This window comes from Antechinus flavipes, chromosome 3 (assembly GCF_016432865.1).
Source record: "Antechinus flavipes isolate AdamAnt ecotype Samford, QLD, Australia chromosome 3, AdamAnt_v2, whole genome shotgun sequence".
NCBI lineage: Eukaryota > Metazoa > Chordata > Mammalia > Dasyuromorphia > Dasyuridae > Antechinus > Antechinus flavipes.
In genome coordinates this window covers 357,339,720-357,411,808 of record NC_067400.1, presented here as the reverse complement: position 1 = coordinate 357,411,808, position 72,089 = coordinate 357,339,720, and the positions used below count along the sequence as shown (strand labels likewise).

The window sequence follows — 72,089 nt, the reverse complement described above, 5'->3', positions numbered from 1 at the left end:
AAGAATTGATCCCTGGGGCAGACAGGGAAAAGGCTCTGATAGAGATCAGTTTAGTTCCATGATCCAATCCTCTGGGGAGATAGTCTAGTCTGAAATTCAAGTTATGTCAAAACTCTGAGACCCACCCTCTATAGAGATCTTGAACAGTCTCATCTTGCCATACACTGTCAGGAATCCCAGTCATGTTCCCTGAGGTTAAATTTTCCCTATAAAATCTATTTATGGGTTATCCCATTGCTGCTGCCTTTCTTTTGGTCAGTCTACGAAAGCACTCTGCCTCGTAGTATCTTTCTCTTTACTCTTCCCCCCATGCCCTGTGATATCTCTCCTAATTCCACTATGCTTCCCAATCCCACTCCTCCTCTTTATAGCTAATTAACTCTTTTAGGATGCTAAGTCCTTTTCAGGATTTAGACTGCCAGCTAAGGATATGCTCCACCTCATGGGGTATTTCCTTTCCTTTGGATAATTCTAAGTTTCACGGACAAACCTGTCTTTTATATGCTCTCACAACCCTATTTCATATTTACCATTCTTGGTTCTATTGTATTCCTTCATTTTGTCTGTAACCTATTCCCCTAAATAAATCTACCTTTTGCCAAAAAGAATGGACATTGTGAATACTTCATATGATCAAACCCCAACTTTTAATGCCTACCATCATCTGATGTCTACATCACTAAATCTACAACAATCAAGTTTGACATCTGAAAGGACATGAAAAAACCACCTTCCACCTTGTTGTTGAGACAACAATTGTCAAATGTTACATATACAAATATGGCAGGTATATTTGATTTTACTGGCCAGTTTTGCTTTCATAATTTCTGTAACATGGGTAGAGTTTATGTGGAAATGAAAATGACAAATATACCATATGAAGTCATAATAGAGATTTTTACAAATCGCCTGATGCAATCCTCTCATTTTATTGATTAGGAAATTAGGAACCAGTGAAGTTAAGTGATTTACCCAGTCACACATTTAATAAGTGACAGAAGTAGAATTCCAACTTCTATCTTCTGACCCTATATCTAATGTTCTTTTATGCAACTATTGCCAGTAATGGGAACTTATAAAATCTATATTAATTTCAGTGAAACAATTAAAAGTGATTAACTTGACAAAATTTGTAGTCACATTTGTCTCCAGTTAGGAGCTACCTGAAGAGTGGAAGTTGTAAATCTGAATGTCATAAAATTTAACTGCCTCTGCAGACGTATGTATGAGATTATACATGACTATACACCTTCTTACAAGTTTGCACAGGTTTTAGGATTTTCCTATTATGACTTATTCAATCTGCATTTTAGCTAGCATATAAAAATGCATGGAAAGAATACTCCAAGAATATTAATCTTGATTTATGATCAGTTTGCCCCTTTTATTGTGTTGCTAACCAAGTCTGCTCTTTTGAACTTTGTTGAGCATTGTTTTCTTCAACCCAGTATAAATTTCACATCCATTATAAATCATTCATTAATGATTTTTAAAAGTGTCATTGAAAAATTATAGGTTGGAACCATTTACATCATTAGCTAATTTGAGAAAGTTAAAAATATAAGGAGACATTGTAGTATAGTAGAACTAGGCTAGTTTAGCAATTTGAGGACCTGAGTTCAAATCTCACTCTGCTACTCATAAGTTATATTATTTTAGGTTAATATTTGGTGCAATAAATGAACAATCTATGGCTCCAGCATTAGAGGCTCTGGGTTCAAATACTCTTCTTACTATTTCTATGACTGTGGTCAAATTGATGTAGTGTAACTCCTGGGGAGGATGTAGCAACAACCCTAAGGCTACTTGGACTTGGAAATATTGTAGTTTCACAAACATTACTGGCTGTCAGATAACAATCTGTTGGTAAGTAATAACAAAATTTCTGAGACAATAATGGGGTACATTGTCATCTAAGACCTCTCTAAGACCACTCCTCAATTCCACCTCTAAGCCATAAAATTAGCATATCAGTGACATGAAGCACCCGATCTCTTTTTCCTATAAATCTACTTCTTGCTCCTGGTTCTTTGCTAATTTTTTTTTGAAACTTAGCCTGCTTTAATTTGCATTACAATTGTAATAAATTTTGCCCCTTAACTTAATCTGAGCCTGCAAATTCTTTTGGGACACCTTGCAATACTGGTCTGGAATCCAACAAAATCATTTTGTTGTTATACTGGAAAGGTCAGGAAAACATGTTTAAATTCTGCCTTGTTAAATACTTACTAGCTTTGTGATCCTGGACAAGTTATTTAACCTCTCTTATCTCAGTTTCTTCATCTTTAAAATGGGTATAATAATGCCCCCAACTTATAGAATTGTTACAAAGCTCAAACAAAATAACAAATGTAAAGAACACTATAAAATTTAAAGCATTACCAAGGCAATAAATACCACATTGTCTCCCTATGCTTAGATGCTGGTTGGGTCTAATTTATTTTTAACTCTCACAAATTAGTTAATGACCTTATAAATGACTCCAACCTATAATTTTTAATGACACTTTTAAAAGTCATGAATGAAACATTTTATAAACTTGAGAGCTAACTATTATAATTATTAGTTAACCTTCTCGGGTCTCATTTTGCAGAATGAGAAGGCAACTGGGACATAGTAGCAGAGGTATTTTCCAGGGTGAGAAGGCTGCTAGAAAGTGATAGAGAAAGTGCTCCAGAGAGAGTTGGGCGGGGAAGCAAGGAGAGGAGTGAAGCACAGCTGTCTTGGACTTTTTTTTAAAGTAAAGTTTTCATTTGAAACACAAGGTTTTGCAAAGGTAAATGTTGAAAACTATTTTTTCATTAATTTGGAAAATTAAAATACAATTCAAAAGAAAAAAAAAAAAACAAAATAAAGGAGTCATGAAGAACTGACCAATCAGGGAAGGCACCATAGGACTGGAGGGATCTTATGGAGTCAGAAGGCTACTGTGGCCCCTTCCTCTGATCAGTCAGTTTTCCCCATTTTAAACGATAATCCAGTTCAGCCATTTTCGCTCCTTCATTACTCTTCAAGATACATTCTAGATTTTCCAGACTTCCTTCTTTACCATGTACTTGCATGGGAACTATCTTCCTTCTCACTAAGTTTTCAGTTTCCTTTTGTGTGTGTGTGTGTGTGTGTGTGTGTGTGTGTGTGTGTGTGTGTGTGTGTTGTCTTCCCCCATTAGAATACTCACATTTTGAGATTCAGGAACCTCTTTCTTTTTTTTTTTTTTTTTGCTTACATTCTCAGCACTTAGCATAAAGACTGATACGTAGTAAATATTATAGTCATTTTAGTAACATAGTACTTTATTGCAAAGAGAGGTAGATTGATGTAGTAGAAACTGTGCAGAATTTCAAGCCACAGACCTGGAATCAAATCCTTTCTCTGTTATTTATTACCTGAATGATCAGAATAAATCACTTAATCTTTTTGGGCTTCATCTTCATCATTTGTAAAATCAAAGTGTTATTCTAGATGACTTCTGGGATCCTTTCTAGCTGTAAATCAATGATTCGATCTAATAGAAATCTAGAGTTCTAATTAGTAACATGAATAAAAAGCACATAATAAAGGTATATTCTATAAGAGAATTCATATACAGTAACAGCAATATTGTTTGGAAAACAACTGTGAAGACCAAGTTTTTCTGATTGTTATAAGCACTCAAGTTAGCCACAAGGGATTTTTCACAAAAGATGCTACTTCCAGAGAAAGAATTGATAAATAGAAATATGCAGAATGTGGCTTTACACATATTTGTAAATCTATGTCAAATGGTAGCCTTCTCTAATGTAGGATGGGAAGGGAAGGAGATGGTTCAGAACAAAATAAAACAAAAACATTTTTTTTAAAGAAACAAAAAAAAAAGCTCATAAAAATCTGCAGAAATCAAAGTTTGTATAAGTCAAAAAGAGAAAAGAAACAAGAGTTTCCTGTATTTTCTAGATTTATTAACCTAAAATATACCCTTAAGTTAAGTCAGTCAGGTCTCCTTAGTGTCCCACAAATATGCACTGTTCATTTCCATTGCCCTTTGAGTTATCTATAATTCTGCTTTTTTTGAGGATTAAGATCTAATTTTCAGCTTTGTATCATCACTAGGAAACTATTAGTATTAAAAGCTGAATTTTTCTGAAAGGGAGAAACTAAGGATAGTTGAAAAAATTCATTTATTTTCCCAAAATCAATTCAACCCATTTTTCCTCCTTTCCAATCATTATTCACTGTCAGTACTTCTATAAGACATGTAAGTGATGGACTCAAAAAGCTCTCCATCTATTTGCATATCATGTTCTGAACAACAGGCATTTTTCATCAATTTATTTTTTCCTACACAGATGTCCTCTATCCCTTTTGAGAGGCCAAAGATCTCATTAAGGAGATTTTGATGCAAAAAATAGTATACCAAAATATACAAATATGGCCACCTGGGAGACTTGATTATCTATAAGAAATCCCTTTTCCATTTATAATTTTCATAGAACAGTATATTCTATGACAGTAACAAAAACCTTTGGCAAACATATCTTCCTGATTCATGGCTTAGTTAAGATTTATAATCAGTGGGTGATTGAACAAGTTTATTTTTTATTACTACATCTATCAAAAGCTCATGTATTTTCTTAATATGTACACAAGAGACCTAAGTGGAAGAGAGCTTTGAAGTAGAAGGGGAACTAGTGTGAGGTATCAGAATTTTGCCTTAGACACCAATATCTAACACTTTCCCTGCTTTGAGCTTTGGCCTTGAAATTGATTCTGTTCTGGCTTCAGTTTTTATCAATCTAAAATTTCTCTCCTGAACTATCTTTGTAGCTTAAAAGTACTTTCCAATAATCCATATACAAAAATCTGTGTGGGGTTCAATGGAAAGAGCTCTGGATTTGAAATGAGAAGACCTCGGTTTGTATCCTGGCTCTCCCATTACATGTGTGAATTTGGGCAAGTTGCTTTACTTCTCTGGGTCTTTGTTACCTTACCAATAAATCAGGCTAGATGATACCTGAATTATGTTTCAGCTATGATCCATGTATGATATGATTTACAATTCATGTCACTCTTGACCAAATAGAATTTTTCACTACTTAAATTGCCCTTCCTTCAACATGGTAAAAATAGTGAAGCTTTTTGGTTCAGACTTTTGATTTCATCAATGTTCAGAATTTCCAGTGTGGAATTTCTCTACACTATATAAATGTATATCTCCTCTGTAAATTATGTTTTTCAAGACTCTGCTGGGGCATTCCTAGTTTAAATAACTTACCCAGAGTTACCAAGTAAGTATGTATCAGACACAGAACTTGAACCTAGTTTTCACAATTTAAAGACCAGCCTTCTATTCACAGCAAAAAGATACATCTCAAAAGAACAAAAAATCAAAATTTTACTACATTTTATTTAATCAATGACAATACTACCAACTTAGACTTCCATAAATGGTTTAATATATATATATCATATATAAAGACTAAACACTTCAGATCAAACTATTATATTTAAAATGGTAGAATCGTTTTGCAAAAACCAATAGTCTGCAAAAACCATTTGTCTTAGGATGACTAAAACTGCAATAAAATCAATATTGTGTGAATACCTAAGAACAAAAAGAGTTAGGGATTTTGTTTTGTTTTTGGCTCTGGTGATGATAGATCAAGGAAGGAACTACTGCTTGGAGCAAAGCAAAATGATCTTTGGATTAGGAAAAAATTTTTTTAAATTATAAACAAGGAGTTGATACTCAAGACAAATTATTGTTCCCCCTTGATTCTACAAAAGGACAAGTGACATCATGAAAATAATATTTTGATTTGGGCGTGAATTGGATTTAAGTGCAGCAGAGCTGTTAAAAGTCATCAGCCTCACTTTGTCCTCCAGAGTTATTGTTGTCCACTGGCCAGACAAAATTCAAGACAACAGGCAATGGCCTAGGATGCAGTGGGTGATCTTGATCATTTTAAATTAAGGGCTTCCCTGGTCTCAGTTTGTCTATCGTAACATTTATTTAATGGCAAGGGACTAGATAAAAGATGAATTAAGTTAAACCCAAGATAAGTAAAGAAATAGTAAGAATATCTTTAGCTGCCTTCAATGAGTTTGAGGCAGCATATTATAGTAGGAAGAATGCTAAATATGATGTCCAAGAACATGGTGTCCAAGAATATGGATTCAAAATCTCACTGCTAGCTTTGTCATTTTTGTGACTTTTAGCAAGTCATTTTAACTCCTCTGGGAACCAATTTTCCTATATGTAAAATGAATGGAATATACTACATGATCACTAAATTCCCATCTTAAACATTCTAAAAAAACTTTACCTTGATGAATCACATCTCAGAGTGCTGATAGAAGTTGATATGAATGCCATCATTAGAGATCTTTGAAATTTTGTAGAGAATGGGATAGTTAAGCACAAGATAGTAGACAGGTAAACATTGACCTGATCTTCAGAAAGGGAGGAGAACATGATTATTTCAAATAGCTTGATGGAAAAATTTATTTCAATGGTTTATTAATGGTATCCTTTTTTAATACTTACCTAGGTAAAAGGTGATAGTTACGAATCACCATGATTTCATTAAGAGAAGATTGTGTCCGAGTGGAAGTTCATTAGTTGGGGAATGGCTAAATAATTATAGTATATGAAGATAATGGAATATTATTATTCCATAAGAAATGAGTAGGCCGATTTCAGAAAAGCCCAGAAAGACTTACATAAACAGATGTTAAGTGAAATAAGCAGAACCAAGAGAACATTTTACACAGCAAGAACAAGATTATATGATGATTAATTATGATGGATTTGGCTCTTTTCAACAATGAGGTGATTCAAGCAATTCCAATAGATTAGTGATGGAAAGAGCTATTTGCATCCAGAGAGAGGACTATGGAGACTGAATGTAGATTACAACATAGTACTTTCACCTTTGTTATTGTTTGCTTTTTTTTTTTTTTTCTTTCTCATTTTTTCCTCTTTTGATCTGATTTTTCTTGCACAGCATGATAAATGTGGAAATATGTTTAGAAGAATTGGGGCAGCAAGTGGTGCAGTGGATAGAGCACCAGCCCTAAAATCAGGAAGACCTGAGTTCAAATCTCATCTAAGACACTTGACATTTCCTAACTGTGTGACCCTGGGTAAGTCACTTAACCCCAATTGCAGAAGGACAAGGGGAGAGCGGGTAAAGGGGAAGAGAGGAAGAAAATTTTGGAACAAAAGGTTTTGCAAGGGTAAATATTGAAAACTATCTTTGTATGTATTTTGAAAAATAAAAAGCTATTGTTATATTTTTTCCCTGAGCTAATTGGGTGTAAGTGACTTGTTCAAGGTCCCACAGCTAGAAAGTGTTAAGTGTCTGAGACCAGATTTGAACTCAGGTCTTCCTGACTTCGGGGCTGGTTCTCTATCCACTGCACCACCTAGTTGCCCCTGCTATTGTTATATTTTAAAAAGTACTAACTATGCCAAATTTAACTTTATTTCTTTTTTTTTAAGAGTAAACTCTTAAATCAAAGTAAATCAAAGAAACACCCATACATATAACATAATCAGATTTCAGGTAGGCATCTTCCACAAGAGACCATATCCCAAATATGCATATAAGCTTGACACTTTATTTGTTATGCTGCTGATTAAATGTCTTTTGACTTGAATGAATGTATCCTTTGACTAACTTGTGAAAGTAAACATATTGAGGAAGTGGAGTGAGAGGGCTAGCTAATGAGTTATGACTTTGAATGAGTGCTGACCCACATAGTATCTCGGATACATGAACAGACTGACATAGTACATTTCTGGAACTAGGTAATAATAGAATTAGAGAAGTTAAAGAAGTTAATCTAAAGGACCCTAGAAAGTATGAAATTAATGAGCTATTATTTATTATCTGTCCAAAAAGTGGAATGGGTGGTCAATAGAAACTGGTGGGTTCCTCTTTCTTGGAGATATCCAGGGCACTGTTACATAGAAGTAGTTGCTTCTTCCTTAGTTAAGGGATTAGTGGGAATCTATACCCACAGCAACATAGTACAACTCCACCTTTCAGCTTGATGATAGAGTAAAAAGCCTTTGACTATCCAGGCCCTAAGTCACTCAAAAAAAATTCATAGTTTTATCTCTAGATTCAGCAAAGATTATCTGTCCCATTTCTCAAGCTTCTCTCACATGTCAGCCAAGTTGTAATGTCCGGACTAGCTTTCTGGAGGTCCTTGGGACCAGCCTTGGTCTCAGCAGAATAATCACCACAAGAATAGTCAGGAATAAAATCCAAAGTCTTTATTGTCTCCTTCAGTCTTCCAGTCTGAACCAGTCTGCTCCACAATCTCAGTCAGTCTGGCTTTCACTCTCTGCCAGCAGTCTAACTCACAGTCTGACTGTCTGACCCAGTCTCCTCCAGCAGTCTGCCAGTCTGGCAGTCTCAAACAGTCTCCCCCATAGTACAGGAGGCAGGAGAGCCAGCGCGAGGATGGTCAAAGTTAGAATGTCTATCTTGCAGTGCTTCTTAGCCCTTATATACCTTATTGTAATTACCTCATTACAGCACACTGAATATGTGTGAACTTAGAAAATCATTACATTACCATGCTAAGTACTAAGTATATATGTGAACTAGGGAACCATTATCTTATCAGTTCCACTGAGTTAACACCTTGTTTTAAGTACACTTCTCCAGAGTTCCGGCTCTCTACAACAAGTGGCTGACTAATGGGCCCAATCCCATTGCTACATGGAAGTGATAAGCCTGTCATAGAACATTGTAGAATCATGAAGAACGGCTAGAGACATGAGAGATCTCCTCACTATCAATTCTGTCTGAGAACTGCAACCTTCTAAAAGTGGTGGAGAAAGAAAGGACTTCTAAGCCTCAGCCAGGGGAATCTTTACATGTGAGTAGACTAAAATCTTATGTAGAGCTTTGGCACCATTGATAATTCACTCAAAGCTTTCTTTTTGTTCACTTCTTCCTCTGGGGAAAAAAAAAAACTTTTCCCTGCAATATTATTAACATTTTGCTAATCTTAATTTGGTTTCCATTTACTGGCTGACAGGCAAAGCTATTATAACAGCAGACTTATCCAGGCTTTTGTCAGGTGCTAGCATCTATGTTGTTACTTGTTTTTTATGAACTACAGGGATAGAAGAGAAGGATAGCTCTGGGAAAAGGCAAGGATATGTAATAATTAGTAGCATAGGAAAATAGCCTGTTGGTTAATGTCCCAACCACAAGTTTCTCCCCACTCAGTCCACCTCTACTTGGCTGTCAAAGTGAATTTCCAAAATTTCAGATCTATTCAGTAAGACTCTAATGACTCCCTATTATCTTCGTGATCAAATACAAATTCCTCTGTTTAGAGTTTTTAAAGCTTTATAACTAGGCCTATTCATTCCATTCCAGTTTTCTTATACTTTACTCACTTCTACATACTTTTTTTTTAATTGAAGTTTTTAATTTCAAAACATGCAAAGATAATTTTTCAACATTGACCCTTATAAAACCCTGTGTTCCAAATTTCCCTCCCCTTTCTCCCATCCCCTCCCCTAGATGGCATGTAATCCAATATATGTTAAACATGGTAAAAATATATGTTAAATCCAAACATATTTATACAATTATCTTGCTGCACAAGAAAAATCAGATCAAATAGTTAAAAAAAAAGAGAGAGAGAAAGAAAATAAAATTCAAGCAAAGCACAAAAAAAAGAGTGAAAATGCTATATTGTAAACCACACTCAGTTCCCACAGTCCTGTCTATAGTTGTATATGGCTCTCTTCATCACAAGATCATTGAAACTGGACTGAGTAATCTCATTATTGAGAAGAGCTATGTCCATCAGAATTGATTATTATTGTCTTGTTGTTGCCATGTGCAATGATATTCTGGTTCTGCTCATTTCACTTAACATTAGTTCATGTAAGTCTCTTTAGGCCTCTCTGAAATCATCCTACTAGTCATTTCTTACAGAATAATAATATTCCATTAATATACTACATTTTATTAACATATTATAGTTTATTCAGCCATTCTCCAATTGATGGGCATCCATTCAGTTTCCAGTTTCTTGCCACTACAAGAAGGGCTGCCACAAACATTTTTTGCACATGTGGGTTCCTTTCCCTCCTTTAAGATTTCTTTGGGATATAAGCCTAGTAGAAACACTGCTGGATCAAAGAGCATGCACAGTTTGATAACCCTTTGGGCATAGTTCTAAATTGCTCTCCAGAATGGTTAGATCCATTCAATAATTCCATCCACAATGTATCAATGTCCCAATTTTCCCACATCCCCTCCAACATTCATCATTATGTTTTCCTGTCATCCTAGCCAATCTGAGAGGTGTGTATCCACATACTTTGTAATCCAGTGATACTGTCCTCTTTGTTGTTGCTAAAAAAGACATTCTGCCTTCCCATTCGAGGAAATTTTCCTGACTATCCTCATGCCTAGAAACTCCCTCCTGATCTTAGCCCCTTGGCTTCCCTAGCTTCCTTCAAATCTCTGTTAAAATTTCACCAGCAACAAACCTTTTCCAGAACTCTTCCCTTCCTTCCAATAGTCTTCCCTCTAAGACTATTCCCAATTTATCTTGTCTGTATCTTGCTTATGTCATTTCCCTTATTAAACTGTGAACTCCTTGAGAACAGGAAGTGGTTGATTATGTTTTTTGGGTGGTTTTTTGCCTTTGCATCTCTAACACATAGCATATACCTGGCATATAGTAAGCATATAATAAATATTTGTAGTCTAATTTACTACAATTTCTTTTAGACTGCTTTCCAATTCTCCTAACATATATATATTTTATTAGTGACAGTCCTTACTCTAGTAGGCAGGATCTTGAGAGATATTGAACACAATGCAATTATGTTCCATTTTTTAATATGTTGGGTTTCTAATTTGTTCTATTGATCAATTTTGTCTATTTTTTAACCAGAATCAAATAATTTTGATTACTATTGCTCTGTAGGAACGTTGAAATCTAATACTGCTAGACCTTTTTGCTTCCCATCCTTTCCCATTTTTTCTTTTCTTTTTTTTTCTTTTTTCTTTATTTATTTATTTTAATTTTTATTTAATAATTACTTTATATTGACAGAATCCATGCCAGGGTAATTTTTTTACAACATTATCCCTTGCACTCATTTCTGTTCCGATTTTTCCCCTCCCTCCCTCCACCCCCTCCCCTAGATGGCAAGCAGTCCTATATATGTTGGATATGTTGCAGTATATCCTAGATACAATATATGTTTGCAGAACCGAACAGTTCTCTTGTTGCACAGGGAGAATTGGATTCAGAAGGTATAAATAACCCAGGAAGAAAAACAAAATTGCAAATAGTTCGCATCCGTTTCCCAGTGTTCTTTCTTTGGGTGTAGCTGCTTCTGTCCGTCATTTATCAATTGAAACTCAGGTCTCTTTGTCAAAGAAATCCACTTCCATCAAAATATGTCCTCATACAATATCGTTGTCGAAGTGTATAATGATCTCCTGGTTCTGCTCATTTCACTCAGCATCAGTTCATGTAAGTCTCTCCAGTCCTCTCTGTATTCATCCTGCTGGTCATTTCTTACAGAACAATAATATTCCATAACATTCATATACCACAATTTACCCAGCCATTCTCCAATTGATGGGCATCCATTCATTTTCCAGTTTCTAGCCACTACAAATAGGGCTGCTACAAACATTTTGGCACATACAGGTCCCTTTCCCTTCTTTAGTATTTCTTTGGGATATAAGCCCAATAGAAACACTGCTGGGTCAAAGGGTATGAACAATTTGATAACTTTTTGGGCATAATTCCAGATTGCTCTCCAGAATGGTTGGATACATTCACAACTCCACCAACAATGCATTAGTGTCCCAGTTTTCCCGCATCCCCTCCAACATTCATCATTATTTTTTCCTGTCATCTTAGCCAATCTGACAGGTGTGTAGTGGTATCTCAGAGTTGTCTTAATTTGCATTTCTCTGATCAATAATGATGTGGAACACTCTTTCATATGAGTGGTAATAGTTTCAATTTCGTCTTCTGAAAATTGTCTGTTCATATCCTTTGACCATTTATCAATTGGAGAATGGCTTGATTTCTTATAAATTTGAGTCAGTTCTCTATATATTTTGGAAATGAGGCCTTTATCAGAACCTTTAACTGTGAAGATGTTTTCCCAGTTTGTTGCTTCCCTTCTAATCTTGTTTGCATTATTTTTGTTTGTATAAAGGCTTTTTAATTTGATGTAATCAAAATTTTCTATTTTGTGATCAGTAATGGTCTCTAGTTCATCTTTGGTCACAAATTTCTTTCTCCTCCACAAGTCAGAGAGATAAACTATCCTATGTTCCTCTAATTTATTTATAATCGCATTCTTTATGCCTAGGTCATGGACCCATTTTGATCTTATCTTGGTATATGGTGTTAAGTGTGGGTCCCCATTTTTTCTTTTTAAATTCTCTGCCTTTTGTTCAAGAAACTGATATTCTCTTGAGGAAATCATATGTACATGTATCAGTATATACAAAAATATATACAAAATAAAAGGTAGTTTGGAAAGGAATACTACTAGAATTTTGTGGATATCAAGAAAGGCTTCAAATATAAGATAATAACTCATTTGAATTTTCAAGAAAACCAAGTCTTCTAAGAGGCAAAGATGAGAAGGCAATGTGTTCTAAAGATAGAGGACAGCCAATGCAAAGGCATAGAGATGATAAATGGAATATTGTATGTCAAGAAAAGCATATAGGCTAGTATGGCTGGACCATAAAATATAAAAAAGGTGGTAATATGAAAGAAGAATGGAAAGGTAGGAAGGGGCCAAACTATAAATACTTTTCCATGTCTAACAGAGGAATTTATAGTTGATCTGAAATTCACTAGAATTTATTGAGTAGAAGAATGATATGATCCAACTTGTTCTTTAAGAAAATGACTGGCAGCTATGTGAAGAATAAATTGCACTGGGAAAAGACTTGAAGCAAAAAGGCCAAATAGGAGGCTATTGCAATAGTCTAGAGGAGAAATGATGAGGACATGATGAATGGCAGCTGCATTAGTAAAGAGAAGTGAACATATGTGAATAATATATAACCAAATTTTTTTTATACAAATGGTTTCTATTCTGGGTTTTATTGTTAATGATTGAATTAGTCTCACTAGCAAATAGATGGCCCTTCTGGAAATGCTCCAAGTAACTGACTGATATTTAGAAAGTTCATCTTTACCATCTTTCAGAGACTTTGGTGACAATCTTAAAATTTCTTTTAAAAAAGTTTTATTGTACATACATACAAATAAAAAAATCAAAAGTTAGATGCCTTTTCTTCTAAAATTGAAATCATTTTAGGTAAAATGATCAGGTTAGATAGTGCAGGAAATAGAATATCAGACTTAAAGTCAGGAAGATCTGAATTTAAATCCAACCTCTAACAATTATCACTAGCTGTGTGAACTTGGACAAGACACTTAACCACTGTTTGCCTCAGTTTTCTTCTCTATAAAATGGAGATAACAATAATAACTCTCTCTCAAGGTTGTTTTGGGGATCTAATGAGATAATAATGATAATGTGCTTAGCACCATGCCTGGCTCATAATAAGTACTATATAAATGTTAGCTATTATATTAACATCATCATCATTATTACATATTCTTCCCTTTACTCATTCTCCTGTTTATTGAACCTTCCCTTGTAACAAAGGGGAAAAACAATTAAGCAAAACCAAACCATGCATCAACCTTTCCTGTCAGGCTGTGCAATATTCTGTGCCCAGAGTCCCTCTACTTCTCCACTGAAAGGAGGAACAAGTTTAGAACATTAAAACTGGAAAGTACCCTAGAGGTCATATAGCTCAACTCATAGGATCATAAATCTGTATTCTAAATGCAATCTAAGCCAACTCCATCATTTTTAAACAGATGCCTAAGGAGATTGTGATTGATTGATGATCCCACAGATAATGTGTCAGGATGGATTTTGAACTCAAGTCCTCTGCTTCCTCTTTAGTTGCTTGTTTCTCTGAATCATACTGCTTCCCTTCATCTTCATGCTGAAAACTTCTCTATGATATCCCTGTGACAGCTAGTCATCCAGTCTGTGACTGAATATTTCTGACTAACAGAAATTCATGATTGGATCATGACAGTGCTGCCAGAGTAAAAGACATGTCAGAACACATAAAACTAAGGAGATCACAGAATCACAAGATGAAAGCTTCCAGGAAAAGCAGATTCCCCAGTTTACATTGTTTTCACATAAATGATTTCACTTAATCTTTTCTTTTGCCTCCTCCCCAAAGAGCTAGCACTGCAATGGTAATAGTATATGAGCCAATTTCTAATAAACACTAGCTCAGAAGTTCTAGCCTTCTATGTTTATAGCTATTGACTAGAGGCAGTCTTAGAATAGGAGAGAGGCTACTGACAGTAAGTGACATTTATCATAGGATTCAAAGCCTTGCAGGCCATCCATGTCAATCCCCTCATTTCACAAATGAGTAATATGGGATCAAGAGAGCTTAAAGGACATTTCCAAAATCACACAGGTAGTAAACAGGACAACTACATTTGAACTTAGATCTTCTGACTCCAGATTCAATGCTCTTTCTACCCTCACAGCTCAACTTCCTGGGATTCTTTAATGTGTAATTCTTTGGCAAGAGATAGGAGAAAATAAGCGATTTATGTTGCAGGTAGTACTGAGATAAAGGAAGAAAGAATAACATGATAAAGTTTGAATTTTTAAAAATGCAGCAAGAATGCAGCAGAGAGATGTGGGTTTCTGTAGATGAAAGGAAGCACTTTTGAAGAAAGTTTTGTCTGGAGTGACAGAGAAGGAAATAGTGACAGGCTGAGGAGAGATTAGGAAAAGTTAATGGAAGCAAAGTGCAAATAGGCTCGATGTAGATGGAACCAGAATGGGAAAGGCAGGAGAATAACACTGAGCCTGAAATAAGAGGAAGAGGTAAAAATGAAGAGTCAAAGGGGAAAAAAAGTTCTCATACATACAAGGAGAAAGCAGAACTTAAAGATGTACAAATCCCCCCAAATACAGGAAACTAGACTTGAAATTTGTATATTTTTGAGAGAAGGGAAACTAGGTATATTTTAGTACAAGAAGCATAAGATTGAATATGGAGGAAAAAATTAATTGCAAAAGAGACTAGCTTTTGGGGTTCTTTACACTGGTCAAAAGGGGAAAGGATTCATGCCAGTACTGATGGAACCCTATATCTTCTCATATATAAGCTGTTACCAATCTATTTCAGGTTTGAGGTACTCAAAACAATAGTTCATTACCTTCCACCGGATGTGTTTTCTTTACTAGATCAACCAGAGAACACATCGGTTCAAAGCAAAACTAAACTCTCAGATCACTCTACTGTGTCTGCTGTCCTACCTGGTTTCAATTCCACAGAACAAAATGCCCCCTTCCCCCAGTCTCTCATTTCCGACCTCCTTCACCCCACCCTACCCTCTTTCCTCCCTTCCTGCCTTTTTTCCTGTGTTTTTTGCCTCTAGATTATAAGCTTGTTCAGAGCAAGAACTACCTTTCTTTTTATTAAATGTATCCATGGCACTTACTACAAGGCCTATCACAATAAAAGTATTTAATAAAAGTTTTTTGGATTAGATTAGCAAAATATATTTTAAACAAACTAATGGAAACCCAAGCCAGCTTTTTCTTTCCCTAAGGTCAAAAATCCTTAATCAGATCATCCATTCTGAGACCATTTCTCCAACTCCTCTCTGATTCTAAAGAATATACAAGACAAATAATTTCTTTAACTGCAAATGAGAACAACATTACCAAGAATAAGAGCTAAAAGAAAAAAGATTTATATAAATAGCTACTATGTACCAGGCACTGTGCTAAATATTTTATACAAATATTATGGCATTTAGGAAATGAAGTCCTTGCTTAACAGTCTCTAAGACTGCAGGAACTAGAAGTTAAAGAATTTGTCGAGAACCTTCCCATGTGCGTTTTGCTCCAGGGAAATCTTCTATTTGAAATACGATTTGAAAATTCATCTTCCTTCTCCCATTCCCTTCTCTCAGACTTTCTCCCCATCCCCACCTCCCCACTTCTGCTTCTCCCAGTATTTCCTTAGAATTTAAATCTTTTTTTTTTCTACTTATGTAGGCACATAGTTCAGAAATCTCTTAGTCAATCAGAAGTCATGCTACAGAGACACAGGACTATCCCTTAGGAAACTGTCTAAAGCATAGAGATTGGAGTTACATACAAATGAGGAAACCTTCCAGAGAGGTGCAATGAATGATTAGCTTCAAGATGAACAGGTAATAGAGCTGGGATTTGAACTCAAGTTCTCTGGCTCCAATTTCAGTGCTCTTTCCACTACTTTCTTTGCCCAACTTCCCACTAAAAAACCAAAAATTTCCCTAAATTATTAGACATAATCATCACATTGAAGTATATAATATGAATATTTGAAAGATTATATATATGTATATATTAGTCCTGAATGGAAATGTATATAATCACGTATATCAAGTGAGAAGAGAGAAAGACTAAGTGTATTTATACATCCCCTAAGGACACATTAACAATTATTTAAGAATATGATAGCTTTCCTAGATACTCAAAAGATGCTAAAAAATGGATTTCATAAAGAAAAGGATGGTGGGGCTGGAAATAAACAAAAACCAACTATGAAGTCAAATAATTTGAGTCATTTTGTAGACATTCAGGACTAATGGATGGTTATTTAGCTACACATATTGACAGTCTAGAAAAGAAGGGGGAAAAAGAGAAAAAAGGGAAAGAAAAAAAAAATTGGAAATTCTGATTGAAGTATTTCTTAGAAAGACTGTCCTAACTGGCATACAAGGTTCTGGCACTTCCATACCCTTCAAACAACTTACACTATTTCCCTCCATATATTTTACAATTTTAAATGAAATGACCACTCCAGGTTTGTCTGATGTAGTCCTTCCCTTTCAAGACACAATTGAAATACTACTTTTTCCGGAAGTCTTTTCTAATCCCTATCCCTCCAGGCTCTCTTCTGCTTCAGATTTCCTCTAGAACTTTGTAACCTCTTTTAAGCATATCAGAAATGGCTTGTACATTAAGCAGTAATAGAGAAAAGTGAATGCAATTAACAACCAAATATTAAAGTAGAAATAAATGTTGCTGGTCTAATCAAGATGTCAAAGTCTCTTTCTAGAGAATGGCTGTAAATTCCATGAATCTCCTCTATATTTCATTCAGTTAGCTTTTCAGGAACACAATTTATGCTTCCATCATACACATCCATCCTTTCACATGGAGATTTACCCTTGATCACTTTCATATAATATATTTGATTTTTCCTTTTTATGGAATTTTGCTTACTATACCTTTCTTAAATACTGGTCTCTGATCCCCTTACTCTCCAAAGCTGATTATAATTGAATAGATATCTAAACCCTCAATTCTATTTAGCCTTGGCAGTGAAACGTTAAAATTCTGGGGCAGTTCCTTTTAGAATAGCTTTATTCTTATAGTTTGGGGCATAACTGAAACTGCACTCTTCAGAGTTGCCAGCAGTTTCTTCAGAGTTAAACACAATAGATTTTACTAGTCCTCATTCTTATTGACCTTTTTACAACATTTAATCTTATTGACTATGCCCTTTTGCATTTTCTCTCCTATCCTGGCTTTCATAACATTGATTTACAGTGTTTCTCTTTCTACTTAACTAACTAATCCTTTTTGTTCTTCTTTGAAGATATATCATTCGTAACCAATCCCTTATGTTTGGATGTACCCCAGAGCTCTTTTTTTCTATGTAATCATTCCTGATTAGTATCATAGATAAATAGATAGATAGATAGATAGATAGATAGATGTGTACACATACATGTACAAATGATTATCTATATATCTAATCTTTATATATTTCCTGAGTTTCAACTCTATACTTCCAGGTGCCTTTTTAAAATATCCACCTGGGTATCTATTCTGGTCAAGTTTAGTGATTCAGACCTGGGATTGGAACACAATGAAATATTTATGGAACATAAAAGTCAATAAATATGATTACAATAAAAAACCCTAAAATTTTCTAATTCAAAATGGATACTGCTTTCTTTAAACTTTGTCTTATTTTTTGTAAGTGTCTTAAAGTCTTATGGTGGCTATGCTTTGTTAGAAACAGCACAGATTAGTAAAAATTTCTTTCCTTTAAAAAAAAATCTTTATTTAGCAGTAGGAATTTCAATAAAACTCTCATTTACTAGCTTTCCGGAGGCTAATCTTTTTATACCTCAGGAAACAATGAATCAATATCAATGGTTTAAACTCTAGTCTTAAGTTACAGTATAGTCAGACAAACCAAATCCTAATGATTGCTTCCTTCTCTTAAAAGGAAACCATTCCAGGCTACATAAAATAGATACTGATCCTACTATAATATTCCATAGGCATTTCAGTTCAGTATATCCAGAATAGAACATCACTTTTCATGCTCACTCACTACTTCTCAGTCCATATATTAAATTGCTCAATCTCCACAGTTCAATTTCTTAAAAATCTGCATCCATTCTACCCTTTTCTCTCTATTCACATCAAAATCACTGTTTTAACCCTCATCACATGAATTATTACAATAGCTTTCTAATTTGTCTCCTGGTATTCAGTCTATAGTTCAACCTTTCCATGGCAACCAATGTCATATTCCTAGAGTACACTTAAGAAATTTCAGTGCTTCCCCCTTTAAGTTAAAATATAATCTCTTCTGGTAAGCATTTAAAGCCTTTCATAATTTGGCATCCTTTTCTCTTTCATATTTCATTTTCATAGTACTTTGCTTCATACAATCTATATTCTAGCCAACCTGGCCCTAATAACTCAAATTCCTATTTTTTTTTTACATAGTCTATCCTTTCAAGCCTAGAAAGATCTCTTTTTTCATCGACTCCCCTAGAAACACTAATTCCCTTCAAGGCTCAGCACAAATACTATCTCCTCTAAGAGACTATTTTTTTTAATTATAGCTTTTTATTTACAAGATAGATGCATGGGTAATTTTCTAGCACTGACAATTGCAAAATCTTTTGTTTCAATTTTCCCCCTTCTTCCCCTCATCCCCTCCCCAAGATGGCAGGTAGACCAATACATGTTAAATATGTTAAAGTATATGTTAAATACAATATATGTATACATGTCTATACAGTTATTTTGCTGCACAAGAAGAATTGGATTTTGAAATAGTGTACAATTAACCTGTGAAGGAAATCAAAAATGCAGGCAGACAAAAACAGAGGGATTGGGAATTCTATGTAGTGGTTCCTACTCATTTCCCAGAGTTCTTTCACTGGATGTAGCTGGTTCTAGTCATTATTGAACAAATGGAGCTAATGTAGTTCATTTCATTGTTGAAGAGAGTCATGCCCATCAAAATTGATCCTCATATAATATTGTTGTTGAAGTAAATAATGATCTCCTGGTCTTGCTCATTTCACTCAGCATCAGTTCATGTAAGTCTCTTCAGGCCTTTCTAAAATCCTCCTGTTAGTCATTTCTTACAGAACAATAATATTCCATAATATTTATACACCACAATTTATTCAGCCATTCTCCAACCGATGGGCTCAGTTTCCAGTTTCTAGCCACTACAAACAGGGCTGCCACAAACATTCTTGCACATACAGGTCCTTTTCCCTTCTTTAGGATCCTAAGAGACTATTTTTGATTCTGTCCAATGGGAGACCATGTATCTCATGATGAACAAACATTCACTGAGCTCCTGGGAAGTGATCCTTTGAGAGAAGTTTTTAACCACTAAGTTCACACTTCAATAAGGGTAAGGAAAGATAATTGAATTTATCCAAGTTCCAGGGTCCACCATCTTAGGACTTAGGGGTCCTCAAACTTTTTAAATAGGGGGCCAGTTCACTGTCCCTCAGACTGTTGGAGGGTTGGACTATAGTAAAAATAAAAACTTTGTTTTGTGGACCTTTAAATAAAGAAACTTCATAGCCCTGGATGAAGGGGGATAATCATCCTCGGCTGCCACATCTGGCCCGTGGCCGTAGTTTGAGGACCCCTGAATGTAAGGACTAATAGTTAAGAAGGCTAGCCAATATTTTCTCAGATGCATTAGCCCATATAAAAATTGTTGAAATCCTCCTATTGTACATAGATTGACCTTTGGTTCAGTATTTTGCCAGACTTGTTCCAGGCCTAATAATCACTCTGTGACCTCCTGCTTGACTAGTTACCATAGATTCTACATGGTTCAATAAATTCAGATTTGGAATTCTCTCTCCCTTGTTCCTATACTCCACTACCATAATAAGGTTTTAGGGAGATCTTCAAAGCACTAGAGAAAAATGAATCATCCCTTTGTTTGGCACATACTTAATGCAACAGGCCAAATATATCCCCAGATAAGAATGGAAATTCAGGGCCTCCCTGAGTTCTTGGAGATATAACAATGTAAGCTGTTCATCTATCCATTGATTCTTTACTTCTTGGACTCCGTTCTTTTTCATACACATGGAAATCTAAGCCTTTGTTACAATCATCATTCCCTAAATATATGCTGTATTGTTGCCTAATTGTAATATTTGATCTGCTAGAAAAATCAGCTAAAGATGTCTTATATCAAGTTGGATCATGTATAAGTAACCTGTAATCTAGATTGGATCCTGGAGGTAGAAAGTAGTGTTATGGGCCAGAACTCTGAACTTGAAACAAGGATTCTTACAAGGTGCTAACTCAGTGGAATTGATAAAGACAATGGTTGTTTAGCATAGTGCTTAATAGATCTCTAGTTCAGTACATGTATTTAGTACTTACTATAATTCTACAAGATTCACACCTATAAGCTTGGACAAACTCAGCCAAATATGAGGCAGAGAAGACAAGAAAACTGAAGGCAGGAGCTTAAGCTCTCAGAGAGAAGGAGAGAAAGCTACAGAAGACAAGTGGACAGGAGGCTGAAGCACAAGCCCTTGGACTCAGATTCATTCATCCCAACTACAGCGCCTTGGTGGCAGGCTCTCCTTCTTAGCTTCTCCACTGAAACCAAGACTCCAGAAGGCTTTTAAGAAGGTTAAGCAGACCCCAAGAAAGGAGACAAGACTTTGAAAGAGATGATAAAGGATTTGGACTTTAACCCCTGGCTACTCTTGTGGTGATTACTGAACTGAAAGGAAGACTGTTCCAGAGACCTCAAGAAAACTGAGCCAGAGAACATTACAAAATAGCTCTCTCAATTTGGTCATTGTAGTATACATTTGGCCAGTCTGGCTGAACAGCTTCCTAAAAATGTTACAATAATTTATGAACTTTATTTTTCAAAATCTGTTGATCCATAAAGTTGTAATTTACCTTGATAACATTTTCACTTACTCTGAAAACTTCATTCAGCATTTCCAGATTGTTCAGTCTTCAAGTATTCATAGCCTGAGTCAAACACCAAAATGGAAAGATGTTAATTTCAAAGGGCAAAAATTAAGTGCCTTGAAATATCTTATAGACTAATAGAGGATAAAAATGGGTCTGTAGAAAGTAGATTCTCTCTTACATAATTGGTTTCAACTGTAATACTAAAATATCTATAGCATAATCTTTATATTGTGGTCTAAAATTTCTCAGATATTATTATTGAATTATTCAACATGACAATATTCTTGGTGTTCCTACCAAAATATCCCAGAATGTCTCACTGGACAGATATGAAAATTCCAGTGATGCTTTCCCAGACTCTCACAAATCCTTTGTCATAGAGATTTTTATTTCTAGTATCATGAGCTGAGCTATCTCTTCTCAAATTTTCATTCAACCTAACAGAGTTCTGTGTCAACATCTTAACAAATTAACTTCAGAAGAACAAAATTACAGCATTTGGATGAGATAACTCAGTTCAGGTAATTTACATTGCTTCAATGCCCCATATTCACAAGGCCTGAAAACCCCAAGAGTATGCAAATGATAGACCACAAAAACTTAAAACTTCTCAAAAATCACTTGTAAATGCAAAGAAGTGGGACCTATTTTTCAGTCATTCTCCCCTCTCCCCCCACATTTTCCGATGTTCCACATTATGGGAATTCAACCATAATTTTGTCCTGAAAGCTTGACTTTTGTTCTGGCCAGATACCACCACAATCACTCCTACCCTTACCCCGGTGGCTAAGCCAAATAAGTAGACTTCCTACACCTGATCTGTCAGTTGCCAGGTTGACTAGCAATAATTAACTGGCTGCCCTTTACACTATCACAACCTTCACTCCCAGAGGGGGATTAGTTTACAGCAGGTTCCTGTAATATCTATTTCTAGCTTTTTATGCCTGGGGAAAAACTGAATGGGATATGTTCTAATAGATTGGCTTTGGATAATAAGATGAGGTTTCCAATTCTGCACAGTTACTAGGACTTCTAACAAAGTCCTAGTTAGGAAGGACCCAATATCAATTTGCTTTGTAAGATTCTATAAAACTGGCTCTGTGTTTAGGAGCCTGTATGAAAATCATCAGGATTACCACAATCCCCCCCAAGGATCTTAAAGTTGTTAGTGAAATCAGACCTGTGTTCAGCAGTTAGTTCTTTTCCAAATGAGTCTGGGTTTCTTGACTAAGATAAAAAAGTTTAAGTTTATTTCAGGCTTAGTTCTCAGTCTCCTCCTTCATCTCACCATCCTTATAGTAGTTATTTTAGAAGAGATCTGAGCCTTCATCTGGTATTAGGACCTTGATTTTGACCCAATACTCAGTCAATATTGTAGGACTTTTACTCCATCTCATTCTGCATTTACCTTGATCATCAGTACCTGTTTCTGGATAATGTTTGTATGTTCCAGAGCCTTCTCTTTGCTGTCTTTTCCCCTGTTTATTACAGAATATCCATATAGGCTGGTAAAAAGGTATTGACTTTGCTGAAAAGGGAGGATGGTCCTGACATCCTGAGTTTAATTTCATCATTCAAAAAAAAAAGTTCTGCATTCTGGGGATCATCTATTGGAAAGTGAAAGATTGAAATGTGAACATCCTCAGCCTCATTTTGTGAGAAGCCAAAAATGGATTTGGCTGGAGGGGAGTATGGATAATCGATAGAAAACTTAAGGTAGGCCTTGAAGTAGCTGCCCTCACTGTAGGGGGTGGGTGGGCAAAGATGATCACTTCCTAGCCGTATAGGTCATCCCATCCACTAGGTTTACTTGGAAGTCCTTGACCAGCTTTTCTCACAGTTCCTGTATATATACAAAGACACTGGGAAATATTTTTTTAATAATATTTTTTCTTAATTACATATAAAGACAGTTTTCAGCTTCATTTTTTTGTCTTTTTTTTTTTTTTTGAAGCAATTGGGGTTAAGTGACTTACGCAGGGCCACATGGCTAGGAAGGGTTAAGTGTTTGAGACCAGATTTGAACTCAGGTCCTCCTGGCTTCAGGGCTGATGCTCTATCCACTGTACCTAGCTGCCCCTCAACTTCATTTTTTTGAATTATTTTTGGTTACGATTTTTTTCTCCTTTTCTCCCTTCCCTCTTCCCTTCTCAAGACAGAAAGCAATCTGATATAGAATATACAAGTGCAATCATGTAAACCTATTTCCACATTAGTCATATTGTGAAAGAAGAAATAGAACAGAAGAAAAAAAAACACAAGAAAAAGAAAATGGGGGGAAAGTGAAAATAGTATGCTTTAATCTGCATTCAGATCCATCATTTCTTTCTCTGAATGTGCATAGCATTTTCCATCATGGGTCTTTTATGATTTTCTTTAATCATTGTATTGCTGAGAAGAGCTAAGTCAATCATAGTTGATCATCATGTAATATTGTTAGTTCTATGTACAATTTTCTCCTGGTTCTGCTCATTTCTCTCAGTATCAGTTCATATATGTATTTCCAGTTTTTTCTGAAATTATACTGTTTATCATTTCTTATAGCATGTAGTATTCCATTATAATCATATACCATAATTTGTTTAACCTTTCTCAAATGATGGGCATTCTCTCAGTTTTCAGTTATTTCCTACTCCAAAAGAACTGTTATAAATATTTTTGCATATGTAGGTCCTTTTTCCTTTTTTATGATTTTTTTTGAGATAAAGACATGGTAATGATACAGCTGAATCAAAGGGTATGAACAGTTTGATTATTCTTTGAGTATAGTTCAAAATTGCTCTCTAGAATGGTTGAATCAGCTCACAACTCTTCCAAAAATGTATTACTGTCCGGGTTTTCTAGGAAAGATTTCTTGAAAGTTTAAAACCTATGCTTCAATCTACATTCAGACTCCATTAGTTCTTCCTCTGGAGGGAGATAGCATTTTTTATCTCTCGTCTTTGGAATTGCTTTGGAACATTATATTGCTGAGAATACTAGCTATAATTGTGGGTTTTAAAATTTATTTATTTTGTAATTTATGAAATAAAACAAGCATTTCCAACTGTAAATCTATTGCTTTTAAAATATATTATCAAATAGATTTCTTTTTAAATTTTTTTCCTTTTTCTGTCTCTTTCCCCCAGCCCTAGAGATAGCTATGTAGTTTTAGTAGTCACTAACATCCTGAGAAAAATTCCCACTTAGTTCCTTATAGCAGCTCCATTTATTGTTGCTAAAGCCATTCCAACAGTTCTTCTGAGTAATTCTTTGTTCTACACAGATTCTTCAATCACCTCACCTTTATGGGAATTCCCAATTAGCTTCACCCTGTTTTTAACACAATTGTTATTATTTAATCATTTCTGACTCTTTATGATTCCATTTGGGATTTTCTTGGCAAGTGATACTGGAGTCATTTCCTTCTACAACTTATTTTATAGATAAAAAACTGAGGCAAATAGGGTTAAGTGACTTTCTCAGGATGATATAGTTAATAAGTATTTGAGGTCAGATTTGGACTCAGGAAGATAAGTATCTCTAACACTTCATCCATTGTATCACCTAACTGCCCCTGTTCTGCACTGCTAACTACTTTTCCATATAAAGGTTTATCTCTCCTTTGCATATTATTCCCAGGATTTTGAAAAATATTCCCTTACATACTGCTTAAAGTCTTACATGATCTATCTCCAAGATAACTTATTGGATTTAGTAGAAATGGCTGAATTTTTCCATACAAAGTCACATTACATCTGCATCATAAAGTTCACTGCTACATCTGTAATATCCCATCTCACACAAATGCTTGTTTCTCCCCTAATCTCACTCCCAACATTAGAGTTATGATGGTAAACAGTTTTTAACTGGAATTATTGAATGACAACCAGTGTGACTTACAAACATCCTTCCAGAGAGCATCCTTCCATGTGAAAGCAAGGAGTTTGTATGCATACTCTTTGCCCCAGCAGTATTACTATTGGGCTTTTATCCCAAAGAGATCTTAAAAGAGGGAAAGGGACCCATATGTGCAAAAATGTGGCAGCCCTCTTTGTAGTGGCTAGAAACTAGAAACTGAGTGGATGCACATCAATTGGAGAATGGCTGAATAAATTATGGTATATGAATTTTATGGAATATTATTTTTCTGTAAGGAACAATCAGCAGGATGATTTCAGAGAGGCCTGGAGAGACTTACATGAATTGATGCTAAGTAAAATGAACAGAATCAGGAGATCATTATACAAGGCAACAACAAGTCTACATGATGATCAGTTCTGATGGACGTGACTTTCTTCAATAATGAGATGATTCAAGCCACTTCTAGTTGTTCAGTGATGAAGAGAACCACCTACACACAGAGAGAGAGGACTATGGGAACTGAGTGTAGACCACAACATAGCATTTTCACTCTTTCTGTTATTGTTTGCTTGCATTTTTGTTTTCCTTCTCAGATTTTTTTTCTAGATCGAATTTTTCTTGTGCAGAAAAATAACTGTATAAATATATATATATATATTGGATTTAACATATATTTTAACATATTTAACATGTATTGGACTACCTGCCTTCTAGGGGAGGGGATAAGGGGGATGGAGGGGAAAATTTGGAACAGAAGGTTTTGCAAGGGTCAATGCTGAAAAAATTACCCATGCATATGTTTTTAAATAAAAAGCTATAATAATTTAAAAAAAAAGAAAGTAAGGAGTTTGTCAATACCTTTCATGTTGGTAGGTAGACTGGAAAACTGTAGAGCCTAGAAGGAGAAGACACAGGTGGTTCCTGGCACACACATAACAAGCAAGAATTTTAGCTGAGTATCCCATGTCACCAGGTTTATGGGAAACAGCTGAATATAAAGAAAGCTGATGGTATCAGCATCGCCACTAGAATATTTAGGGAGGCTGATAATGAGAAGAGGCTAGAATATCATGGATCACACCAGCTTACATGTAGTGATGAATAGAGCATGTGGAAGGAGTGAAGAAGAAAGACTTCTTGAATAGTTTAGCTATCTTGTCTAGGTTCTCCTCTTGCATCTCCTTCCCTTGAATCATTAATACTGTGAATATTGTGTCCATGGTCATCTAGAGAAGTGGCTCTCAAAGTCTGGGCTGGGGATCACTTTGAATCTCTGAGACCTTTTTAGGGATTTACGAGTTCAAAACTATTTTCTTTTCTTTTCTTTTCTTTTTTTTTTTAATAACTTTTTATTGACAGAACCCATGCCAGGGTTTTTTTTTTTTTTTTACTACATTATCCCTTGCATTCTCTTCTATTCCGATTTTTCCCTTCCCTCCCCCAGATGGCAAGCAGTTTTATATATGTTAAATAGGTTACAGTATATCCTAGATACAATATATGTGTGCAGAACCGAACAGTTCTCTTCTTGCACAGGGAGAATTGGATTCAGAAGGTATAAATAACCTGGGAAGAAAAACAAAAATGCAAGCAGTTTATATTCATTTCCCAGTATCCTTTCTTTGGGTGTAGCTGCTTCTGTCCATTCTTGATCAATTGAAACTGAATTAGCTCTCTTTATTGAAGAGATCCACTTCCATCAGAATACATCCTCAAACAGTATCGTTGTTGAGGTATATAATGATCTCCTGGTTCTGCTCATTTCACTTAGCTTCAGTTCATGTAAGTCTCTCCAAGCCTCTCTGTATTCATCCTGCTGGTCATTCCTTACAGAACAATAATATTTCATAACGTTCATATACCACAATTTACCCAGCCATTCTCCAATTGATGGGCATCTATTCATTTTCAAGCTCCTAGTCACTACAAACAGGGCTGCCACAAACATTTTGGCACATACGGGTCTCTTTCCTTTCTGTAGTATCTCTTTGGGGTATAAGCCCAGTAGAAACACTGCTGGATCAAAGGGTATGCACAGTTTGATAACTTCAAAACTATTTTCAAAATAATGCTAAACTGTTTTGATTTTGATATGCAAATGTCAGTAGATATAACCTATCTAAATGAAAATTCTTTGGGGGCTCTTGATAGTTTTTAGAATTCTGAAAGAGTCAAAGACCAAAAAGTTTGAGAGTCCTGATTTTGATGCAGAGCCTGCAGACCAGAATCAAAGCTTATACTTTTCAGGAGCTCATATGCTATTTACATCAGTTAGGAAAGTAAGCTATTAAAAATTAAATCTATTGTCTGATCATATCTAGCACTTCTTTGAATAGTACTCGAGTTTATCCACTAAAATAGGCAAGCAATAGCTTTCGTGATTATACCAGTTGTCCAGGAAAAGATTATAAATTGAAAACTACTAACGGTAATCTTTATTTAGATTTGTTCTATTTTCCATAACTTTCGATCTTTAACCAGTATATCTGGAAATCAGTCTATATTTGTCATGTTTGTGGTTTTTCCTGGGAGGAAGCAATTTTTGGCTTTCAGAGGCCCAGAAACTGGGAGAGCTGTGGACCAAGGAAGTAACTTAGGAGCCTACATGTAAACTTTGGAGTTTATGAAACAAAGTTACTCCACTAAACCAAAATCTACAAGCCTTTAGGTTTCCAATAAGCAATTGTAATAAACATTTATTTAGTGCCTACTGTGTGTCAGGTATTCTGCTAAGCCTTGGGGATATAAAAAGAAGCAAAAATGATAGTTCCTTTCCTTAAGGCAGAAGGGGTATATCAGTGCTGATTATAGCACAGCAAGGAGGAGTAAAAACAAACAGGAGGCTCTAGAATCCTTTAATGCAATGCTAAATTTGAAGTTAGAGGACTTAACTCAAATCCTGTTCTAGGTCTCCCTCTCTTAATTTGTAAAATGAAGGGGCAGGCCTTTAGCTGTTATTCAGTGTTTTTTTTTTTTCAGCCATGTCTGACCCTTTGTGACATCATTTGGGGTTTTCTTGGCAAAGATACTAGAATAATTTGCCATTTCCTTCTCCAGCTCGTTTTACAGAAAATGAGGTCAATAGAGTTAAACGATTTGTCCAGGTTCAAATAGCTAGTATTTGGGGCCAAATTTGAACTCTGGAGGATTAGTTTTCCTGATTCCAGGCCTGGTACTCTATCTACTATGTACTTAGAATAGAAAACCTCCAAAATCTCTTCCAGTTCTGAAGTTAGGATTCTATTAAAGGGAGGAAAGTATACATTCATCATATGAACAGATGCTTGTAGCAGCTGATTGTGACTCAGGAACTTCTTGTTGCTGTGACACCATGAATTTTGCTTAAACCACTGATATCTTGGTCTTTTCACTAGGAAAGATTTTTACTTTAAATTTTTTTTGCTATACTTAAATTTTTTTCCTCCAAGGTGGAGTCCTATAACCTGCACTCAGGGCTTATCTTACTAAACTCTGATCTCTTTATCATGAATGTTGAGTTGAAGTAGGAAATTGTGAAATTTTGTTGTCAGTTCCTCTCAATTGGTTCTTGACTTCTAGAAGAGATACTACCATTAGACCTACTTTTGGAAAGCAGTATTCTTATCCTCAAGACCAGTCATACATCATATTCTATTTTCCATTTTACAGAGTATGCATTTGTTGGATCTAAAGACCTGAGTTTTATTCCCATGTAGCTATAATCTTCTTTAAAAATCAGTAGGGCAAGGATGCCGATTATCACCATTATTTTTCAACATTTACTAGAAATGTTGGCTTTAGTAATAAGAAAAGAAAAAGAAATTAAAAGAATTAGAATGAGCAATGAGGAAATAAAACTGCCACTCTTTGCATATAATATGATGATATACTTAGAGAATCCTAGAAAACCATCCAAAAATCTACTGGAAATAATTAACAGATTTAGCACAAATCAGTAGGAAAGAATAGCAAAGCTTACATGTGAAGTCCAAAGATTTTGTACAAGAGAAAATGGTTAAACTTAAGAAAAATCTCAGAATAAACCAATGGAAAAAAGGCTAAAAGATATTTATTCTTTTCAAGTCTCAGTACACTTAAAGAATTACTTCTATTTTCTCACCTCCCTAAAGTCCAAAGTATCTTCAAAGATGTTTTCCTTTTTCCCCCTTTTCCTCCCACATTAGGTCTACAGGGTTCCCCTTTAAATGCTCAGCATACAATCTCTCACCATTTTTCACTGCCCAAATTTCCAAATGCTTATAATTATACTTCTCTTTTGAAGTTTAGCTCTGGCTCAGTAGGCTACAAAAAGCTTTTGATGGAACACACTGATTTTTTTAAGGTCATGCAAAGTTAATGGTATATCAAATAAGCAGCTAAAATATGCACAAACTTGTATCAGAGGCCCCTTTCTGACACCAAGGCTCCAGCAGTACTTGAAATATCTTCAAACTTCTTTGACTCATTTATTTTTGCACAAAAATTGGCCTGGTGGATCCCAAAGTGTGGTATTACTTCCAAGAATCACCATAGACTACACTTAACAAGCACTCAGGCTTATAAGTTGCAAGGTTCTATTCACTTAATACAGGAAACTATTTGTGTAGTATAGAAGTTTACTCAAGTTAAAAAACAGCCAAGGGAGTCTCTTCCTTTCCTTTCAATGAGTGTTTTCTCCTCTTATTCTCAGAGAACTATATAATTTCCATAATTCAGCATTACCCAGGGTGAGGCTCAAGCAAGAGAGAAAGTCAGGGTTTCTCCTCCCATAACTGAATATAGTAGCTTTATTCCCAGTCAGCATTCCTAAGCCATCTTGATTCCTCTCTATTCCTCTGTAGACTTCTCCGCAGTCTTTCTCTTCCTTTATACTCAAATCTCTCTAGTCCTTTGAGACAACATTCTCTCCAGATTCTCCTCCTACTCATCTGACCACTCCTGCTCTGTCTCTTTCTGATTCCTTTTTCAAATCACATACTCTAACTATAGATACCCCTAAAAGTTCCATTCTGGAGCCTCTCCTTTTCTCCCTCTATACTATTTCACTTGGTGATCTTATCAGTTATTATGAATTTAATTACCTTCTCTATGTTGATAATTCCTCTCCTCCCTTGTCAAGGTGGAGGGCATTGCATAGCTCAATGAAACTATGAGCTATGCTATGCAGAATTACTCAAGACAAACAGAAAGGTCATAATGGAAAGTTCTGACAAAAGGTGATTCATTGTAGGAAAAAATGGAAAACCACTTCAATAAAGCCAAAACATTCCCAGAAAACTCCATAGGCAGCATTAAAATGGTAAAATATGACACCAGAAGATAAGCTTCTCAGGTTGGAAGGTTTCTAACACATGACTGGGGAAAAATGGAGGACAATTACAAACAGCTCCAGGAAAAATGAAGTGGCTGTGCCAAAGCCAAAAGGAAATTTATCTGGGAATGTTTCTAGTGATAAAAGAAAAAGTCCAGTAATGTAAAGATTGATACTACATAGGAACCTAGAATGTAAGATCCATGAACCAAGGCAAACTTGATGTTATCAATTAGAAAATGGAAAGATTAAGCCCCAACATCTTGAGTGTCAATTAACTTAAATGGACGGGAATGGGTGAATTTAATTCAGGTAACCAGAACATATACTACAGTAGGCAAGAATTCTTTAGAAGAAACAAAGTAGACCTCATAGTAAATAAAAGAGTGAGAAAAACAACATTGAGGCATAATATCAAAAATAACAGAATGATATCTGTTTGAATCCAAGGTAAGCCATTCGATATCACATTAACACAAGCTTATGCTCTAACTGCTAATGCTGAAGAGATCAAAGTTGCTCAGTTTTATGAAGACTCACAACATTTTCTAGAAATAACATAAAAAAAAACAAAAAAAAAGATGTCACATTCATCATAGGAAATAGGAATGCTAAAGTAGGAAATCAAAAGATAATTGAAATAGCAAGCATGTTTGGCCTTGGAGTACAAAATGAAGCAGGGCAAACCATCAGACCATACAAGTATGACCTAAATAACATTGCTTATGAATATGAAGTATAAGTGCTGAATAGATTCAAGGGAGTATGTTTGGTAGATAGGATGCTTGAAGAACTATGGACAGAGGAACCAAATATTGTTCAAGAAGCAGCAACAAAAAACATCCTAAAGAAAAAAGGGGGATCAAGGAAGTAAAATGGATGTCTGAGGAAGTTTTACAAATTGAGAAAAGAAGAAAAGCAAAAAAAAAAAAAAAAAGTGAAGAGATAGGGAAAGATATGCCCAACTGAAAGCATAATTTCAGAGGACAGCTAAATGAGCGATGCAAAGAAATAGAAGAAAATAATAAGAGTGTAAAAGACAAGAGCTCTCTTCAGGAAAATTTGAGATATCAAGGGAATGTTTTATGCAAAATGAGTATGATAAAAGACAGAAATCAAAGGGTCCTAACAAATAGAAGTGATTAAGAAGAAATGGCAAGAACAAACATAAGAAATATACAAGAAAGATCTTAATAACATTGATAGTCACAATGTTATAGTTACTGATCTAATACCAGACATCCTGGAGAATGAACTCAAGTGGGCCTTAGGAAGGCTAACAATAAGGCAAACAGAGATGAAGGAACTTCAGCTGTGCAATTTAGAACCTAAAAAATGATGGTATTAAAGTGCTGCATTCAAAATGCCAGCAAATTTGGAAAACTCAACAGTGATTACTGGATTGGAAAAGAATAGTTTATGTCCTATTCCTAAAGAAGAACAATGCTAAAGAATGTTCAAATTACCAAACAATTACACTTCCTTTCATTTGCCTGAAAAGTTATGTTTAAGAGTTAGGCTTCAGCAATATGTGAACTGAATATTACCACAAGAACAGGCTGATTTTTGAAGAGGCTGGCATTCTTTGGACAGTTGTTTATTGGAAAAAAAGTTACTTACTGGAAAAAGTAGAACGAGGAGTATTATTCACCACATAAGTTAGGAATGATGGGAAGGGTCAACAAAGCTCTGGGATCTCAGCTTCTTCCTGGACTATGAAGGATGGCCTAGATGCAGTGGTCCTCAAAGTGTAGTCCAAAGAATTGTTGGGGTCTCTGAAACCCTTTCAGAGGGCCTACAAATTCAAAATTATTTTTTATTTCTAATATAGTAAATAGTTATAAATATAACCCATGTCAACAAAAACTCTTTGAACAGATGCTTGATAGTTTTTTAACAACATGAAGATACTGAGAACAAAAATTTGAGAACTACTGGCCTAGAGTGTTAGCAGATATCCAGGGACTATCCAGGGAAAGGCCTTGACTTAGTAGGCATAGTTAGAGACAAAGAGCAATTATATGGCTGCAACTTTTGACTTTCTACTTGGAGTATACTTGCCTTGGACAGCTTGGCTGTTAACCATGGCCTGCACAGTATGTTTTTCTTGGGCAGCTTGGACATTTTCCTTCTTTCCACCCCAGGTCTTGAGGGCAGGTGCTTTCAAGGCTCAGCCATAAAAAAAGTCAGGGCCCATGGCTTAGGCAAGGGGCAGGTATTGATGGCATTGAGGCTAATGGAGGTATCCTACTCCCTCTGACCCCCAGTCAGGAAGGTGATACCAGTGACTGCAGGAGGCACATTCTGGTGAAGGACAGTTATAGTTGCCATTGCCATCTCCTCAAGTGAATACTTCTAGGTGCAGCATGGACAGCAGAGACCATGTTAGGTTTTAGCAAGGTCCCTTCCAGATAAACATGGTGGTCACTCCATGTTGAAGAACCTTCTCAGTGAAATACTTAAAATATTTCAGATCATGGTCTCCATCTCTGACTCCACAATGGGACAATACCATTCTGTTGACAGATGCTGGCATATAGGGCCATTCTCCATGATAGCAAGTGGGAAGATATATTATACCAAAGACAGCTCCATCATTCTTATACTGGACATAGTGCTCACTCAAACCATCCAGACCTTAGGTGGTAACTTCACCATTGGCCCCTTTCAATGGTGGGGCATTGATGTCCACAATGCCCCCTTTGACTTTATGACTTTGGGGAAGGGACAACTATCATAAGCTTTATGGTAGAGTGTCTCATGGAAAAGGATAACACTTTTTAGATCATAAAAGAGAGGGAAAGATTCACATGTGTAAAAAATGTTTTTAAGCAGCTCTTTTTGTAGTGGCAAGGAACTGGAAACTGATTGAATGCTTATCAATTGGGGAATGGCTGAAAAGTTGTGATATATAAATGCAATGGAATATATTGATCTATAAGAAATGATGAGTAGGCTGATTTCAGAAAAGCCTGCAAAGGCTTACATGAAGTGATGCTGAGTGTAGTAAGCAGAACATGGCAAAAATAATACACAGTAACCAGATTATGTGATGATCAATTGTAAAGGACTTGGCTCTTTTCAACAATGAGGTGATTCAAGGCAATTCCAATAGACTTATGATGGAATGTGCCAGTCACATCCAGAGAGAACTATGGAGACTGAATGGGGATTAAAGCATAGTATTTTCATATTTTTTTGTGGTTGTTTACTTGGTTTTTTTTACCTTTTCTTGTATCTTTTTCTCTTTTGACCTGGTTTTTCCTTTGTAATATGACAAATGTGAAAATATGTTTTAAAAAATTGAACATATTTATTCTATATCAGATTGCTTGCTGTCTTGGGGAGAAGGAAGGTAAGGGAGGGAGGAAGAAAAATTTGAAACACAAAGCTTTACAAAAATGAATGAATGTTGAAAACTATCTTTTCAATATATTTGGGAAAATAAAATGCTACTGAAAAAACATGGCCTGAAGCTTACTTAATATTAAAAAAAAAAAAAAAACAACAGATAATGACAATTGGTTCCACCTTACAAATTGAGAAAGAAAAAACGGAAGCAATGTCAGATATTATATTTGTAGCCTCAAAGGTCACTGCCAATGACACTTGCAGTCATAAAATTAAAATATGCTTACTTTTTAGAAGGAAAACTATGGCAAATATTGAAAAGCAAAGATACCACCTTGCCAACAAAGGTCCATATAGTCTAAGCTATGGTTTTTCCAGTAGCAATGTATGGCTGTGAGACTTGGACTACAAGGAAAGCTGAGTGCCACAGAACTGACATTTTTGAATTGTTATGCTAAAAAAGACTTTTGAGAGTCTTTTGGACATTAAGGAGATCAATTCAGTGACTACATAAAAAAATTAATTCAGACTATTTGGCAGGACAAATCTTGAAGCTAAAACTTAAATACTTTGGCCCCATAATGAGAAGACAGGATTCATTGAAAAAGACCTTGATGTTGGAAAAGATTGAAGACAAAAAAAGAAGAGAATGAGATGAATAACTGTCATGGAAGCAATGAATATGATCTTAGACAGACATTGGGTGATGATGGAAAACAGAAAGGAATAGTGCTATGACCCATGGGGTCACTAAGAGTCAGACAAGACTGAACACACAAGTGACAATAACAAAATGCTACTGATCCTCAAAGATCTATCTATTCTGCCCCAACCTCTCTGCTAATTTCAAAATCTCAGATCTCCAACTGCATTTCAGATGTCAGGATCCATATATCAAGGCAACTCCTCTCTTTTTACTGTTAGGAAACATCCTGTTTTCTAGAACTAAGACATAGAAAGCAAGCTGTCTTGAGCTTCCCATAACAACAAATTGCACTCACTCTCTGGATAAACTCTGCCGCAGCAAAAATCCCCAAATTGGTTTGAATCAGTCCTAGGTGGTTCCTGAGCTCAGCCAAACACCCTCAGAAGCCATGTTTGGATCATAAAATCCTGCTATGAATCAAACCATTGTTGCTAAATGGCTATAATTTACTACAATTCCATTGCTACACATATCAAGGTTTGGCCCTAGTAAAGTGGGTCTTCTCCTAGAAGTCCTGGCACAAGTATCTTTTTCTCACCTCCATTGGAATAATGAAAGCTTTTTGCTTATGACCACTGTTAGCAATTTGGTTTTATTTATTTTATTTTTCAGAGTTAACTCTGGTCATGATAACTGGTGTGACCTCTTTGGTATTTTCAGAGTTAATAGCAGTTGCATAAAGGCTATGGTTTCATAAGCTCTGTGCCTCTTGGGTCAATTGTTTTCAGAGTTGATACAGACATCTCAAACTGATGACCAGTAGACATTTTAAACTCAATATGTCCAAAACTAACTCATTATCTTTCACCCTAAACTATATTTCTCTTTGTTCATAAGAACAGACCCTCAAGCTGAAATAGTTTTTAAAAGAAACATATTAGATCATTTGGTATAGGAGAACACACTAGAAATGGAGTAGTTCTTTCTCCTCAGATTCTGGAAGATTTACATTATTAGGATTTTGACAAAGTTTACCACACAGGAACCCTACAAGCACACAGTTAAGCAATTTTGCCAAGAGGGAAGCCTGAAAGCAAAGTAGATTGAGATAGATATGAATAACTGAAACCCAAAGCAGAAGGTTAGACTGGATCTCTCAGGATTTCCTACATGTGTGGTAAGCCAAAACAAGAATGCTTTGGACAGGTTCAGGACCCAGGGGAATCAGAAATACTAGCCATTTTTGGCATTCCTAGAGAGTTACTGGAAAGAAACAACAATTTTGGGTGTGGACAACTTTGAATCACATAAAGTTGGATTTAAACAGTTAATAAGCCTTTTACCACAACACAATAATAAATCATTTCCCCTACATATACTACTTTTCCCATTACTGTGGAGGGTAATACTATCCTTTTAATCCTTCAGACTCATGACTTAGGAATCATCTGGACTTTCCACTGTCTCCTCACAATCAATCTATTGTCAAAGCCTTCTGATTTCACTTTTATAACATCTTTCCAATATGCTCTCTTTCTATTGCTGCTACCACTTTACTGCAGGTCTTCATCCTCATTTCTGGATTATTTTAATAGTCTATTGGTGGGTCTGCTTGCCTCAAGTGTCTCCCCATTAAAGTGATTTTCCTAAACTATAGGACAACCCACCAGCTCCATTCTCAAAAAACTCCCTCTATTAGCTTCAGGATCAAACACAAAATGCTCTGTTTGGCATTCAAAGTCCCTCATAACATAACCCTCTCCTACCTTTCCAGTCTTCTTATGTCTTCTTTACTGCTTACTTTTTAATTTAGTGGCAGTAGTCTCTAAGGTGTTTCACAAACAAGACACTACATTTCTTGGCTCCAGACATCTTATCTAGCCATTCTCCTTGAATACTCTGTCTCCTAGCTTCCTGTCTTCCCCAATCCTTCTTAATTCTGGTGCCTTTTCTCTATTTATGATTTTCTAAGTATCCTGTATATAGCTTGATATCTATTATCTATATCTATATATCTTTATATTATGTTTGTATGTTTCCTCCCCCATTAGATTGCAAGTTCCTTGAGGACAGGGGCTATCTATTACTTCCTTTTGTATCCTTTGAATTTACTATAGTGCTGGGCACATGGCAGGTGCTTGATAAATATTGATTGATTGGCAGATTATTCCCAATGTCATGGTCTTAGTCACTGCTTCCTGATACTTGACTCTCCACTTGAAGATTTTTAATCATTTCATTTGTCATTGTTCTTTCTGGTAATCCTTGTGGGTCTTTCTTCTTACTATGGCTCTATTCTACTGTGGCTCTTAAGCCATAGATGCTCTCAGCAAATTCTTCCTTCTCTTTAGAAGATGGTGCTAGTTCTTAATTGAAGCTCCGATGCTTCCCCTGAAAGGTGGTGCTCAGTCTCGCTGGGTAGTTAATTCTTGGTTGTAACCCCAAGTCATTTGCCTTGTGGAATACAATATTCTAGATCCTCTGATCCTTTATTGTAGAAGCTGCCAGATCCTGGGTAATCACTGTTGCTCCTTGATATTTGAATTGCATTTGTCTGACAGCTTGCAATATTTTTTCCTTGAAATTATAGTTCTGAAGTTCCTTGGGGCTTTCCTTATGGGATCTTTTTCTGAAGATGATCAGTGCATTCTTTCAATGAGTATCTCCCCCTCTGTTTCTAGAATATCAGGGCAGTTTTCCTTGATGATCTCTTGAAGTATACTATCTGGGCTCTTTTTTTTTTTTTTATCATGTAGACTAATAATTTTTAATTTGTCTTTTTTTTAAGATCTGTTTTCCAGGTCAGCTGTTTTTCCAAGGAGGTATTTTACAATGTCTTCCATTTTTTCATTCTTTTTAGTTTGTTTGACTGTTTCTTGATATCTCATAAAATCATTAGCTTCCATTTACTGCGTCCTAGTTTTTAATGTGTGATTTTCTTTAGTTACTTTACTTTTTTTTTTTTTTTGCACTTGTCCAATTGTATTTTTAAGGAATTGCCTTCCTTTTCCAAGCTGTTGAATCTCTCCTGCACATCTCTCGTTTCTTTCCTCATTTTTTCTGCTACCTCTTTTATTTGCCTTTTAAATTTTTTCATGAGCACTTCCAAGAAGCTTTTTTAGACTTGAGACCAATTCATATCAGTCTTTGAGATTTCCTCTGTGGACATTTTGTTCTTGTCTGAATAGGTGTTTTGGTCTTCCCTGTCACCATAGTAGCTTTGTATGGTCAAGGTTCTTTTCTGTTTCTTGCTTATTTTCTTTCCTTTTCACTCCACTATCTTGGCTTCACCCCCAAAAGTTGACTTTGCTATTCTCCAATGCCAATTCTTAAGCATTAGACTTAGGAGAGAATAGACTGGGGTTCTCAGTGTTCATATTGATTATTACAGTTCTTTTACAGTTCTTTCATGTTAGGACCAGACTGACCTCCAGTTATTTACTCTTTTCTGTTCTTTCATACCAGGATTCACGGTCCTATTCTAAAAGCAATTTAATACTCCAAGGGCTATAGCAAACATTCTCCTTACCTTATCTGAAATCACTCAAGGTTATATTATTTAAACAAGCTACTCTGGCTTGAGCCTAAACTTTAGGAATCCTGAGGATAAACATGTTTTAGTACAACTATAGGCACTACCATTTTACTAATTCAATTTAGATAAATTCAGGGTAGAAAAGGAAAAATCTTTGTACAATCAACATCATATCAATTCCATGCACAATTCTGGAAGGTTGAAAGTAAAAAAGACTAACTATACTCATCTTAAAAGATAAGGTCAGAGACTGGAAGGAGACTATTCAGTTAGTAAAGCAGACATTCAAATTCAAGTATATGAAGAAAGAAATTAAAGTAACAAGGAGGTCAGTAAGGTAAAGTCATCCCTTGCCGCATCCTTCTTTCTTTTATATCTTGTCTATTATGATTAAATTTTAAAACATATGGACAAATTTGAGATAATATAAGTATAAATATAAAAAAAGAATAATGATATTCAAGATGAGTCCAAGTATCACTTATGCAGATGGCCCTATCCTGACATATATTATTCAGAAGAAGAATGAGTATTTACAATGTGTAAAGAATAGGAAAGAAAAGCTGGAATTAGAGTCAACAAAACAAAGTAAAGAATCATAAAAGAAGAAAAATGTAAATAGGAGGAAGAGTAGAAGTGGGTAACTGGCCAGAGATCATTCTTGACATTTGCTTGGAGGAGGAAATTCAGAAGATGCTGGGAAGTGAAAATAAAGTATGCAAAATAAGTTTGGAAAAAATTGTTTTAAAAATAATTTCTGGTGCCACTTTTCTTATACATTGGTTACAAATAAGTTTCTCCAAACAAGAATTATAACTTTTGTGCTAGAGACTTTTTTCTTCTATTTTCTTTTTCATTCTTTTGATATTGTTTGACTGATTCTTGATGTTTCATAGAGTCACTAATTTGCATTTGCTGGGCTAGTCTCCCCTTTTACCTAAGTGAGACAGGCTTTTTCTGAAGTACTCCTAAATTATCTTAAGCTGGGGATTTGTTTCATTCCATCTTTTTGTAGATTCTGTCAGTCCAGAATATGCTTAGAGATTTGATTTAATGATATTTCATGTGGTTTTCAAGGGAAACTGGAGAGAACTCAGGCAACTTCATGACCTTTCCATCATCTTGGTTCTGCCTCTGATTTTTTTTTTAAACAGTTCTATGAAAAAATAGAAAAGTCATAAGGCAACTCAAGTATTCTTCATAGAAGAAATGAGGGCTATGTAAGATCCATGGAAAACTGTTTTGAGTTTTAGTGATTTTGAGTTTCAACTTTAAGACAAGTAGATAGTAACAAGAGGGAAGCAATTTTCCTTTAATTCTCAATTCCACCTGCTTCTCTTCATGTTGAAAGAATAGAAAGAATGGAGTGTTCCATTGAATGAAGATTTTTTTTTAATAGAAAAGACAGTTTATAAGAAAAACATAATGAAGAAATTAGAAAGGATAAAGACCAAGAAACTAAAATGGAAAAATAAACTACTATCATAAAAAGAAATCTCAGAGGAACTCTATACCTAAAAACAGAAATCAGTGAACTTGAAAATGAGAATATTATCAAATGAATTTTTAATTTACTGCAGGAAAGAGAAGTAAGATAAAGATGAAAATTCATATGGAATTGCTTATATAAATAAATAGTTAATATCCATAGTGGAGATAACAAAATACTGTCCTTAGGGACAAGAAGACCTGGGTTCAAATCTTGCTTCAGATACCTATTAGTTGTGTGATTTGTAACCTTTGTTTGCTTAGTTTAATCATCTATAAAATTAATGAGGTGGACTCAATGACCTTTAAAGTCTTTTCCAGTTCCAAGTCCATGAAGACTCTATGAATATATGAGAAGATACAAGCAATTGTACTCTGAATGAGTCATAATAAAAGACTTTTGGAATCATACAAAATTTTGGAGATAAGAAAAGGGCAGAAATAAATGTGGTCAGGCAACAATCCTTCCTTTTTTAATTCATTCCATCCTTCCTTTCTTCCTGATTCCCTCCTTCTCTTCTTCCTTTTCTCTTTTCCTTTTCCCATCCCTCTATCTCTCCCTCTCTCTTTTCCTTTTGTTTTTCCTTCTTCCTCCCTTCCTCTTTTCTTTCTTTATTCCTTCTTTCCTCCCTCTTTTCTTTATTTTTTGTCATGCTCCTGATCAAAAATCCTCAGTGGTTTCCTCCTGCTTCCAGGATTTAAAAAAAAAAAAAAAAGATTCTACAATCTGATGTTTAAGACCTGTAAAATTATAACTCCAATCTGCTTTTTAAATTTATTTTATACTACTCAACCTTCACAATTCAGTTTTCTTGATAAAGTGGACTAGTAGCTATTCCTAAAATTCAGTATTCCATAGTCCATTTCTCTATGTTGCCCATGTATGGAATGCACTCTTTCTTCATCTACACCTCTTTGAATCCTAATCTTCATTTAAGTGTCAGTCTCCTACAAGAAAAACCTTCTCCAATTCCCTTCGTTAATAGTGTTCTCTTCTTTTTCAAATTACTGCATTTAATTTGTATTTATTTGTCTATATATATTGTGTCCTTATCTCTATAAGTTCCTTGAGGAGAATGGGATATTGGAAAAGGGGAAGGAGGATAAAGAGGAGCGCATGTCCGAGGAGAAAATATGGTAGCAAAATACTTTTGAAGAGGCATGGGGTAAAAGGAAAGAGAATAAATTTGGGGGAAATATAATTAACAATAGTAATTGTAAAAAAAAATTGAAGCAAGTTTCTCTGATGAAATATTATTGTTCTTTGGGAAATGATGAGAAGGATACTCTCAGAAAAAAACAAAAAACAAAAACCTGGTAAGTCCTCCATGAACAAAATGAAATATATTGTGTACAAAGTAATAGCAATGTTCTAGGATGACCAGCTGTAAATGACTTTGTTATTCTTAGTAGTATAATCACACACAACTACTCTAAAGGACTTATCATAAAAAATCCTATCCATAGCCAGAGAAGAAACTGATTGTTTCTGAACACAGAATTCTCTATTTCTCTCTGTGTCCCTCTCTTTATTTTTAACTTAATTTTTCTTGAAAGTTTTTATTTTCATTAGGGTGGGAGAATTATGTTTTCTTTCACAACTTTCTGGAAATGCTTTGCATAATTTCACATGTGGTTTCTTAATTGTGGATGGAGACAAGGGAGAGAACTAGAACTCAAAAATCTTAAAAACAAATATAAACAAACAAATAAATAAATATAAATATATAAAAATTCCTCGAGGACAGATGCTCTTTTGTTTTTTATCTTGGTATTGGATGGGATGGGTGCTAGATCCCCTTTCTCAAATTAACTAATCAGAGGTACTAATTAACTATTAACTAATTGCAAATAAGTACAAATGAACTAATCTTCAGGTACAAAGAGAAAATATTTATTTAGTCCCCGCAAGGAGAGGCCCAACACACCCAGGAGGCATCCCAGCTCCTCCCATGTGCTCTACCTGACCAGCAGGAAGTAGAATGCTGATTAAATAGCAAAAGACCCAAGTCTTTTTATTGGATAGTGTTTGCTTCCTGTGACTCACATCACTTCTTGTAACTTCACTAACTTCCTGCCTCCCAAGGTTGAAGACCTCATCTTCTGGCTCTGGGAATAGGGATAATATTGCTTACAAGGGAAGGTTTTTATTTGGAAGTAAAAGAATTTTGGGAGATAGGAATTGTTGTAATGTGATAGCCATGTAAAAAGGAAAGAAAAAAATCATCAATGAAACAAAAAAAGGGACAGCGATATGAGTAGAAATTCAGAAAGGCATAAGTCAAGCAGGGAATTTTGTTTTATCCTGTTAAATTTAATATGAACATTAAAACTTTATGTAACATATAGCCTATATCAAATTGCTAGCTTTCTCGCTGAAGGAGTAGGGGAAGGAGAGAGAGAGAAAATGTACAAATTCAAAAATTTTTTTAAATGTTAAATTTTTTTAATAATTGGAAAAATATTAAATCTTTTTAAACTATGTATAACAGAAATTTAAATTTTAATATATAATCTTGTTTTTGTTCCTTTGTGCAAACATTTATATTTGTTAATGCTTAAGTTAATAATGAAAAATAAAAAGAAATAAATAACATTTTACATTTTTCCCAGAGATAAAAGACAGAAAGATCCTATACACACTAAAATATTATAGTAGCATTTTTTTTTTTACTAGTAAAAAATACTAAACAAAATAGTGGAAATAAAGTAGGTACTCGATTCACAAAGTGATAATCAAATTCATACTAATGTGATAAATTATTATATGATAAAAAAGGATAATTATGAAGAATTCAGAGAAGCACAGGAAGCCTTCTGTGAAATGATAAGCAGAATTAGAAAGACATACATAATGACTGTACGAATAAAAATAGAATGAATAACAACCAAAAATCCTGAATGGTGCATATTTACAACTTAGATATGGGATGTTGAATATCTTTTCAATTGTCAGATATGGTTGATGGATTGGTTTTGTTGAATTGGGTTTTTTATTTTTAGTTTTCATTCCTTTTCTTCTCTTCATTTAAAAAAAGTGAGGGAAGTCATGGGAAAAATATTTTCAGAAATAAATGTAAGAAATAAAGTACTGTTAAAATAAAATAAAATGTTTATTTTTTTTCTTTTTTCAATTAAATGTCACTTTAGAAAACAGAAGAAAATAGGAAAGGTAAAGAATCACAATCTGGGGAATTAGAGATAATCTGCTGTAAATATATATATATATATATATATATATTACTTGTTAATTTAATTGATCTGTATTCTTAGTGGTATATACACCCCTCCTTTGGTGTAGATGAAAACCTGTCCATGCTTTCTTATCCAGTGTGATTTGTATCTAAATCCATGTGCAAAGTCTCCCCAAAGGAGCTACTGAGCACACTAGAGACTTTCCTTGTGTCAAGCCTAAAAATATGTCAGTAAGGAGAACAGAAAAACAAAGTACAACATTGAATAGAGGAAGGAAAAACAAGTGAAGAGGGAAATGAAAATCTGAAAGTGTCACATTTACAAGAAATGTATATATGCAATTTTCTTTTGGCTTTGGAGGTGAGAGATGAATTGCACATATACATAATCTATAGATACCTTTTGTAGTTTAAAAATGATAATGAGATAAAATATATGATACTACTTTTAAAAGTATAAAACACTGTTCAAATGAGAGATCTTATGATATGTTGGAAAAGAGGTTTTCTCCTGAAACATAACTTACATTGGAATTATTGCTAATATTTTATTTTAATTTTTTTGTGAACTGGGGAAATCTTGAAAGGTGGCTTCTCAGCAACTGATCTGAATTCAAAAAACAAATTGTATTAATTTTCCTAGTTTGGCAAGACTGGTACATAATATAATTAGCCATAAGGAGTGGAAACATTCTAAATATATGTGCCAAAAAAAGGTTTGCAAGATTTTTTTTAAAAAGTATTTTGGGAAAAAAGTCATAGTGAGCATGAACAAGATAAGTAATATTAATTAAATATTTATGCTATGTCTGGAGACATTATGCTGGCAATTTTTTTTTAACTTACAAAAATCAATGTTCTTTTTTTCCTCCTAGTAGATATTTTGCTTTCACTTCATTCTTTTGTGTCCTTTTTGGTCCTCTTACCTCTGTAGCCCTTCCTTACCAATGAGTTTTCAGAACTTGTATTTGAGAACCTAAACCTTCTACCACAAATGTAGGAATATATGATTATACAACCATCAGATTATGGAGAAAAGCAACAGAGGCTTTTGGGCTTCCTATGATCTAGTCAATTTCCAGTTTGCCATGAGAGTTAAGTGAGGTGAAAAGCTAAAGCACTAGCCTAGAATAATGAAATGTAGGTCCAGATAGTCTGACAGTGCTAAACACAGAAATCACAGGAACAAATTTAGGGAATACAAAGTTCCTGGTCATAGCTAAAATTTTCAAAGATGTCCCACAACTAGATCTATACTAGCTCTTCTACTAAATTCAGAATTCTAATCTTTACCACAGCTCTCTATACCTATCAAGTCCCAGGATACTGAGTTTCTTATTTCTGGCGATCCTTTTGAGAACTAAAGCCTCAGATACTAGGCTTTTTACTGCCTAGACTCTGTCTAGAAATAAAGGCTCCAGACAGCAGGCCTAAGAAGAAGCCAAACATAGCTTCTGACTATTCATCATCCTTTACCATCTTGGAATGAGGCAAAGAAACTGGTGCTGAATGTGAATTCCATCAGTATTTTGGACACCTAATTATGATATACTTATTGCTGCAAGTGCCCTTTCCACCTTGTTATCTTAGTGTTGAATGAGGAGAAAAAAAAAAAAAACTGATACCATTGCCATCCTCTATCACAAGAAGAAGAAATTGATCCAATCCAGTGATACTTCCCCTCCCTATGGCTAGCAAACTCCTACTTTCTCTAATTGTTATAATTCAGAATCACTGGCTGCCTAGATAAAAACATTTCTTCTGCATCCATGCCAGCCCTATTCTTCCCAAGTCCTTTACCTATTCTCTCTTCCTTTTCCACCTTACCCTCAGGAACAGTTCATTCTATCATTAATAATCTATACCTCTTCCTATAACTTTACTTTCATCTTCTTGTATTTATTCAAACTTGCATCTCCAATACTGCCATCTCCAATACTGGGTGCATCTGCTTTCACTCTCTCTAACTCCTGGAAAAAAAATAAGCATACTTCTTATATCTTATATCTGTTTACAAACTACTTTTCTTCTATTCCGCAATTTCTTCCCTTTAAGTTTATTCCATTCATTTATATCACCTCCAACCAGATCCTTATTGTAGTCACTTATCTGCCCCTAAGTCACACAAGGAGTTCATAGACTTTCTCATCTCCCCAACTCCTGTTGGCATATTTGGGAACTTCAACATCAAAGATAATATTTCCTCAAACACCTGGTATTTCAGTTCATCAGCCTTTTCACCTTCCATGATTTGCAACTTCACATTATTTCAATTAGGGATGGCTGTATCCTTGATCTCACCACCATTATCCATTACTGTTTACCACTTTGATCCAGAATTGATATTTTTCTATCCTACTAAAATTTCTGTCTTCTTCCTTTTTTTCTTTTTATCAAGGGTGTCATCATTTTTACAGTCATCTATCTTTCCAACCCTAAAATCATCCTTGACTCTTCTTTTTCCCTTAACTCCCAATTAGTTACTAGGTCTTGTCAAACTACTTCCATAACATAAATCACATTTGTTCCTTTCTCTCTACTCACATAGTTACTAACCTAGCTTAGAACATTTCTGGGCCATTGAAATAGCTTCATAATTGCTCTTCCTTCCTCTGGTCTCTCTTCTTCTCTACTATATCATCCTCACAACTGCCACATTATAGAAGGACAGAATTTTAGAGTTGGAAGGGACTACCTAATCCAAAGCATTCCCAGAAAACATAATGTTATAACATAGACAAAAAGTGGTCACCCAGTCTCCACTTAAAGAACTATAATGAGAAATACTGTACTTCTAATCTTAGACCACTCTAATTGGAAAGAAGTCTTGTCTTTATATTAAATTCAAGTGTACTTCTTTACAACTCTGTGAATTGCATTTCATTCAACCCCTTCAATTATCATAGAACAAATTCAGTCCTAAATGATATTCCTGAAGTTCACAGAGCTCTCTACTAGCTACCTCTTAGTTTTAGTTAAATATAAACTCCTCTGACATATGAAGCTTTTAACAACCTGACTCAAATTTACTTTTCTAGATTTTTATATCACTCTCCTTCCTTCTATGTTTCAAACTGAACTAGCTACTGGTCCCCTCTCCTCTTGTTGTGATTTATACTGATTTAATCCCTTATCTGGAATGCTTTCCCTCTGTACCTTCACCTTTTGAAATTCCAAAGCTTAAAAAGGAAATTGTGCCCCTAAAATAACTAAACTTCTTCTTTTTTTAAAATTATAGCTTTTTATTTACAAGTTATATGCATGGGTAATTTTACAGCATTGATAATTGCCAAACCTTTTGTTCCAATTTTTCCCCTCCTTCCTACCACCCCCTCCCCCAGATGGCAGGTTGACCAATATATGTTAAATATGGTAAAGTATATGTTAAATACAATGTAAGTATACATGTCCAAATAGTTATTTTGCTATGCAAAAATAATCGGACTTTAAAATAGTGTACTATTAGCCTGTGAAGGAAATAAAAAATGCAGATGGACAAAAATAGAGGGATTGGGAATTCTATGTAGTGGTTCATAGTCATCTCCCAGAGTTCTTTTGCTGGGTGTAGCTGGTTCAATTCATTACTGCTCTATTGGAACTGATTTGTTTCATCTCATTATTGAAGAGAGCCACATCCAACAGAATTGATCATCATATAGTATTGTTGGTGAAGTATATAATCTCCTGGTCCTGCTCATTTCACTCAGCATCAGTTCATGTAAGTCTCTCCAGGCCTTTCTGAAATCATCCTGTTGGTCATTTCTTACACAACAATAATATTCCATAATATTCATATACCACAATTTATTCAGCCATTCTCCAATTGATGAGCATCCACTCAGTTTTCAGTTTCTAGCCAACACAAAAAGGGCTGCCACAAACATTCTTGCACATACAGGAATAACTAAACTTCTGATGGATGTGGCTCTTCTCAGCAATGAGATGATTCAGGACAGTTCCAATGATCTTGTGATGATGAGAGCCATTTACACCCAGAGAAAGGACTGTGGGAACTGAGCGTGTATCACAACATAGCATTTTCACTTCTTTTGTTGTTGTTTGCTTGAATTTTATTTTATTTTTATTTTTTCTTTTTTGATTTGATTTTTCTTGTGCAAGATAATTGTATAAATATGTGTGCCTATATTCGATTTACATATATATTGCCATGTTTTTTTTTTTAAAAAGAATTCTAATAAATATAGTGGCCAGCCATAATTCCGAAAGACTTATGAAACATGCCTCCTGACAAAAAAAGTATTAGATTAAATCATTTTAACTTTAATGATATGTAAATATTTGTTGGACATAACTAATGAAAGAATTTCTTTTGCTTAACTGTTCATATTTGATTGAAAGTTTGTGTTTTTCTTTCTTTTTTTTTTAATGATAGGTGAGGAGATAAAAATCAAGTTTTGTTATTGAAAAAATAAAATTGAATTAAAAAAAAGATTTTCCAAGGCTAAATTCAAATGTTAACACACATATGAAGCCAATTCTGATACCCATTATTAATGTTTCTTCTCCACATTTCTTTGAATTTATTTTACATTTGTTTTGTATCTACCTATGTTTATACATATATATGTATGTATGTATATGTTGTTCTCCCTCTTCCTCCCTATCTCTTGTAGACTATAAACATGTTATACTTCCTCTCACTTAACCAAGAGCACACAAACATCTACAGCTTATCAGAGTTTTTTTCCTCTCAATAAAAGGAAGTGGAAAGGCAGAGCAAAGTTTATGCAAATCAACTTTATCCTACTGCTAGTTTCTTTTGCATTTCATGCTAGTTCTTATACGAAGGATTGTCTTCAGGGCAAAATTATGAAGTGATCAAAATATTTAAAAAAAATTTTCTTTCTTCATGCCTCTTCTTTGCTTCATTTACTGCTAGATTTGCAGGACTATTTTCATTTTTGTCATTGTATTTTTAGTATCTAAGTGAGAAATAGCATGTAGTAGTATATAAAGTCATCCTTGGAACCTTAAAGATCTAAGTTCAGGTTCTGACTCTGACATGTACTAATTAAATATATGACCCTTGACCTCCTCAGTGCTCTAGACAATCATCCAAGATTATATAGATTGCAAAGACTGAAAGTGTAATATGATGATAAAGAGTAAATTCTAATAACTGGAGAGTTAAAAAAATGTAGTTTCCTGCAATAGTAAACTCATATCCCTATATAAATAAATATGGTACATATGTATATATGCATAGATAGTGTATATACATATGTATGCACTCAAACTGGGAAGTTAAGAGATTGTAACCTTTCTAGGACTTCATCTTCCTTATTTGTAAAGTGAATGAGATTAAACTAGATGATTTCTAAAGTCTCTCCTAGCTCTATTAGTCTATGGCTCCTATTCTTCCTTTCAGGCAAAGGTTTGCCTCTCTTAATACATCATTGCACCATTTAACATAGTTTTAGGTAAGGTAATGGACTTTATTGATTAGAGAATCAGCCTTTAGTAAAAAAAAAAAAAAAAAAAAACACAAAACAATTAGCTGTTGTGACAGAACAGCTGATGATCAGTATTTGGGTTCAAATTACAAGGTGCTGGAAATGACCATAGCCAGATTTATAAAGCTAGAGTTGTTCACTAAAGGATACAAAAAATCAAGTGGAAACCAATGGCTCATTCTCTCTAATCCTAAATGATAGGATAGGTACTCATAGCCTTAGCTCCCTCTACTCAGAGAGGTGCTTCTAGCTTCACTAAAGGTATGTAACAAGTAGCAGGAAATTGCCCAGTGATGAGCAGAGACATTCTGGGGAGCAGTTCCATTCTAGGAAGAAGTAAAGAGAGGTTGGGAGGGGGAGGAAATATTGCCAGTGCCTTTATGATTTATTTCCTGGGAGCCATTATATGAGATATGGTAGAATGGAGGGAGAAGCAAGGGCCAGAAGAAATTGGGACTAATCTCTTGTTCCCCTAATCTCTATCTTGTGTAAATTTCTTGAGGGCAGGACCTGTCTCATTCTTGTTTTTGTGTCTAGGCATTTAATACCAAGACTGCCATATGATAAACTTAAAATACTGTTTGATTAGGCTGAAGGACTTCAAAGAAAGACATTGCTAGGAAATAGAAATATTAGGGAAAAATAAAAACTTAAGATGTGAATGGCATGCAGGGTATGCAGAACCTCAGGATAAATATTACAGACTACCATACTGGTATTTATGGAGGTGTTCTATGCTTATACAGTATAGTGATACTCCATATTCCAATATGGCTTATCTTTTCTTCAGGTTATACTATATTTATAAGCCTCTGGCTTTTTGAGCTTTCAGTTGAAATTTCCAAGTCTCTAGACAATACTTTTCAACCAGCACAATGTCCATTAATATGGCTCTTCTTAGTGCTAAAACTAATCTAGTGAACCAATCTGAGCTAAACTATTAATGGTTTGATGACAACATCTAAGCTAGAGCAGCAGCCTTCATAATTTTAACCAAAGAAATAAGCAATTGAGACATTTCTTCAATATCAGTGGCATAGGACCAGCCGTACAAACAGATGAAGAAGGATCCTATTGTAAAGGGCAGGAACTCTGGAGAAATATATTAAGGCTCAGTATGATTGATTTAATCCTAAAGCAAGATGTTAACTCAGGGGAATTAAGATAATGATTCTCTAGTTTACATGTACTTAGTACTTAGTATAGTTCTATAAGTTGACATCTGTTCTATAAGATTGACACCTATAATGATGTACTTGTAATAGGGTATTTAAACTGAAGACAAAGTCAGCCACAAAGATTCCATCTTTGATCAACCTCTTGGTGGCTCTCCTGCCTCCTGCACTCTTAGAGAGAAGCCCTGACCAGCCTCTGATGGCTCTCCTACCCCCTGCATTCCTCCACTGAAACCAAGATCCATTCCGGAGGGCCTTCAGAAAGCTAGCTGGGCCCCGGGTGAAAGAGACAGACTGTGAAGGAGATAATAGACTTTGGACTTCATTCCGGATATTTTTGTGGTGATTATTCTGCTTAGACCAAGGCTTATCCCTAGACCTCCAGAAAGCTAACCAGAACATTACATCCTATGGTTTGGTTTCATGAACACCCAGGAAAAGCCATACCAGTTATTTGCTGAATAAATTGTAATAGGATAAAGAGAACATGGACATACTGTTCAGGAGAGTAAGAGAACAGAAAAAAGGTGCTTGAGACATAAACTAATAGATACAGTCAGTAATACTTAAAGATGATAATACACAAACTTTGCCTGTCATTATTTTATTTATGACTCTTAGTAAGGATCTATTTTTACATGTAGTGGTTTTCTGACAGATGCTTATTCTGACTAATGCCAAGGTTGACTTTGCCTCTTACCTCTGAGATTTGCTTCAATGAAGCAAAGATGATATTTGCATCAAAAACATATAAGAAGTACAATGTCCTAATCATGTAAACCATATGTGGAGTGCCATGTCCTGACACTCATCATGAAACATTAGCCATTACATAAAACAAAGAAGACTATTTTTTAAATTTAATTTTTAATTTTTTTTTTAAAGAGGAAACAGATCTAAAGAGGTAGTGACTGACAAAGGCAAGCTTTGAATTCAGGTTTGTCAACTGCAGATGATCTTGTTTTTATTATTTATTTTGCCACCTTATTGTTAATTTCCTAAGCTAATAAAATCATAAATCAGATTAAACAAAAAGACTATTTTCTGACATTTCTCTCAAAGGGTTCAAGCTTTGCCTATTCAATTTAGATATTTTGCAACTTCTCTGGATCTCACTATAAAATAAACCATGACAGTTCTTACTTGGTGAAAAAGGTCAAAATTGAATAGCAAGGGAGTGGGGTCTCTCATAGAGTGGCTGGGGTCAGCAGGTAAAAGTTGACTGAAATGCATTAGCTTTCATGATTATTACCTTGAACAAATGATTAGATCTTTTATGTTCAGTGGTAAATCTAGTCGAAACTATTTTGGGCACAGTGAGCGTGGGCATAATTTTCTATTCCCTCTGTTCTATTCCCCATGGCTCTTCTACCCAGGGGGAGGAACACAGACAAAGCTTTAAATGAACTGCTAAAGGCCCACTATTTAAAAAAAAAATTAAAATGCTTACAAGTGCCTCTTTTGTGTACTTTGAAATAACATATAGATGAAGCAATTTTACACCCCCTTAGGACATCAGTGGGCCTATGCCACAATATCTTCACAACTTCCTATATAGCTGCAACACTGAGCTTTTTTGCTTTTTGCCTGATAATTGCATAGGATTTGTCATCTGCTCTGTCTTAGCCTTGGATGAATGGAAGTAGGCAGACCATAAAAAGTCCAAACTTGGAATCTGGTTAAACAAGAGAAGTCTGATGGATATTTCTGGTCTGGGCAGCAAAGAGACCAGTTAAGATGCTGAGTGATCATTCCAGATCTAAATCTAGTACCCTTTAAGAAAGTCAGTCACAGACATAAAGTCCTAGACATAGAATTTGGAGTTGAAAGAGATCTTAAAAGACCTTTTGGTCCAAGCTTCTGATAAAGATGAGAAAACTGAGGGCTCCATTGGTTATGTAACTTGCCCCAAAACACATAGCTAAGCAGAGCTGGAATTCAAATTGGGGTCTTTTGATTACACAAACAGTGATTATTCTTACCACAAGGGCAGCTAAGTGGTGCAGTGGATAGTGTACTGGATCTGGCATCAGGAAGACCTGACTTCAAATCCAATCTTAGATACGTATTAGCTGTGTGACTTTAGGCAACCTTACTAGATTTACCAGGCACTTAACCTTGTTTGCCTCAGTTTCCTCATATATAAAATGAATTGGAGAAGGAATGGCCAACCATTCCACTATCTTTGCCTAGAAAACCTCAAATATGGTCACATAAAGTCAGACATGATTGAAATAACTGAATACTACCACCACCCACAACAAAAATTATTACCACTACCATACTATGCTTCAACAACATAAACATTTCTAAGGACAGACTCTCTTCCTGGTTGCTTAGTATACATAAGTAATGTGCTCGATACATATTGAGAGAAAGAAAGGCAAAATTCTGCATTTCAATATAGAATTTAGAACTTAGGATTTGAAATAAGGAATATGGAATTGAAAGTCTGATGCTGATGCTTATCTATATGATAAGGCATTTAACCTCAAATCCTCAATTTCCTTAGTGGTAAAATGGGAACAAGATTTAGGAACACCCATTATAATCTCATTTGATCCTCCCAAACATCACTGTGAAGTAGTTACTAATATTATCCCTAATTTATGTAAGTCAATTTCCTCTTATATGAAAAAGGCTTTGCAAACCTTAAAACAACACACATTTATAATCATCATCATAGTTATAGTTATTAAAAAGTAAAGGTCTATTCTAAAATATATAAAGAATTGATTCAAATTTATAAGAATATAAGCCATTTTCCAACTGATAAATGGTCAAAGGATATGAATAGACAATTTTCAGATGAAGAAATTAAAACTATTTCTAATCATATGGGAAGGTGCTCTAAATCATTTTTAATCTGAGAAATGCAAATTAAGACAACTCTGAGATACCACTACACATCTCTCAGATTGGCTAGAGTGACAGGGAAAGATAATGCAGAATGTTGGAGAAGATGTGGGAAAACTGTGATACTAATACATTGTTGGTGGAGTTGTGAATGGATCCAGTCATTCTGGAGAACAATTTGGAACTATGTTCAAAAAGTTATCAAACTGTGAATACCCTTTGACCCAGCAGTGTTTCTATTGGACCTATATCCCAAAGAAATCTTAAAGGAGGGAAAGGGACCCACATGTGCAAAAATGTTTATGGAAGCTCTTTTTGTAGTGTCAAGAAACTGGAAACTGAGTGGATACTGATCAGTTGGAGAATGGCTGAATAAGTTATGGTATATAAATGTTATGGAATATTACTGTTCCATAAAAAACAACCAGCAGGATGATTTCAGAGAGGCCTAGAGAAACTTCCATGAACTGATGCTAAGTGAAATGAGCAGAAACAGGCGATCACCATATATAACAACATCAGTATTATACAAGGATCAATTCTGATAAACATGACTCTTTCCAACAATGAGATGATTGATACCAGGTCCAATGATCTTGTGATGAAGAGAGCCATCCACACCCAGAGAGAGGACTGTGGGAACTGAGTGTGGACCACAACATAACATTTTCACTCTTTGTTGTTCCCTTGAATTTTGTTTTCTTACTCCTTTACTTTCTTTTTTTTTTTATCTGATTTCTCTTATGCAGGAAGAGAATTGTATACATATGTTTATACATATCGGATTTAACATATATTTTAACATGTTTAACATATATTGAATTGCTTGCCATCTAGGGGAGAGGGTGGGAGGAAGGAGCAGAAAATCTGAAACACAAGGCTATGCAAGGGTCAATGTCAAATTATCTGTGCATATGTTTTGAAAATAAAAAGCTTTATAAAGGAAAAAAAAGAGGCAAAAATCTGGGGCTTCCTGGGAGCAATCCATTATTATAACAAATTAGATATGTTCAAAATGTCCCGAGAGGAGTTTGTAAATCTCTTTTTCCATTTTATTATTTCTTGAACAAGTATGGAATTCCTAGACAAATTGAAATCTTGAAAAGTTGCATACTCCAACGTGTACTACATATTTGTTGTCCTATTGACAATGTGTTGATATTGAAGTTCACAGCTAGTTACCACTTGAACAACATTCTCATATCTGTCTTTAAAAAGGGGCTACACATGTACTACAGGCTGGAGAGGTCAGATACAGAGGAAAGAAAGTCTGACTAGGTTCTCTGCAAAGAGTACTGAGCAACCATGTATTCTTTGGCCCTTGGATAGCAGGGGAAGGAAATAGTGGCAATGTGGCAAGGAGTTTCTGAAATAATATAGGGACTTCAGGAAATTATGCTGGTAATAGCAAAGCAGCAGTGATATAATAAGATATGACCTATCAGACCAAACTATAGAGTTCCTTAACCAAAGAGAGGTGTTTCCTTACCTTTGATTCTCAAAGCTCTTGGTTTCAGGACCTCTCTACACACTTAAAAATTATTAAAGACCTCATCTTTATATGAGTCCCTTCTCTTCCTTTAAGATCTCTTTGGGATATAAATCCAGTAGAAAACACTGTTGGCTCAAAGGATATGCAGAGTTTGATAACTTTTTGAGTATAATTCCAAATTGATCTCCAGAATGGTTGGATCCATTCACAATTGCACCAAGAATATCAGTGTCCCAGTTTTCCCTCTTCCCCTCCAATATTTGTCATTATCTTTTCTTGTCATCTTAGCCAATTTGACATATGTGTAGCGGTATCTCAGACTTAATTTGCATTTCTCTGATCAATAGTGATTTGGAACAGTTAAAAATTATTGAGGACCTCATCTATACTTTCCAAAACAAGCAAAAAACATTTAGTAAGAAGTGTCATTGCTTTACTTTGTTGTTGTTGTTATTGCAAATCTCATTCATTACTGACTTAATAGAAGACAGATGGATTCTATATCTGCCACTGCATTCTAAGTATTGTGCTATGTTGTTTTGGTTGAAGTATATGGAAAAAAATCTGGCCTTAAACAGATATTTAATTGGGAAAATAAGGAGCATTTTTAATAGGAAAACAAGGTCTTAGTTATGTAACCCTATTCCTAAAAGACCTCAGGGTCACCCAGAAGACTGTGAACCACACTTTGAGAACCATTGCTCTAGATCAGGAGGGTCAAGCACATGGCCTGCAATGTCCCGAAGTGCAGAACAATAAAATATTGTTGGGAAATATTTAACAAATATTTAATAATAATCATATTTAATGATAAAATATAATAAAACAGAGACAATAGTACATTTTAAAATGAAGTCGATAAGTGGTCCAGTGGGATCCTTATGTACAGGTTAATGCTCTCTTCTATTTGAGTTTGTCATTACTGATGTCTAAACTAGACTAAATCAAAGACCTGTTCAAGCTTTGCTCAAGCTGGAACTTTAAAACAATCAGACACTTGTCAAATAGATTGTAAAGATCTGAGAGAGAAGGTAAAAAATTTTTAGTGATCTTAAGTTCTTCTCTTATTTAAGGAGACCTCAACCCCAAAGCAGAATTAAAACTCTAGAGAACTATATAGGAGGCTCTCAACCAGGCAGACTTCACCATAGGAATGTGTTGCCTAGAAAACTTGTATTATTTCCCTTTGTGGTTATGGGAATGGGATGTGTTTAGATGGGTAGAAAGTCAGGCAGTACATTTATGTCTTCCACATTGAAGAAATTAGGAAATGCTCTTGAGTGCCTTCAAGGTCTAGAAAATCTGCATAAAATTCTCTGGCCCTCCCTTTGTACCAAAGTCTATACTTTAACTTTTTCTTTTCCTTTTACAAGGTGTTTCCAACAATTTATTGTAAAATTTGAGTTAATATTATATAATATACAATATTTTAGGCATTTCTGAGGTTTTTTTTTTTAACTTTTTCTATGTCATCTGCTGGCCTTCAAGAATTGTCTGCAGCTGCAGCTTCCACAAAACTCCCAAAATTTCTATTTAATTTCTTTTTTTTTTTCCTATTTAATTTCTTATGCCAACTCTCATTGTATTGAAACCATAATGGGGAAAGTTGCGGTATGGAAGGGATAACTGTTCTGTTCTGTATGGAGTACTGTATAAATCTGTGGGAGGCAGAGACTCATCAGAAAAGAAAGAAAAGTAGTTTTCATCATGAGACAGGGTAAGTACTTTGCTTTTTCCTATCTCAAATTCAATCTCAAATTCAATGATTTATTAAAGTACTTCCAAGGAAGCTGAAGGTCCATTTCTTTTTCTGTGCAGAAATTTGATGTTTTTGGATAGGAATTGGCAAGAAGTATGAGACATAGGAAGAATTTTGTAGAATTTTCCCCCCATTTCACTTAGTTCATATGAATTCAGAGCTTTTGTAATGGACTGACCATGGGTCAAAATAAGTGTAAGCCTTAGTAAATTCCTTGAGAGTAGGGATTATATTACATTTTAATTTATATAACCCTTGATTCAAAAAGTTATTTGCATGACTCTTCTCATTAGTGGAAATTGTTATTTAAGCGCTTCCAATACTGATTACATAATGACTTTTTTTTTTTTTTTCTGAAGCATTTGGGGTTAAGTGACTTGCCCAGGATCACACAGCTAGAAAGTGTTAAGTGTCTGAGATCAGATTTGAACTCCGGTCCTCCTGACTTCATGGCTGGTGCTCCACACACTGTGCCACCTCCCTGCCCCTACATAATGACTTTTAGAAAATGAACTATTACAAGTATTGCTAATATTTAAGCAGTCTTTAAAAACTAGTTAACAAACTATTTTTAAAATCTTTTGACTAATCATCTGGACAATTTCCGTGCACTTTGAATCTGAGCAGTAGAAGTAAGTGGTATTATGTAAGCATGAATTTATTTTTAGTGATCTTCAAGACTTTACCAAAATACAGGTGATATACAAAACTGTCAACAAGAATAGTAATACTTTCAAACATTAATAACAGAAATATGACTATGTAATTTTTAAAACATGAATCTCTAATTAATGATAAATAATCTCTAATCAAATTCAACCAAAAACTTCTAAATAAAAAAAATCCACTGTGACTATTAGAAACTACTAAAAAAGAGGCAGCCAGATGGCATAGTGGATAAAGTGCTGACCCTGAAGTCAGAAGGACCTGAGTTCAAATTTGACCTCAGACACTTAATACTTCCTAGCTGTGTGAACCTGGGAAAGTCACTTAACCCAATTGCCTCAACAAAAACAAACAAACAAAAATTATTTAAAAATATAAAGTGAGTGTTTCCCAAAAAAGAAGAAAAGGTGAGAATAGCAATACTGAAGTTGGCTATGAAACCTGAACATATTACATACACACAACATATTATAAACCTGAACATATAGACATTTAACTTGTCTTCCCTTCTTCCTATTCCTCCCATCTTGTCATTTTTATAGTCATTGTTGCTATCATGCCTCTTCCCTCTACCAGTATTCTGAACATGGGACTTCCAGAATTGATTTCCCTGTTCTGAAGAAAAATTGATCTATTCAGCTTTGGAACTACCGTAGGGCTGAACCATCTCAATGAGTGACTGAGAAAGTACAGATTTACTTATCTTTTACAACCTGTTCAATCTAGCCCTTCCCAGATCTCTTCTCCCCCACTGCCACCCCTACATTTTCCATCCCTTGTTCTAGGTTCAATAATCAAGTAAAAATATCATTCCTCCAGGAAAGGTGTATAAATTGACTGAGCTATGAATCAGCTTACCATCTTTGTGGCTTTCCAGCCCCAAATTCCCATTCTTGGATACCATTCCTCTATCTTGTTGTCTCCTTCATTACAATGTTAGGCTTTGTTGAGGCAAACACCTTTTCACTTTTAGAATTTATATCCCTAGTGTTTAGCAAAATGCCTGGCATATGTATGCACTTAAATGCTTTAGCATTCATTCATTGACTCAATCAATTATTCAAAACAATGTATATAGGAAATAGGGTTAAGAGAAATCTCATTAGAAGTTTCACACTGCCAAAATGTTTGTGGCAGCCCTGTTTGTAGTGGCTAGAAATTGGAAATTGAATGGATGCCCATCAATTGGAGAATGGCTGGGTAAATTGTGGTATGTGAATGTTATGGAATATTATTGTTCTGTAAGAAATGACCAGCAGGATGAATACAGAGGGGCTTGGAGAGACTTACATGAACTGATGCTAAGTGAGATGAGCAGAACCAGGAGATCACTTTACACTTCAACAACGATATTGTATGAGGACATATTCTGATGGAAGTGGATTTATTTGACAAAGAGACCTAACTCAGTTTCAATTGATAAGTGATGGACAGAAGCAGCTACACCCAAAGAAAGAACACTGGGAAACGAATGTGAACTATTTGCATTTTTGTTTTTCTTCCCGGGTTATTTTTACCTTCTGAATCCAATTCTCCCTGTGCAAGAAGAGAATTGTTCGGTTCTGCAAACATATATTGTATCTAGGATATACTGCAACATATCTAACATATATAGGACTGCTTGCCATCTAGGGGAGGGGGTGGAGGGAGGGAGGGGAAAAATCGGAACAAAAGCGAGTGCAAGGGATAATGTATAAAAATTACCCTGGCATGGATTCTGTCAATATAAAGTTATTATAAAATAAAATAAAATATTAAAAAAAAGTTTCACCCTTTGCTTAAATATTGATAGGAAATAGCAAGCTTTTTCTAAAATTGCCATTAACAATGACACAACTGCAACTCTGGAAAAGAGTGAAGAATATCTAAATAAGAAGAATATGATAATGTACTAAGCACATAGAAGAAGTTTAGAATATTAAGAATGTCCATACTTGTTTTTAAAAATATCTATTGAAGATAAATAATTCAATCAAAAAAGGAAATTTTATAACCTCAGGTTCTCGAGGGTTTGGACTATTTTGGTCTTTGTTCAGTTCTCAATGTATAGCAATATAAGGTATTTAATAATTCTTTTTTTATGTTGAACAAATAAAAGAATTTCAATATTTTGAAATAGAGACTGTATAATGCACAATATAAAATGAAAAATTCATTTGGCAATAATCCAGTTCATTTAATTTGTGTACACAATCAGATTATTCTTTTTGCCTGAAATTTTATTTGTTTTCTGTCTCCAAAAAGGATATTGACTAGGCAATTACTAAATTATCATTTGGAACAATGTAGAACCTTTCTAATAACAGGAAGCATTTTGATGTTTTACTATTTATTTCTACTTGTGTCTACTTTTAAAAAAAAATCAACAACTTGTCAGTATATTTCTGACCCTTCAGACTTATGGAGACAGTTCAATTCAATATATGTTTATTTAGTGCCATTCTGTGTAAGGCATTTTAAGTTAAATATACAAATAAAGCAAAGGCTTACATTGCTGTATGGCACTGAGTAAATCACTTAAACTCTGTTAGCCTGAATTTCATCAACTGTTAAATGGGGATAATAAAGCATTTATTTCCTAAAGTTGTGAGGATCAAATGAGATAATAGTTTAAAGTGTTTACTTAGCACAGTGCCTAGCATATAGAAGGTGCTATATAAATGCCTATTTTCTTCTTTTCTTCCTTTTCTGCTTACATGATACTGAAAGGAAATAAGCTGAACACATGATATAGAGTAGATAGTGAAGGGATAAAGAAGGATTTAGGCAAATAACTAGGAATATTTGAAGTAGGGGAGAATATCCATACTTGGATTATGCAGATTAAGGGAAAGAAGAACAAGGGAAGCTTCCCAAAAGTAGTCCACAGGATCTGGGTCTTGAAGAAGGATAAAAATTCTGACAAACTGAAAGAAAATGATTTTTTTCCCCTAGTTAATAGGGTTAAGTGACTTACCCAGGGTCACACACTTGGAGCTAGCATTCAAAGGGTAAAGAAAAATGGCTTGCTTGTGCAAAGGCATGGGAAGGACATGAACTGAGGAAACAGTAAATAGTAATATTTGTCTGGAACTGTTTGAAGGTCAGGGAAATAAAATAGTACTAGAGTATCGAGCTAGATTGTAGAGGATCTTAAAATGACAATCTAATGAATTTGTGTGCAGTAGGGAATCTACTGAAAGTTTTTTAGCAGGGCTTTGATGTGGTCAGATTTTTGCCTTAGAAAAATAATTTTAAGAGTTATATAAAGCATATATTAAATAGAGAAAAAAAACTAACAATAGTAAGAACAACTAAGGCTATTGTGGTAGTAGAATTTAGCAAAATTTGAAACTGTTTATGAGAGATGAGGAAGAGGGATGCATTAAGATGATTTTAGGTTCTGAACTTTGAAGTCTGTGAGGAGCCCTCAAGAGAAATAGGAAAATTTAGAGGGACACGTTTTAAAAGGAAAGATGGACTCTATTTTGCATTCAAGTCAAGGTGTCAATGGAATATCAAGTTGGAGGTATCCCATACTTATCTTTCATATTCACATTGTAGCAAATACTTTTCATTTCACTATTTCAGAGCAAGTCTACATCTACCCCTGAGAGTTCTGGAGATACTTCAGAAAATGTGGCTTTTTTCTTCTCTAATTTTAATCAATTTGAGCCCCCAATATAGGTTTCTGTTCCTATTCCCCCTTCAACCACTTCAGTGCCAGTTAACCAATTAACATCAATTAAATTTTATAAAGTTATCATTGACTTCAAAGATATAGCAAGAACAGAAGAAATACATCCTCCACATGCAAAAGTGCACACACACATCATTGGGAGACCCAATTCTCATTCTCTATAGAGAGTGAATTCAGACTTAATTTAATTAATTTCTACATTAGTCTTACCAAATTCACATCCAAATTCCCATTGATGCTAGATAAATCTTTGTCTCAACTACTGATGGGCTCCAGAAGGTTGTCCTTTCTTTTTCAATGCATAGAAGCCATAAAGATTGCAAAATCTTGGCACAGATTTTCACTCCTAGATATGCTCATGGCTTGCTTCCCTTAAGACCTTCCAAAGCTCATAAAATCATAGTCATCTCTTACTTCCTTACCTAGGACAAAAGAAAACAAACAAAAGTAAAAAAAACAAAACAAAACCCCAAAACTCAAAGAATTCAAGGGCTGTGTTCTTGGGGCCCATTTTGGCCTAATGTAAGGAGGGTTTCTCTTCTCTTACCAGATCCTGTCAACCAAGAAGTCACACAAAGAAAAGTTGTTGAGGCTTTCATGCATTTTGACTGTAACTTCAGTTCTGACTACACAAGTAGAACCAAAGAAGTTCTTAATTTATCAAAGGTTAGCAGATCAGAATTGGTTATAGAACACCTAAGGATATCCCAAATCTCTCCATTATATATCACTGTGACTCTCCCAGAAGCAGGTTCCCTAGGCTGTATCAGGGACTAATTGCACCAGCACCAGCAGCACTTGCTCATATCCATAGGAATAGGGCTCCATGGCTAGTCCTCTGTTACTCAGAAGTCAAAAGTTCCTTAATTTTTCTTCATAAATCTTATTTTATTTTTTATATGAAAATTCCCCTATTTTTAAATTACATATTAAAACAATTTTTAACATTTGTTTCTATTTTTAATTTTTGAGTTCTAAATTTTCTCCCTCATTGCCTTTGAGAGAGCAAGTAATTTGATATAGATTATATATGTATAGTCACACAAAACATACTTCCATAATAATCATGTTGTGAAAGAAAACACAGACCAAAGCAATGAGAAAAATAAAGTTTTAAAAAGCATGCTTCTATCTGCATTCAGATCTCACCAGTTCTTTCTCTAGAAATGAATAGCATTTTTCATTTTAAGTCCTTCAGAATTTTTTGGATCATGTTTGTTGCTGAAGACTAATTAGATAAATCACTGACAATTGATCATGGTATAATATTGCTATAATTACATAAAATGTTCTCCTGGTTTTGCTCACTTCACTTTGAATCTATCCATGTAAGTCTTTTCAGGTTTTTTCAAAACATCCAGCTCACATAGCTTAATCACTCTAATTACTTACTCTCTTTTCATCATTCTCAAAACATACATGGAATTTAAATAAAGGTCTTAAGAAAACTTGTATGGAAGATTATTAAGCTTCTGAAAGAAGTAAAAATTAAAATAAGGATCTTTGAGATGACCTTAAAATTTTCTCTATTTCTATCATTTCATAACTCTAAGGATATATTAGCAAAGTTAACTATTAAATGTGTGCAACAGTGACAAAAATTTAGAGTTCTGTGTAAGGATGACCTGATTGTTTAAAAAAAAAAATAGAAAGGAAGAAAAAGAAAAGAAAAGAAAAAAGAAATCAACATGGGGAAATTTAAACTTTAAAAAATATATAATTATCTAAAGGATGAGTTTTCATACTTAAAAAGTTACTCAACTTAAACAAAATATTCATTAGGTAATCTTTTTAAGTTGTACATGCTATCAATGAATTAAAATATATTTTAATTTATAGGAATTTACACAAATGATACACAGTTTCTTTTGAACAACAATTGTATCAAATACGAAATACCTATGTTTGACCGAGGATAAGTGTGCTTTCCCTACACTATAGGGAGGATTAAGCTCTGTAACCAGGACATTATATTTAATGGATTGAATAATTTTTAGCTTTTAATATAATTTTTCTGATAGTAGTAGCTCAAGCTCATAAGTAGTGTAGATGAAATGGATACAGAAATAATCAAAAAGCTACTGTAATTATATACTGATTGCTTCTTGTCAGAAGTGCCTTTTCCAGTTCAGGGTAGATTGAATCATTAAGTACTTACTTTAATGCATTGTGTGGAAAAGGTCCAAAGGCTTAGTTTGTCTTTGTGCTAGTATGAGTCTATGGACTGCTAATATGGAACAGCAAAGAAGAAAAAAAAGATAGCATATCAATTATTTCTTGTGAATCCAGCAAAATTTTCCAGTCCGTTGCTTTTGTTATCTGAGCACATTGTATTCTATTGCTAATAACTGTTTTATATGAAAATTCCTCTGTGCAGGGAAATTTTACTTTTAGTTTTATTAGTTTACAAGCTGATATAAATGCAAACAGCCTCGACCCCAGTTTTATCAATGTAGCAGGATTTGCTTTTTTTTTTTTAAATAAATATTGCATCTCTATTGAATGAGGTTTCACTTTTTGTGTTATAAATTAAATGGCACAAATTTAATTTTAAAATTCCTTAAAAACAAAACAAAACAAAAAACACTGATAATGAATGCTATGTGAGGACTAAATCCACCTAACTTGGAACTCCAGTTTAGGGAAGGAATAAAATCATTTCCTCTAGGTTTAAAAAATAAAGCCAGTATTTAATTATATTAGCATCATTAGCTTTCCCCATGATTTGGCAACTTGTTCTAGAAATGGAAGAACAACTGTCGCAGGCTGTGTCAGTTTGCAAGAGGATGAAAATAGAAGATGTGTCAGAAAAACTGCAACCACAATCCACAAAGGCAGTTTCCCCTTCCCCCCATCATGCTAAACTAGAACCGACTTCAAGTTTTTAGATTGATACAGATGACTTTCATATTTTTCAAACGTGTGCCCTGGATTGGGTAGTGAGGTACAGGAAGGAAGCAGACAAGGTACAAAACAGTATTTGTTCTTAATGAAACTCACAAAATATTAGAATTTAAATGACTCTTTGCAATAATCTATTCCTGTTCTCTTGTTTCTCAGATAAAGAATATGAGCCCCAGAGAAGAAAAGGGGTTTTTCTAAGGTCACCTAGACAATAAGTTTACAGAACTAGAATCTGAAACCAGATTATCTGAATCAAGTGCAATGTTTTTCATGGACATCAAACTTCCCCATTTCTCAAATTGGTGAGTGATATTTTGAAACTGGAGCCTTGGAAAAACTTTGGTGTAAGAAACACAGCAATTTGGTTCCTGGTTGGAAAGAGGGCAAAGGTCACCAGCTCTACCAGTTCCACCCTGTCCAGTTTCACCTTGCTCCAAAGTTGATTTGCATATTAACCAGCATCATTGCCAGGACTGGGAAAGAATCTCTTCATTCTGGCCCCACCCAGGTCCCTTTTAATTGTCTCATCTTTGGTATGTTTGAAAGGGGCCCAGTGGCACTATAGTTAAAAGGAATTTTGGACTATGACCCAGATAAGGATTTAAAATGAAAAACTTTTTATATTGACTATAATTTCTATATAGATTATCTTCATTTTCTATCCTATATTTCTCCAGTTGGAGAAAAGGATTTGAAAAGACAAACTTAAAATATCCAAAGACTTCACTAGCTTGATTGTCTGGGTCAGACTAAGTGGAGTCTACTTTCAACTGGATAAGGATAGAACTCCAGGCCTATAACTAAAGAGCTAACAGATCATCTCCCCATCCTCTGTGAAGAATAAAGAAGGTCAGAGGAGCAGAGAGACCAGGGAAGCCAAAGACCCCCATTTTGTGGAGAAAGCAGTTGGTCTGATAATATCACCAAAAGACAGAAGGATGTCTGCTTTATTGGAGTCTTTGCTGGGGAGGAACACTTTGCCTACGCATGCCCCTTTATGAATGTTCTCTGGACATATGTGTTCCCTTGTTTCCTCTCCCGCATTGGTAGTGTGATAGCTTATTGGAGAGCATGCTGTACCCACTGTCTCTAAGAGAAAAAAAAGTTTTTCTTATCACTTATTTCATTGTGCTATGTAATTAAATTACTTTTGAACTAATATGTTCTCAGGTTGACTTAATAAAAATACATATTTGTGGTGAATATTTCAGTTTTGATTTTCAGTGGATGCTGCCCCACAAAGTATCTCAAATTTTGGGTAATCCTCTGGAATCTATGTGTGAGGGGTTTGCCAGAGACTGTATTTAATTAAAAAAAGAAAGAAAGAAAAAAGAAAGGAAGGAAAGAAGAAAAAGGAAGGAAGGGAAAAAGAAAGGGAGAGAGGTAGGGAGGAAGGAAGGAAGAACTCAGTTTCACAACAGATACAAAAGCAGAAGACTTGTTTGAATTATATTAAGTAAATGATGATGATGATGATGATGAAAATTTGTTGGTGAGAATAGGCTGGAAATTCAAAAATTGCAATGTTTTTAATGATCTCCCAATTTTCCCTGAGACAAAGATATTTACATTTTACCATTTGTTTGCCACAGTTTCAACTGGAAATGGCAATAGAATCTATTTAACAGAGTTGCTGTGAGGATCAGAAAAGTTATTAAATGTAAAGTACTTAGCTCAGTGCTAGCAAATAGCAGATACTTAATAAATGTCTGTTCTCTTCCCTTCTTCTGGTGATGCTGCACAACTGTGAATCAATGAAGAATTAGAAGTTACAGGTCACTTTGAAATGCAGGTAAAAAACACATGACTGGTGTGACTAATTTGTAATATACTACTAATGCAGAATTGTGCACCAGAGACAAAAAAAAAGTAGGACCAGAGGAAAAGGTAGAGTGGTCATATAGAAAGAATAAGTGATAGCCCCTTTATATGTTCCACTGATAATTAATGTCCAGCAATCTCAGTTCTTGAAGAAGATTCCCAGAATGTTTAAAGGACTTCCTGTGGACAATCTATAGCAATACATGCACAAGAATCAATGATAAGTCAGAAGGCATCAGTAGATTATGATTTATGCTATCTACTAATAAGTTATATCAAATTAGAATTTCAAAAATCAAATAATGATCCTTATCCTTTCTCTTTTTTTATATAAAAGAAAAAGAGAGAAACCTAATAAACGGTTTAGAACATTTTTTAACTTTAAAGTTATCTTAAATTATTAAGTATCTAGTGAGTGAAGAAACTTTAAATATGTATAGCATAGATTACAACTTTCATTCAGCCCCTAAATAAAGCTCCTCTCAAGGTAGAAACACATTTTTTAGACTAGAATTTCTTTCTCAGCTACAGCATGGTAATAGAAGAGAAAAAGAATCCAGACCTCATTTTCCTATGATAGTCCTCTTATCTCTCAATGAAACTGGAGTTGCACAGTTAACTCACAACCAGTTTCGTACACCAGTCTTTTAGGGATTCTCATAGTGATCTCTACATGAGTAATGGAAAAGCAGAAAGCCAATATTAGAATCTTAGGAACTCCTCTGCTACTCTGTTCTTTGGTCTACCCCAAACCCTCTACTCTAGCATTGAAATGAGAGGGAGGGGGAAAATGAAATAAACATTATTCAGTGCCTAATATGCACAAAGTACTCAGTTATATAACAAGTATTATTTCATTTGATCTTCACAAAAACCCTAGGAAGTAGTTACTCTTATTACCCTAAATTTACAGTTGAGGAAACTGGCAAACAGTGGTTAAGTGATTTGACATGGGTCATACAGCTAGTGTTTGAGGCTGCATTTGACTCAGATTTTCTTAACTCCAAACCTATCACTCCATTCACTGCATATGGGCATAGCTACTGCCAAGTGTTCTGGAGTCAAATCTAATAAGCTTGTTTGCCTAAATTTTCTACTTCCCTCCTTGATTTTCTACTTTCTTCCTTTCTCTCGCCCCTCCTCACTCCTGAAATTGGTATTAAACATTTGCAAATTCTCTATATTGTTCTAATAGTGTATTAACTTTGCTTGTGCTCAGCAGGAGTGCAATAGAAGGCTCAGGGAATGAGGGAATCACTGTACTACAGGAGATACAATGACCTTCAAGCACAACAACAAATTCGCATTTCTATCATATTTTAAGGCTTGCAAAGTGCTTTACATGCATTATCTTATTTTAGTTTTACAACATCATTGCTTAACATCCAAAGGGTACCTCTTGACTGTCACAAATATAATTCTGACAATCATAAGGGACACAAATGCTCCCTAGCTTCTACTGTGTCTCTCTCAGTGCCTGTCTTTTGCTTGTTGCCTTGTCATCTTGCTTGGCCTCTGTTCAATCACCGGCCAGTTGATTTTGCTGTATTTTTTTAAAAAATTGAACTTAAACATACAAAAATATTGTACACAATAGAACACACATAAAAAAGAATTTTATATGAAATCATTCATTTTTATTTCATTAAAAAATACACAAATCCCATATATTACTTTCAAAATTACCCTTCTTGCCTCTGCTTCTTTCTGAACTTTTTTCTGTTTTTTTTCCCTCCATTGAAATAACTAGAAAAAGAAACCCATTGTAATTTTAAAAAAAATCAAGAAAAATGATCTATGCAGTGGTCAGGTTTAAAAATATAAGCCTTTTTCTATACCTTTAGTTCATCATCTCTCTGTTAAGAGGTAGATTATGTTTCATCATCGGTTCTCTAGAGTGGTGGTTGGTCATTGCATTGATAAAGTTTTTTTTAAGTCATTAAGTTTTTCATTTTATTTTTCTATTTACAAGCATTTATTCTCTCCCTTCCTAGTACCTCCCCTACCCACTGAAAAGGCAAGCAATATGAGAGCATTTATATATGTGAAATCATGCAAAACATATTTTTCATCTTAGCCATATTGGTTAAAGAGTACAAGAAAAATAAGTAAGAAAATTATATTTCAATGTGCACTCAGAGTTCATCATTTTTCTTTCTGGAGGGGATGACATCTTTTCATTATGAGTTCTTTGGAATTGTCTTGGATCACTGAATTGATCAAAGTAAGCAAGTCTTTCATAGTTAATCATCATTACAATATTACTGAAATCAAACACAATGATCTCCCTAGTTCATCTCCCTTCACTTTGGATCAGTTTATATAGGTCCCATCTTATTTTTGATAACACTCCCCTTCATAATTTGTAATAGCATAATGGTACTTCATGACAATCATACCCCACAATTCAGCATTCTCCAATTGATGAGAATCCCTTTGATTTCTAATTTCTGCCATCTCAAAAAGAGTTGCTATAAATATTTTTGTATATAGTTTTTTTCCCTTTTTCTCTGTTTTAATTTTTATTTCTCTAATCAATAGTGACTTCAAGCATTTTATCATATGACTATATTTAGTTTTACTTTCTTCTTCTGAAAACTGCATATTTATATCCTTTAAGCATATATCAGTTGGAGAATGGCTCTTTTCATAACTTGACTCTCTTTTCTATAATTTTTTAAAATTATTGCTTCATTGCTTATGGTATCTTTTTGTAAAAAGTAATCCCTCTGGTTATCTTTATAAAATTAGGTCTCTTTTTGCTTTTGCTTTGTCTGAGGTCATGAGTGCTACTCCTCCCTTTTTTAGTTCAGCTGAAGCATATTAGACTTTTTTCAAGCCCTTTAACTCCGTGTCTCTGTTTCAAGTGTGTCTTTTGTAAACAACATATATTTGGATTCTAATTTCTAATCCAGTCTGCTTTTGCATTCTGTTTTATGGGTGAGTTTTTTTCAATTCACATTCACATTTCTGATTCCTATGTATTTCCTTTTATTCTTTTCTTTCTCTCTCTCTCTCTCTCTCTCTCTCTCTCTCTCTCTCTCTGTCTGTCTCTCTATCCTGTCCCTGTTCAAAAGTCTGTGTTTTCTTTCTGACTAATGCTTCCGATCAATCTTCCTTACCTTTTATAATCCTCTAGTTTTTTTTTTTTTAATCCCTTTTCCTTCCTATTTTTTTTAACTGGGTAAGATAGATTTCTGTTTATAACTGAATGTATATATATATTTTTCCCTCTTTGAACCAATTTTGATGACATTGAATGCCATCTCCCTCCTTTTCCTCTTTATTATAAAAGCTCTTCCTTGTGCATCTCTTTTATAAGAAAATTTTCCCCTTCCTGCCTCTTCTTTCTTCCAGTGCATCCCTCTTTCTTACTACTTTGTTTAAAAAAAATTTTATATATATATGTATATATCATTCCAATATAATTGACTTAAATCTATGCCCTTTGTGTATATAAACTCCTTTTAACTGCTCCTCAAATGATAAAGTTCTTAGAGGAGTTAAATTATCATCTTCCCATAAAGGAATAAAAAACAGTTTAACTTTATTGAGTTCCTCATGATTATTCTTTCATGTTTATTAATATTTCTCTTGTGTCTTATGTTTGAATGTCCAATTTTTTATTCAGCTTTGGTTTTTTCCCAAGAATGTTTGAAAATTTTCTATTTCATTAAATATCAATTCTTCCCTCCCGCTCTACCCCCAAAAAGATAATATTCAATTTTGCTAGATAGATTATTCTTTGTTGTCTTCCTAACTCCTTTGCCTTCTGGAATATTCCATTCCAAGTCCTTCTCTTCTAGTGGGAGCCTTCTTGTGTGATCTTGACTGTGGCTAAATGACTTTATAAGTTGTTTCTTTCTGGCTGTTGGCAATATTTTCTTCTTGACCTGGGAGTTCTGAAATTTAAATATAATATCCTTGGTAGTTTTCATTTTGGGCTATCTTTTAGAAGATTTATCAATAGATTCTTTCAATTTTTTACCCTCTGGTTCTAGGATATCATGGAAGTTTCTTAAAATATATCTTAGCTCTTTTTTTTTTTTTTTTTTGATCATGGCTTTAATTCTTAAATTCTCTCTCCTTGATGGATTTTCCAGGTCACATTTTTTAAATTGTTAGCTTTGATTAATTCTTGATACCTCATGGAGTTATTGGGTTCCAGTTGCCAAATTTTAATTTTTAGAGAATTATCTTCAGTGACCTTTTGTACTTCCTTTTCTATTTGCTCTTTTCTGCTTTTTGAGGATTTTTTTTTTTTTACAGTGAATTTTTGTATCGTCTTTTTCACTTGACCTCACCTGTTTTTTTAAGGAGTACTTTTCTTCAGTGAGTTTTTGTGCTGTTTTTAAAGTTATTTTCTTCAATATATTTTTTGTGCCTCTTTTATTTATTTATTATTATTATTTTTTTAATAACTTTTTTATTGATAGAACTCATGCCAGGATAATTTTTTTTACAACATTATCCCTTGCATTCACTTCTGTTCCGATTTTTCCCCCTCTCTCCCTCCACCCCTTCCCCCAGATGGCAAGCAATCCTTTACATGTTGAATAGATTACAGTATATCCTGGATACAATATACGTGTGCAGAACCGAACAGTTTTCTTGTTGCACAGGGAAAATTGAATTCAGAAGGTATAAATAATCAGGGAAGAAAAACAAAAATGCAAGCAGTTTATATTCATCTCCCAGTGTTCTTTCTTTGGGTGTAGCTGCTTCTGCCCATCTTTGATCAATTGAAACTGAATTAACTCTCTTTATCGAAGAGATCCACTTTCATCAGAATACATCCTCAAACAGTATCATTGTTGAAGTATATAATGATCTCCTGGTTCTGCTCATTTCACTTAGCATCAGTTCATGTAAGTCTCGCCAGTCCTCTCTGTATTCATCCTGCTGGTCATTCCTTACAGAACAATAATATTCCATAACGTTCATATACCACAATTTACCCAACCATTGTCCAATTGATGGGCATCCATTCATTTTCCAGCTTCTAGCCACTACAAACAGGGCTGCCACAAACATTTTGGCACATACAGGTCCCTTTCCCTTCTTTAGTATCTCTTTGGGGTATAAGCCCAGTAGAAACACTGCTGGATCAAAGGGTATATTGTGCCTCTTTTATCAAGTTGATTCTCTTTTCATAATTTTCTTGGATGATTCTCATTTTTCTTCCTAATTTTTTCCTCTATTACTCATTTCTTCCTTTAACTCTTCAAGAAATTATTATTGGGCTTGTGTACAGTTGGCTTGTGTATTTTTTTCTTTGAGGATTTGTTTGAAACTGTTTTCATATTTTTATCTTCACAGTTTGTATCTTTGTCTTCCATCACCATAGTACCTTTTTATAATAAAATTCTTTTTTTGTCCTTTCTAATTTTTCTAGCCTATGTCTTGACTTGGAAGTTTATGTTGAAGTTGGATTCTGCTCACCAAGGGTAGGGGAGGCCTTGTCCCACTCTTTAGAATTTTTTTTGGTGCTGCTGTTATCAGACATAGTTCCAAGAGTCTGCAACTTTTTAGTGCTTCCAAGATACTATCATCCAGGTAGAAGTGTGGTCATTGCTTTCCTGGTCTGCTCTCTGGCCTTTACTCAAGGAGGGCTGCTATTTTCCTAAAACCATAAATCTAGCTCTCCTCTCTGCCTTAGAATTGCCATTAAGCCCCTGATCCCTTGTGACTGCTCATTAGAATTTCTCTCCACTCTGGAATTGCATAAATTCATATGTACAATAGAATTGCCAAATAGCACCAGAGCCAGCAAAGGATTCCCTGTAATCTTTTTCTGATTTCTGACCTCCTTGTCATTTGGGCTGAGCTCCCAATGCTACTTTTGCTGCTACTGTTCCCCCCTCCTCCTTTAAAAAAAAAAAATCCTTATAGCATATATATCTTTGTCTATGTAGTTATATATGCATGTAATATATAGAATAGTAAAGACAAATCTTCACTTTTTTCTTCTAAAAATGTGTGTTTTACAGGAGAAATATCTCCTCTTTGAGTTCTCATGTGATAGATTACTGATGATAAGCCTACCACAATACAGAAATTCTAGAGGTAAAAATTCAAGTTTTCTTATGCCTTAAACATAGATTGAAAAGGTAGAAAAATAAGTCTGAACCCTGATTATTGTAGTGTGACAATCCTTTCTAGAGAAATTATGTCTGAGAACCTGAGAAACACACACATATACACACACTTATAGCTGCTTAGATAGACCATAAAAGTCACACAGGCCTAATCAAACAAATTAATTATCTCACGCTTCCTTTAATTAAGGTTGAACAACTAAGGACAAATTAGTAAATAGAATAAATTACATGTTTAAATACTGAGTTTGCAAAATACTGCATTTATAAAACTATAAGGCTATATTTCAAAGATGGTACAATGGACTGAGAAGGGATTTACATGTCACAAAGTTAACCCAATGTTCAGAATCAAGGAAATTCTTCCACAAATAGTTAACTAGGAGAGTTCTTCCACAAATAACATTTTTGGAAGGTTTTTAAAAAGACTATTTTTCCTTTTTTGACTTCTTAATACTTTTGTTAATACTATCATTCCATGAGTTAGGTTTCAGCCCAGTAAGGTGTGTAGATATATATTACATGTGAAATTAATATTAATAGGAAACAGGTTTCAGTCAACCAAATGTTCCAAGAAGAATGGCATAATAAAATTAAATAAAAGGAAAATGAACATCTTCATTATAATCTCATTTTGCATATGGAATCCATCACTTTTTCTGGCAAGAGGTTGGTATTATAAGTCATTATCAGTCCTTTGGAATCATGACTGGTCATTGCCCTGAATAGAAATATTAAGACTTTAAAAGTTGTTTTTATAGATCTCCCATAAATTGTTCTCTTGGTTCTTCTCATTTCCATCTAAGTTAATTCATACTATCTAAGATTCATTTTACTATCATTTCTTACAGTGCAATAATATTACATTTCACTCATAGATCCCAATTTATTCAGCTTTTTCTATTTGATGGGCTTCAACCCCTTTTAGGTTCTAGATTTTTTTTGTTTGTCTTTTCTTTCTTTTTTCTTTCATTTCTTCCTTTCTTTATTAATTTTTCTTTCTTTCTGAGGAAGAGCTATACATTTAAAAAGGGCACTGAGTGAAATGTGACTTGGGTTTTTCTAAGAAGAATCGGATGATGGGTAATAAAGAAGTGGTGGCAGAGCTTTTGATGGTGAAAGGAAAAGGCACAGGATAGAGAAAAACATATCTTCTATTGCTGTGTATATGCTAAATTCATAACTTTAGGTGGCAGCTACATGACGAAAATTGGGAGGCTTTCTATATACATCTGATTATATGCACAAATTAAGTTTATTAAAACTTTAGATCAGTAAGCAGCAACAAATGTGAAAGAAAAGATTATTGATAATCAGTAATGAGGGAGATCCAAGACTTTTCCCTGCTGTATTTGCTTGTTTAAAGCCCAGCCTTTGAAGGGCATTACTGACCTCTGCCAGTAATTTATCCCACCTAAACCATCTTATTTAAGAGAATTCCTGTCCATTGTGTTCTACTAAGATTTCAGTAGGGA

The 72,089-nt window shown here is 34.7% G+C and overlaps 1 pseudogene; it reads right to left on the bottom strand.

Moving 5' to 3' along the window:
• Window positions 1-32,463: 32,463 nt before the first annotated feature.
• Window positions 32,464-60,394, bottom strand: LOC127557239 (fructose-bisphosphate aldolase C-like; annotated as a pseudogene).
• Window positions 60,395-72,089: the final 11,695 nt, after the last annotated feature.